Source organism: Microchirus variegatus (genome assembly GCF_963457635.1).
Source record: "Microchirus variegatus genome assembly, chromosome: 3".
NCBI classification, from domain to species: Eukaryota; Metazoa; Chordata; class Actinopteri; order Pleuronectiformes; family Soleidae; genus Microchirus; species Microchirus variegatus.
The window spans coordinates 31,862,427-31,934,515 of NC_139804.1; the positions used below are offsets into that span (position 1 = coordinate 31,862,427).

Here is a 72,089-nt window from a genome sequence, read left to right on the forward strand (position 1 = left end):
GGACAATGAACCTTTCACACACACACACACACACACACACACACACACACACACACACACACACTGGTCATACACCTGCACCTGGTGATTTATATTATGAGGACTTGCTTTTTCCCTGATAAGATAGACAGGTACCATGATGAGTGATATCTGGACCGTACACACACACACACACACCCACACCTATGTTCAAGGACAATGAGAGAGACATTGTGCACTGATTAAGGGGATTACAGAAGGAAAGGAATTAGGAATAATAGCAAAAGTAGGAAGAACAAACTATATGAGAAATGAATGTCCTTACATTGGTCTTGATGTGCAGTTCACACGTCTGAATTTGCTGATCTGAATCAGGCGGTCCATTCAAGTATTTTCCCCATAGACTTACCTAGTTCCAGATAATTCCAGCTCCAGCAGATGGTGCTTGACACACAGACCCAGAAAGTGTGGAAACATAATTTACACTGCTCCCTAAAAAGCTCCTCTTCTTCGCTGTGGATCTCAGGATTGAGAAATGCCAAAAATTACAGGTTGTGTGAGATCAAAAAGGGGGGGGTGGTGACAATTAGATAGGAGCTTTATCCGATGTGACTCATGCATGTGTCACTTTAAACTATTTTTTTTTATTTTTTTTTTTCAACCTCTTGTGTGGAGCACCCTATAATAGCTGAGGTCGTACATCCTTTCAGTGGCAGCCTCCCTGACATTTTCCTTCAAGAGTCTAGATGTCTTTTGTTTGGTGAACAAAGCGAGCATAGATGCTCCTGTCTGTGTGACCTTTTGGGCCAAGCTTTGATAAATTAATGTTCAATCAAATACTTTCATAGCAACTGATAGTCTCAGCGAATAGAAAAGCCAACAAAACGGCAGGATTTTCAATAAGGCAGAGTTTCTTGGGGGGGGGGAGAAAAGGACCAAATTGTTATAGCACCGAACCCATTGAAGACTAACAATGATCCCCATAGTTTCATTATGCTTGCATCCCTTTTCCACTCATTGTTTCCCAATGGTCGTCATCAACCACCTGCACAAAACCACAGGCAGCCATTTCCTGCAAACCTAGATTAGTAGATGGTGCATATTCAGTGTGAATTGCAGAGAAAGATCAGCAATTAGGGGCTGAGTGAGGAGATCATAAGATGTTCTTTAAGTATTTATCCAAGATAGAGAGAACAACTACTAAGAAAATTAGCCCCACTGTAGACTTGGCAATGGTTTATTCATAAAGTTAATATTTTTTTCTAAGATCTGTAGAATCTTCCTTTGCCTTGTAAACTGAGAACAGGCGATCCTTCCTCACAAAACTCCCAGAGATCACAGATGAGCCCATCTCTTTCACGTATACGGTGACACAACATTTGAGACGTTGTGTGGTTTGTGTTGTCACCACTGGTCCATCTGGGTTAATTTTGTAGAATCACACTTGTTACCGCTCAGGTCTCCCTGTGGTGTGTGGATCTTGGTTTGCAGAGCCAATGGCGCTGGCTGGGTTTGGCCAACGATAATTGGCTTGTTGAACAGAATGCGTCTCTAGGCAAAAAAGCCACCAAGGAGGGTATGTCATTGTTTATATTTAGCTTGTATTGATACTTTGTCTGTTTGTAGCATCAATATATGTGTGCATTAAAAATCAAATTACATAAAAGGCACTGGTCTTACAGTATCTATACGTTGATATTGATCGTCTTATCACTATCACACAGTGATGGAGGCAAATAATCTGCCTGCATCACTGCTCACTGATCCCATCCAAAAACCAATAATGTGATCCACGTCAGTGGGTCTTATACAAAATCTCGCATGACTTTGCACTGACACAGTCATGGATAACGTTAGATCACCTATTTTTTTTTTTTTTTAATGGTTTTACTTCATTTACCTGGGATTTACAAGCCTAGGCTGAGCAGAAAAGGTGTGTGATGAAACCTGTGTCTGTTATTATGTATGTGTGTGTTCCAAGAAGTGAGCCGCTAGAGGTGTGTGTGTGTGTGTGTTCAGTATGTGTGCGCGTGCGCAATGTATGGCCTCACAAGAGACAAGACCTGTTGTTAGGCTGAAGCTTCCCTACAATCTAATGAGGTCGATGGAGGCTTGTTACCATCCTCCCTCTCCTCTTTTTTCCAGTGGGTGGATGCCTACCGTTTTTTTACCCTTATGGTTTGAATTCAGGAAGTAATAGCTGAAGTCACCGCTGCAATAACCTTTATGTCGTATTGTGTCAATAACAGCAATGCATAGGCAGAGTCCGTAGCCTGAGGACTTTCATCCTTGAGCACGATGCATCAGTGCCTTTTATTTCGTCTCTCTTTTCCCCTTTTTCCCTGTGTGAATAATGTTGGCGCTTCTTGGATTGGCCACCGGTATTTTAGTTTTGGTTCACACCGCGCTTCTTTGACAGCATCTCTGCAGTGAAAAGTCCCCCGTCAGTGTTCAAATTTGAACTTGTGATACAAATTTATTGCATATGTCAGTCAAAGAACTGACGGAGCAGTCCCTCTTGTGTTTTTTTCAATTCAAGTCGGGTAGTTCAGCATCCGGAAACATCTTTTGTTGTAAGTATAGATTTAAATCTGTCCAAAAATAAGGATCTTCATTCCTAATCATCATTTGCTGTACTTATCCTAGAGGTGCGGCGAACCGAATGCACATCCAGGAAAAATCATACAAGGAAAAACATTCTCTAATACTAAGTGCAGAGAGAAAGGAGCATAATTGTGATGGCTGGATAATGACAAAGTAATTGCACCTCTGAATGAGCAGATGTATTTTTAGCTCCGTAAAAGTAATAGCAAGTACCACCTACACGCAGCCTGCCTATAGAAATTAGCTTCCAATTTGTGATGACTTGCTATTTTACACGTGCAGCAACAAAAGGGAGCAATCTTTTGGTCACGGGAATTCACAAGATAGTCATTGACTTTGCCGGCATCAATGATTTTGACCCTAGCAACTAAGAGTGCTATGGTAGTTGGAAAACTAATTAGGACGAGGGCTATCGCGGGGGAGAATCAAACACTTTGACAGCATTGACAGAGTGGTATCAGCACAAGGATTGCCTCCTCTTTTCATACGCTGATACTGGGAATTGGGAAAGGATTGAATTCTGCAAAGACTTGGCAGGAGAATTTTCCCGTCTGTACGATTCGTAACGCATATGCTTTTATGTATATATATACACAAGAGATCTTGGGTGATTCACTGGAATTAATTAATGATATAACATAACTAGATAGGATTTTATACACATTTGAACCATTCCGAACTATTTTTTAATCCTTTTTAGTTCTTAAAACTGTCCTTTTTTGCTTATTTTAACCAGAAAATGTCCTGCGCGTAAGTGGTTTTACCCATTTTTCCAGTATCAGTTTCAATAACTTATTGCATGTTGAAATTGTGTATTAGCAATTTTAAATGAAGAAAAACAAAAAGTATGCATGTTAAAATTGAAATTTGAACAGTACAAAACATATTTACAATTACATTGTTTGAGTCTTTGTCTCTCAATGTCCAAAAACAGGCCAAAAAAAATGGAAACTGTGCAAGTGTTTTTCCAACTCTCTCCTCTCTGGTGACAAAGACGCTGATTCGCCGGCTTCCTGAAACAGCACGACTGAAATTACCATAATAACCAGCGTAAACCGTCGCACAATTGCGCTAATGCAAAGCGCACTTGTGCAAACACTTCTGCGATACGCTCGCTGTTAAAGGGTTAAAAGCATGAATGGAGTGTGACGAAAACAACACTCGATGTGCCATGTTTTGTTCTTGGACATGAAGGTCAATGGTGTGTGCAGTATATGTGAGCATGCATGAATACATGTCTGGACACGTGTGTGTGTGTGTGTGTGTGTGCTTGTGTCAGTGTGAGGAAATTGTATTATCAAGATTGAGGGCTACAAAATGTATTTATTATAAGCAAACTTAATTAACAGTGCAGTATTGCTGGATTTAATAATCTGATGACCACAACTCTTTTAAATGATTGGACAAAATTAGCACTCAGCAGCATCAAGATGAATTCGTTTTTCTCCCTTCTGTTATCGCTGATTGGACCGCTCTCGCGTTTGATTAAGAGTAAGATTACAGCTCAAATAGATGGTGATGGAACTTTTTAACATAATATGAAGTAATTTAGGGAACAAAAGTAGTTAGAGCAAAAGCAAAACAAGAACAGTGTGTTGATAATGAGGAAGTTACAAGAGTTAAAACTTTTATAAACAAGAAATGTTTATTATAAAAAGTTAGAGTCTATTTAGCCTATTTTTATGGAAACTCCTAATTACCTGGTGCACCCAGGCAATAAGGAAACTTTTGTAAACCAAACCCTGCACTGTTCCAATACTCGTGTTTACAAATCAGAGGATTTAATCTGTAGACAATAAGACTTTTTACAATTTGGGTGCAGACTTTCTCCGAAGTTGTACATACGATGATGAACGCAGCGGGACATTGTCTTATCGAGAGCCAGGACAATCTCTGGAGGATCCAGGTGGTGGTGGTGGTGGTGGTGATTGTGTCCAGCTTGACACTCACCAATTACCTCACAGTGGATTATGCAGAGATTGTTGCATTTTCCCACGATTATTCTCGGTCTGCAGAGCTGGATTAACTATCTCCAGGAGCAACGTCTGCATTCACACATACGGCCCCCTCACACAATCTCCGGGGGGAAAGTGCAAGTGTGAAGGCAGTTTTCGGATCAGTCAGACAGTTCTAAAAGTTGGCTGTTTCCCCCAGGAATACGATCCTAGAACTTATCTGATGAAAGAGAGAAAGCAGCCACATTATGCACAGAGTTTGTGCCTTTGCCGGATACATGATAAATGCCCTTTGCTTGTGCTTCTTATCTTGTATTTTGTTGGGCAGTTGAAGCCAGGCGGCTCCCCCGTTTACAGAGGAAAGTCTTGTCGCCATTGTGGAAAAACCAGGAGAGTCAGATAATGGATTCTTCCTTCATAGATCATGCTGAAATCACCTAGGGATAGGAGTATGGTTAGATTTGAGATTGAGGGATTATGGGCAGAATTAGTCGAGATGCTCACGATTGAAAGATTCCCTGGTTGGTTTACGGCTCTGTTTAGCTGTGTAATGATGACAGATGCACTTAGCTGCTGTTCTTTGAGATATCTCTTTAATAATAGAAAATGAGTCTAACTGTGTAGGAAAGAATACATTGCAGCAGAAAAAGCTCTCAGTGCGGCCGTAATGGTAAATGTTTGTAGGTTTCCTTGTAGTCGTTGTGCAGTATGAGAGAATAAGAAAATTACATTTAGAAAAAATATATTGTTCCTGCACCAACTTGATTCACAATGATTAATTCAATGCATTTATAACATGGTTATACTGTAAATCAGGCATGTCCAAAGTATGGCCCGCGGGCCAATCGCGGCCCTTCATCAGATTTTGTATCGCCCAGGATGGACTGTTGTGAAAGAAAGGCAGATTTTTTTTTCATTTGTTCACTCCTGTGTGGCTTAGATTTGGTTAAATTGGCATTTATAAATGAAAATTGTGCCAAGGAAATACAATTATTATAAAACATTTGCATTTGTATATAACTTTTACTGTTTGAAGGTCTGAAGGGACCATTGGCCCCGGGGAATCTTCACATTATCACATCTGGCTCTCCCTAAACCTGGACACCCCTGCTGTAAATACATGTATCGTGCACCAGTGATATGGTGCAGCATCTTAAAGTTCTTTGACTCATTGTAAACTAGAAGTATCTGTATTATAACTTTAAAAAATGTAGGTTTTGTACCTTGCTGAGGTTCACAACCTTTAGTTACGAAGTTGCTACACTTGTTGAGATTTTTACAGGAACAGTAAATGATTTTTCTGTTTGCTGTTTTGAAAACTAGGGGGGATTCAACCACACACAGGGGTTAGCAAAAGCTGTTGTTTTTTCAGTTTCCAGTCTACGACTGTCATGGTTTCCAGCTGAAATGAGTAGCTGAATATCAATACCAAGCAATTCCAAGGCCACCCAAAGTGGTTAGATGTAGGCAGGTTCCTATGGGCTTGACTACTGTTTCAATTCCTCAATCACTAAGGAAAGGAAGAATCATGTAATTAAGTCATGTATTTAAAGTCGCCATATGTAAGAATGTGGCCAAAAAGGGTTACTACACTTAAATTCAAAAATACCGAGGTCTTTTAGGTTTCGTTTTCTCCGTCGTTGTAGCTCAGACATAACTGGCAACTCTATTGGAGACTCTATTGACTGCAATGTTTGGTAGACGGCGGTAGGTGGCGCCACATGCCAAAACATGATTTCAAAACATAAACATGATTTGCAGTCTGCAAAATATTTTTTTAATGCAAATATTTTGGCTGTACTGTTGTTGTTGGTGAGTTCAGTTTGTTATATGAACATTATTCCTGAGTCTCTGTGACATATTAGGAGGATTTATGGCCAGTTGCTTTAGATTTATTCGATAATACACCTTTAATAGTAACATAACAGTCAGAAAATTTTTTTTACGCCAAACCTAGCATAGTTTCTAATGGACACGTCCACCAACCCAAAATGCTGGATATTCTCCAGTACATATATAGTACATATCTACCTGTCCCTCTATCTATCATAGCTGTCAAAGGTATCAAAGGTCCACAGTACCCAGTTTAATAACATCAAAAGTCCACAAAGCTGTTCCTTTCCTTGCAAGAATATTGACTCAAAGGCTTAAGGCCGACTGTTCACAAATGACACTGTAACAACTAATCCTGCATTAATAAGGACATAAGGAAGTTTTATTGTCATTGTGCTTCCACAACGAAAGTCGCAAGACGCATATTGAAAACATAAAATACAAAAACATGGACACAAACTTTATAAAATGGCAGCAATAAATGATATAAAAATAGGTAAACGATATAAATATAGACAGATAAAATAAATAGATAAGCTGTATAAAGTGCATTTTCGGGTGTTAAACATATTGTAGATCATGTTATTGATTGTCAAAAAATAATTTCAACAAACCCTAAACTAAATTAACTCAACACTGGTCTCCTACAGTTACTATTATTCAACAACATATTTTATGAGAAGAGTATTTGAGGACAAGGAAGAAATAATGATGATGTTCAATCACAGCCACTGTCTAACTTGTTTACTCGTATCAATCACAAATGCAGATGGATTGTACTTATTGTGTCCATATGCCTTATTGCCTTTTTTATTTATTTATTTATTTATTCTTTTGAAAATTTGTGTTTATTTTTCTTGTCAAAGCAGAGCAAGCTTCCTACAATATGGCCCCAATTTTGCAATTGCATGGCGTTCTCAGAACCTCAGATCTCACCGCATTTTCAACTAAAACTGAATAAGACGGCAAGCAATTGCTTTATCCAAATCTATGCTCATTAAACAAAGTGTGCACTTTGTATTAGAAAGTCATTAAGTCATTTTTACCATCTGTGTACTCTCCAAACAACCACACATATCACACCACAGTGTGTAAAAAAGAGTATACGTGTTTATTTTCTGTGGCTGTTTCGTGCCAGTTATTTGCACAAGTGTTAAATGGCTGCGGTCCAGTCTGCACATTTTATGACCGAGCACTAATTTTTTTCCGGTCCTATCACACTGAATATTCCCCTGGTGTTTCATGACATAAAGGGCACTTTGTGACATACATCTCATTATACGGCTGTGCTGCTTTTTCCATGAGAATGAATCAGCCAAACTTTCCACACTTATGTCAATTAGACTTGGTTGCAAAAATAAACAAATGTGGGAAGTGAACATAAAGTCAACACACTACAAAAATAACTAATGTCAGCATTTATTTATTCATTCATCTTCTGCTGCTGCTTATCATCTTCATCAGAAGTTGTGTGGACAACTGGAGCTTCTCATATCTACAGTACAGTCAATTTAAAGGTCACATAGAGTGGTCCTGTTGCACATAAATGTTAGTTATGGAGGTCTACTTACATATATTAACTTGTTTTTATGGTCAAAAACCTCCTAGTTGCTGTAAAATAGCCGATAGAAATCCTCTTTTCTGACAGTGTGTTTCTGCTGCGAGATTTCAGAGTGAACTTTCACCCCCAGAAGACAGAGTCTTGTGATTGGCCAGTACTATCCAGCACATCCGTTCTCAGAAGCGCAGCGCCCCCCTCTGGAACCTCAGATGCATTGCTCCTCATTATCAAAACATTGTTTTAACAGTGTTTAAAAATAGCTTCGTCACGACTCCCCGCCGCAGTCCCTTTTATGACTTTAAACCGGAGTCAGACCCAGAGTCAGAAGACACTGTTGCTCGTGAAACACCTCCACAACGGATGTTATTCTTCTTCTGCGGTTCAATGTACGTAACCGGATGTGCCCGGACTACCGCCCGGAGCAGGACGATCGGTTGTTCAGGAGAACCGCTGCTTACGTAACTATAACGGGATTTTCAGTGATCTCGTTGAGCCCCGAGATTACAATAAAACACAACGTTCTCAGCAATGGCTGAACTGTTTGTTTCGAACCGTCAGGCTTCATAAACAAGGTAATGATGCAGATACACACCAAAAAACAGCGATAATAGGAACTTCCGGTCTAGTTCCGCTTTAAAGTCACCATAATCTGTCTTTGGACTCTGAGGGAATACAGATGAGTGGATCCATGTGCACCACAGCAAACGCAGAAAGGCACCATTTTGTCTAGCCAGGGTTTGAACTGTGATCTTCTTGTTGTGACGCGATGACAGTAATCATCATTCCACTGTGTGGTAACACGTGATTCTATTCTCGTTAGCAAATTAACTGGCAGCAGTAATCTTTACCGTCAGTGTTCAGGCGGCATGGATCTGTGCCACAGACGCACCCTTAGTCAATTGCTGTGGGAATAATACACAACTCCTTATATGGACATCCTGGGGGTGTGGGTTTATAGGTCAAATCTGTAGGCTTTACGAAATGTATTTTTTCGTCTTCTTATGTGTTGTTGTTGTATTAATCGAGCAGAAGTCACAAAATAGAATGTTGCCTATAGGTTGTGCTGGAAAAAAAATGATATAACACAATATTATAGTCTCTGTATAATACATTTTAACAGTAATGGAATAAAATCAACCTAAATGCTCTGTGTTCTAAGAGTTAAATGTCAGTCCCCTTTAGCTCCTTCACAATAAGAGTTCCCAGAATAAAGCTTCCTGTGTTAACTGACAGACACACACGGTCACATAAACAGGAAATACTCTCATTGTGTCAAACAATGTGGGATTAACAGCATCACTTCACATTAAACACCATTGCCTGTAAAGTCTAAATAATTAAATGCACACCAACTCTTATGTGAATATTGTTTTTATACTTGGAAACTATTTCCGTCCGTTTTGTACTTTTGCAAGATGACTTTATCACGTACATTTCTCTGCTGGTTGCCAGGTTTGTTGAACAGGACGTGCAGTCAGAATATCCACTGATTCCTGTTTCTCGCTGTGATATGGGCCAATATTTAAATTAAGGCTCCCACACCTTCAGTATAGGATAATGTCATGTTATGTGCCTGAGTTTGTGTTGGTGCGAGTGTCTTCTTACCTCCACTTTTACCGACTGCTGTTGCATAAGCCGAGCGTAATGCACTGCAGAAGATGGTAGCACCCGTGGCAGGTGCCTGGCCCTGCTTATGCTGTTACTCCAAATAGACACGACGAAGACAATAGGCACAAATACATGAGTCACATTTTCACAAAAGCAGCGAGAAGGCTAGCTAATTACCGGGCATGGTGTTTTGCAGGTTTACCGCACCCTCTTTGACTGACAGTAACAAAGTGCATAGCTTTGTTCAAAAACACAGAGATCACAGGCTGAACGATGAGTTTTCAAAGCAGGAATTTGCAGGGAATTAAGGAAATAAATCGTTATGGATGTAATTATCTTATTTATTGCAGAATTGACACTATAACTCTGGTAAATTATTCATCATAACTCAGGTATATTAGTTAATAATATATGATTTGACAAGGGGACACATCAAACAATATTGAATATATTTTTTTATTCATGTAAGTACATTTAGGCAGATAATTTCAAACCATTCTACTTAGTTTTCTATTAATGTCTGTATATTATTCTCTCAAATGATTACCTACTGAAGCTCTAAGCTGTAGTTCGGCTCTAATGAGTTCATCTTGTGTTTGTTGAAGTCCCAATTTCATGCCTTCATTGTAAGAAGCCCAGTGCCACGAACTAATCTCACACACACGAAAATTTACGCTTAAAGGGGAAATTGGCCAATTACTTTGCCATCCCCGCTCCATGAATTTTGCTTTACTGGCAAAAAAAAAAAGTACTCTTCAGCTATTACTCTTTGCTACTTCATCATACATCAGCGTAAATCAGCAAAACAGCGACTTCTGTGAACTTTCTGAAATTCTGAGAACAAAGGCAAACCACGTCCACCGAGTAGTTCCTGTGTCACGTAACGTAAGAACAATAATTCATAGTGCAGTGGAATTTCTACAGTAAATCTCAATTAGCACAAAAGCAGCGGTCCCTGCAGACTACCTTAGGGAACTCCACCACTGACTCACTTCGGCTTCTGATAGAATTTAATAGCAGCCCCTGTGCAGCTTGTCACTTCCTCACACTTTATTGTAATTCACTGCAGCATTTACACCAGAGTCATTAATGGATGCAGCCACTGTAAATAAAACAATACAATCCCTCAGTGGTCCATTTTGTTTCCAATGGAAAAGATTAGAACGGAATAACAAAGTATTCCCTTTAGATTATGTCACAACACAGTGACAACAGCTTGCTTACAGAGATCTGTGTGAGTCTGGTGAGAAGCATCCACAATTCTGAATCGATTCATAAACTTCAAAAATCTATTATTTTTTTCTATTTTGAAAAACCACACAAAACACCAGTTTGTGTTATTTGTGTACAGTTTATTTGTGTAACTTCTGGGAGAAAAAGGCAGCTAGCCTAAGCTTTTATTTATGCAAGTAATTTTTTTTGTACAGTAAGTTTTTATTTGTTTTGAAGGAAGAAATGTTAACTTTTGTCTTAAGTTTGCCTTTGTGTGATCACATTATCACATTATCTTATACAAACTGTATTGTTTTGATGCCTTAACACACTATGCATTGTATCACATTTTCGAATCGAGAATCAATTTTGAATCGAATCGTGAGCCTGAGAATCGGAATAGAATCGAATCCCGAGCCACCCAAAGATTCACATCCCCAGTTTTAACATTGGTCATAGTAAATACCAATAAGTGATTTAAAAATATAATTCATTCATATTTCCTCATCCACATATTCATACTGTTGAGAAGACACTGAATCTTTTTTTGTCACTGATCCTTATTATTATTATTATTATGGCTATGATTATTATTATTATTATGGTCAGGTATACCTACAGGTCACAAGGGACATCATTTACAGCAAAAAAAAAGGATAGCCAAGGTTTTTGCTTATGAGCAGGCACCAGCTGCTGCCTCGGTGAAAGCTGTTTCATGTGCTGTACATGAAGGATAAATAAATAAGATGAGACAGCACAGGGCATCTGCAGTGTACACACATGGACTGTTGCACCAGAACAATATTCATACATATGAACAGTCTTCTCACTCACTACTTTATACTCCCTTTCTTTTCTCTCTCGCTGCATCTCTCTAAATCCTTTATTTTCCCTCTCCCTGCACAGAGGCTTTCCTCTGCCCCCCTCTGGTAACTTCTCCTATTAATTTAGAAAACTACTGGGCTTAGAAGTTGTTAAGAGGCTTTGGCTCTGCATTCTCGCCCGCTCACATATATTGTGTACACATATACACTGCCACGAAAAACAATATTATTATTATTACTCCTACTTTTCAGACACAGGAAAATGTTTCCATGCCGTTGTTTCAATAAGCCAAAGCACTGTCACAATCTTTATAGGCCTTTATAAGAGTTTTTTTTTTTTTTTTTTACCAACAACTTGTTTTGATGATAGAAGTTCATTAAGTCCAAGCACGTCCCAAAACCTTTATAGGTGAAACAAAAAAAAAACCTATTCTTTTGCTGTTTGAGCCTGATGAATCCCAGCATTGTCTTCTTGGAACATGCCTAAGGGAAGAAAAAAATCCATTAATGGGAAAAACCTCGTTCACTAATTCAATTAGCTGACACCTTTTTTATGAGGCATATAATGTTTCTTGACCTGTTCTTACTCTGGAACAGGGTAAATCAGGACTCACTCACTCACTTAGAGCTGCAACTAACGATTTTTTTCCTAATGGATTAATTTGTGGATTATTTTCTCCATTAATCGCTTGGCCCGTAAAATGTCAGATGTTGAAAATGTTACGTTGTTAAAAAAAAAAATGTTGATCAGTGTTTGTCTAACCTGGAAATGATGATGTTCTTGAATGTCTTGTTTTGTCCACAAACCAAAATGATTCAGTTTGAATGATTTCTTTGCAAAGAAACCAGAAAATATTCACATTGAGGAAGCTAAAATAATCAGAAATGTTGTCTTAATCATGAGAAAAGCTTCAAACTGATTAATCAATTATCAAATTAGTTGACGATTAATTTAGTAATTGATCAATTAACAATTAATTGTTTTGGCTCTACATTCACTCATCTTCCACGGCTTTATTGGCTCAGTGGGAGAGCGAGTTGTCTTTCAACTCAACTGTGGGTTCGATTCCCAGCTCCGCTAGTCTACAAGCTGATGTGTCCTTGGGCAAGACACTGAATGGGTGTGAATGAATGAATAGAAACTGTAGTGTACAGCAGCTTTGAGTGGTCATCAAGACTGGAAAAGCGTGATATAAATACAAAAAACCATGACCAATCCCAGGTTGACCAGGTCACCAGTCAATCGCTGGGTCAACACAAAAAGGAACAATTGTTCACTCTCATTCACTGCGATAGGCAATTTGTTCAACTGTGCATATATTTGGACTACACTCTTATGAATAAAAGGGCTAAGTAGAACCATATAAGGTTCTTCGGGTTGTCCTCAAAAGAGAACCCTTTTTGGAGGGTTCTACTAAGAACCCTTTTAAAACCCTTTATTCAGGAAAGGGTTTTTAAAGGGTTCTCTGGATCAAAATGGTTTTTACTGGAACCATTAGTGTTACCAAGAACCCTTGATTCAGAAGCAAATGGTTCCAGGTTGAACCTTAGCCCTTGTTGAAGGACCCTTTTTGGAACCCTTATTTCTGACCAGTGACCTTCTAGCTGCGAGGCAACAATGTTAACCACTGAGGTGTAGTACATATTATATTCAATGCAATTCTTCAATTCAACTCAACGATATGCTCGTAATTGTCCCCACTCTGTTGTGTATTTGTCCTGATAATACCTGCTCTGGTCAACTATTGACAATGTGGACAACCTAATAGAGGGTTAAAAAAAAATCATTCCCAGACTGCAACATTCACAATCAAGGCCCCAGAATGTGTGTGCAAATGTGTGTGAAAGGATAGGACAATTTAATCAGTGCATTGACATTCTGGTTAGATCCACCTGAACCTGAGGAAATTCAGGCTCAGCCTTCACACGTGCAACATGTCCTGATCGAGACAGATATTCTGAGGACTTCTGAATAACATTTCACGCTTGTGTAAAGGTGCAGTGGGCACAAAAATCATCTCTGAAGACCTATTCAACAGATAGGTTTAGCTAATGGAAAAGGGGGAAATATCATGAGTGATTACGGCACTTTAAGGGCTTCACATTACGCTCCAGTAAGTGATAACAAAAAAGCGAAAGGGTAGAGGTCGACCAAGGCAGGTTTTTCCACATCTAAATTACATCTGATATATAATGCCCGTGTATAATGTCTACAGACGTCATATGAAGGTATGGTGGATGTATATAAATCCAAAATTCCCCTTTAGGCACACATTTAATGTACCATTCGTACATTATTAATGTAGCAAATGCACTGACAGTGCATAAAGGTACTTAATGTACTGTCTGGACATTAGGTACATTAAAGTTGTGAGTCTGCGCAAAAACATTTGAGCCAAGCATCTGTGTCTCGCACGTGGACTTGTACAAAACTGACCTGCAGAAACCCACGGAATCTGAGATAATTGTTTGGTTGTTGGGAATGAAACGACCCGCGTAGATGAGTTAGATGTAGTTGGGGGATTTGAGGAAGAACTCAGTCAGCAGGAGCAGCTGCCCCCGGAAAAAAGGCTGTACAACCAATTAGCAAGTGAGCGTGAGGGAACCAACACATTTTGGAGCATATATAAGTTGTACGTTTGCAGCAGTGGATTATAGCGTCACAGTGGAAAGTCCGTAGATCGCGGTGTAAAAACAACCGAGGGATAAGGTTTGACGCAGGCTGTCGTCGTATTTACAGTCCATGGAGAAATGATACTCAAGTATACAAGAAGACAAACTTCAAGCAATAATAAGTAACATCGAGGGCCGTAATCATATCCTATAGTTTTTTTATATATATATAATATATTCTACATGTAAAATCAAGCTCGTGTCACATTAACTCCACCAAAAACAAGATGTTACGCAAATTAAACTGTCACAGGAATATTCATGGTTTTAAAGTGACGTGATGACGCATACTGACTGAAGTATATTTAGAGCTGAAGTCGCTTATTAGGAAGTCTTTGTGAGCGATAAATTCAACTCATTTCAATGCAGCAAAAGACACACACTGTATGCTGTCATTTAATGTGTTTAATGTGTTTTTATGGCACTTTACCCCTTTAATTAAGTCTTCCTGAACTCTTTTAAAATTTAAAAACTGATTCCAACACTTGTTTAAAAAGCTTCTGGCGAACAAATCCGTTAATGATTCACATTTGCAGACTTCACACATGTCAAACCTCTTTATTTTTTTATTACTAGTCGTGCTATGAAGCAATGATTCAGTGGTTTTATCTCGTAATCTGTTGGCCTCCACTATTCCACAGGTGTTGCTGTTGACGTGTGGTGGTCGTGCCTTGCAAAAACACTTCAAAATGTTAAAAGCATGGTTTTATAAACAATTTATGAGGAGGGAAATGTTTCTGCAGCAAGAACAAGTCAGTCACCTGCATGGATTTTGCATGTTCTCCCCCGTGTGTGCGTGGGTTTTCTCTGCGTTCTCCGGTTTCCGCCCACCGTCGAAAAACATGCAATATGGGGATTAAGTAAATTGGACACTCTAAATTGACCATAGGTGTGAGAGTGAATGGTTGTTTTTCTATACATGTGGCCCTGCGATGGACTGACCCCGCCTATCGCCCTATGTCAGCTGAGATTGGCACTTCACTCTGATCCTCATGTGGAGGATGAAGCTGTAGAAAATGGATGGACGGATGGAAATGTTTCTGATATATTCTGTTTGAGTGTTATAATGAGAAACTCAAAATGCAAAAATATGAATGCCTGCGAGCCAGATGCCAGGCTCCAACTCAAACGTTCTGCCACAGTAAACATTTAACTTGTGCGAGTTGTGTGGCTGAATTGTTTGTGTGCAAGAAGAATGCAATATTGCGACACAAAGGAAAAGTTTCCAGAAAACCTCTTCTCTGAGATTCATCCCCATTTTTACAACAGTGTCTTCCTCGCAAAAGAATAGAATGAAAAACACGTTTAAACCCCGCCTGTCAACATGCTGAAACTGTGCTTTCCTCTTTTTTTGTTGTTGTTGTGATTCCTATTGCATTGGGAAATACATCAATTTATACAAACATTGTCACGATGCACCATTTACCAGCAGCTCTGGTTCCCTAAACGAGCCTTTTGAATGTTTCCGATTAAAAACTGCGAGCAACCTTTAGTCAAAGTTTGATCAGTGGCAAATATGGTAGATTACTTCTACAATATTTTATACACTATGTATTTTATAGTAAATATAGACTCATTAGTGGGTATAACAGTGTCCACAAAAACAAATTGCTTCTGCGAAGCAGTTATGACAGGGATACAGATTATACCAAAATACTACCTGCAGTTAAGTTAAATTTATTCAGCCCAATTTTTACTCCTACGTAAAGTGCTCTACGTCAGTTACGAAGAGCACTGTTTTACAGAGAGCATGTTTTTTAAGTGTCTGTCGGCAAGGTCTGCGATTGGTCGTCAGCCAGTCTCTGGGCGGCATCCACGGGCATGCGGTGGGTGCCATGATGATTAAAGGTGCATGATGTAATAAATCTAAAGCAACTGGTCATAAAATCCTCCTAATATGTCACAGAGACTCAGGAATAATGTTCATATAACAAACTGAACTCACCAACAACAACATTACAGCCAAAATATTCACATTTAAAAAAAAAAAAAAATTGCAGACCGCAAATCATGTTTTGGCATGTGGCGCCACCTACCGCCGTCTACCAATCATTGCAGTCAGTAGAGTCTCAGCTGCCGAGCAACCACGGGTTGCCAGTTAGTCTGAGCTGCAATGGCGGAGAAAACGAACCCTAAAAGATCTAGGTATTTTGAATTATGGTGAAGTAACCGTTTTTGGCCACATTCTTACATATGGAGCCTTTAATATGAGGTAGCACACTGCGTAGAAGTTCATCAAATTTGTCAGCCGACATTTGGAAGTTCCAGAAGTGGGTTTCTTCGTCCATGTCCCTCATCGGTCCAATAAGACTGTTAAATTGGCCTGTCATCAGTCTCGGGACATCTAGTGGACGTACATACCACCTTCAGACACATCTCTCAGTCTTTCGTTTCTTAATTTTTGTAACGTAAAAGTATCTGTGTTTCAATGTTATTCAGTTGCAACAACAACAACAACACTCTCTTTTTCTCTCAGACGCCATTGCTCGCTGTAGCTGGAAGCACAACAAACCTTGCACAGTGACCCCTACTGATCGGGCAGGAAACTGCAGTGCGTATCCGGCACCACGACAGAGAGCTATGAAGGCTCGAGGGGTCTCCGTGGTTACGCAGTTAGATAACGCATTACGCAGTTGTAGAAGCGTAATGTGGGCTTAACATTTACAAGCAGCGAACATTCACCTATTAACATACTCAAATGTCCTATCTCTCTTTGTCTGTGTGTTTTACAGGGCCCACTCTTGGCCTTCGTCATTCACAGCTAATGGATGTCCTTACCCCGTATGCCTACAACGACAGTTTCTATGACAATGGAACATGGAGCTTCAACGAGACACATGGAGAGCAGAAGCACCAGTACAACTACCTTGCCATGCTGCTTACGTTGCTCATCTTTGTCATCGTCTTTGGCAACGTGCTGGTGTGCATGGCTGTTTCCAGAGAGAAGGCTCTGCAGACCACCACCAACTACCTGATCGTCAGCCTGGCGGTCGCTGACCTTCTGGTAGCGACGCTTGTTATGCCCTGGGTTGTCTATTTGGAGGTAGGACAGCAACGATGCACACACACACACACACCCACCCACCTACACACTATTCACATACACTACTGTTCAAAAGTTTGTCACTAGGGATGGGACTTTTTTTGTCGACAAATCGATCGACAATCGACACGTGCGCACCTCGACAAAAAAATGAAAAGTAAAAAAAGGCGAAGTGTCACAAACGCGTAAAGTTCACGACCATGGAGGTTAAAGAAGCTGCGCACGTAAAGGTGATCCTGCTGCCCAGGCTCCTTGCGCTCTCTGATGATGATGCGCGCGTCACCGGCTCGTTCTCTCGAGTGGCTGTGCGTGCGTCCAAGCGTGTGTGTGTGTGTGTGTGCGTGCAGTGCGAGCGAGGTTGCGCTTAAGTTTAGGACGGGGGTGGGGGACATAACACGAGCGCTACACAAAAGAAGACGGCATCTCACCCAGTCAAGATCACTGTACTTCACTCTGGTGGACACCTAACGAGCGCAGGTTCAAAAACCTGAGCCATCTGGCGAGTGGCGACACACAGCAGTACACTTTTTTTATTCCTTATTTTTATTATCGCTGTTCTGATGGTCAATAATGGACTTTACAGCCATGTTTTTGAGCCTAAAATGAAGTAGTACAGTGTAGAATAGTTTACACCCCTGCATTGCTGCTGTAAAAAAAAAAAAAAAAAAATTCGACACGTGGACAATCGACTCTAAAAATGTGTGAAATTCCCATCCCTATTTGTCACCTATACAATTTGTTGGCGTTTTCCATTAAAAGTCACACTTTTATTCATCAAATGAGTTGCAAAATGAATAGAAAATATAGTCAAGACATTGACAAGATTAGAAATAATGATTTTTTTATTAGTCCTGGGCACGTTAACCCATGACGACCAAAAAAATAATAAAAAACAGCGTCATGTTTATGTGACTCCGGATCGTTAAAATTAAGTCTCCAAAGTAACGCTAAACTTTAAAAACAGAGGCACACATACGCAGTACTGGTTATTTGTAGCGCTGCTCTTTTCGTTTAGTAAACAGACCGCTGCAGTTCAACTGTAGGCGCGCTAACCGGCGCTAAAAGGAGCTAATGCAATTAACGGAGCAAAACTGGTAAACGGTGCCTGGACTCTGGTGTCACGGCACGTAAACATGACGTCACGCGTGTCTTTTTCCGGTCAGTCGTTAACCTAGTGCCCAGCACATCATTTTTATTCAAAATAATAATTCTGCCCTTCAAACTTTGCTTTCGTCAAAGAACCAGCAAAACTGTTTTCAGCTGTGCTAACATCATTGCACAAGGGTTTTCAAGGGTTTTCTTATCATCCAATAGCCTTCTAACACGATTAGCAAACACAATGTACCATTAGAACACTGGAGAGATGGTTGCTGGAAATGGGCCTCTATACACTTTTCCTAAAAATAAGGACATTTCTAAGTGACCCCAAACTTTTGAACGGTAGTGTATGTGTTTGTAAGAATATACACTATATATTCCATATGTGGTGAATCATAGATAAGCTGACGTGCCTCGTGCAGCAGGTTTGCTTTCTATACCTGTGACATTTTGTATGTCAGTGTTAATCTTGTGTCATTGAAACAGATAACATTAATATGCAGATGTGCAACAGCAGTTTCTTTTTTATTTATCATAAGCAATTTCCCAACACAATATGAGAGCGTAGGCTCTGAAATCTATAAATACTAAACCAAAATGGCAGATTTGCAAGACATAATTCAGCTCAGGTCTATTATGCAAAACAAGAGACATCCATGTGAACTCTGGTTCCAGTCGAGTGAGCTGCCGCTGCTATCAGCAGGTCAAAGAGCTCAAGGTGAAACGAGGGTGAAGGGTAATGTGTTCACATCAGAATTGTAAATATCAGCTCTGCATTGGTTAAAGGGCTGTAATAGCAGCTTTTGCCCGTGTCAGGGACAAGTGTCTTCAGTCAAGGGCCTTGTGCTTATGAATAATTATTCATCATTCTGGGAAATATCATTGGACATTCACTCCTGCGTTGGAAAGTGAGGAGCTGCGTGTCGACCAGTGTAACCTAACAGAGACTAACAGAGACTCCAATCTGCCAAATCAATAGGGAGCCGGATAGACAAACAGAAAATTATCTCTGCGCTCGATCTGTTATGTCTTTTCTCATCACTTCTGTTTGTCTTCTTGGTCCTTGGGTTATTTCTGACCCTCACACTTGAGGTCATGCTGTCTGAGGTAAAGAGTAAACTACGGCGACTCTAAACCTCCAGTTTCTCTGAATGAGTCACGATGATTATCGCCGTGATCAGATTACACTTTATAAATCCATAGGCTGTCATTGTCTCAGCCTGTTTCTGCTGGTGATTAACGTGTCATTCGTGAATCTTGCAGAATTATTACTTTCAGATTATAATAAATTACATAACCGTTGTTTTTAATCTCCTCGCGATCACAACCATTTCTTTCTATGTTTAATCATGTGGAGAGAACTGTAATCAGAGCTGAAAACTAGTTTAAAACTTTGTCAATAATATCAGAGCAGAGAAGTGAGTCTCTTATGGTTTGGTTTCAAGGCTGGCGTTTTTGAAGAAGCACGAATGTCTCGCGTAGGGAACACTTCCCTTAACTGAACCCTAATATTGACTCGCAGATACAAATTGGTTTCTGTAATATTAATAATCAGAGGCAACAGCAGCAGCATTGGTTTTTACAAGAAAACTGCTTGTATCGGATCTATATATAAGAATCAATAAGCAAAATATATTGACTATAGACTATAGTGTTTGAAGATAATATATTCATCTAATAAAGTCTAACAAATTCTACTAAACCAAACAACAGAAGCTTTAAACTGACAGTGTTCTGCTTTTCAGAGGAACAGCGAGTGCAGGGATATTATTTGTGAGGATTACAAATGAGCCTCAACAGCACGCAGATGTACGGTGCTAAAAAACGGAATTATAAAATCTCATGTAGAAGTTATTTAGCAAGTTTAGCAGATGTGCATCAAAGATTTGAGTGGGTGGAATACATTTCTTTTATATAATATTTTGGTAACACTTAGGGAACACATATTCACTGTACCTTTCTCAGTGTGTACCAATCAGTACATTTTTGTACCTGCACATAAAGGTACATTTTTGTCACTCAGGGTGCAGAAATGTTTCTTTAGAGGTACAAACAAGCACGTACTAATTTTAAAGGTACAGTGCTTGTACCCTGATAGGGTACAACTGGAGCGACAAAGCATTTGTACCTTTTTAGGTACAGTCTCGTACTTTGATTTCTTAATGTGTACATAAGGTGTTAATACGTGCTTAATATTTACTAATAAAGGGCTAGTATGCGACTTATATGCATGTTAGTAAGCACCTAGTTAATGGTGAATATATGTTCCCTAATCTAAAGTGTTACCAACATTGTTTTTGATATTCTCATTTTGAGTTTTTTCCTGTCTGCTCTTGATCGTCATCGAGCGTTGCAAAAGCCTGATTATCCCTTTATTTGAGTCAGGTGTCAAAAACATGCAGATATTGGGAAACACTGCAATCGCCTAAACTGGTATTATATACACAACTGTAAATCTACAACAAAAAAATAAGCAGGACTACAAAAATAGCAAATGACGTTGTTGTTTTATCCACATCTATATGGATCGTTATCCTAATTTTACAGAAATAAACAGCTTGGGATCTACCCTGAATCACTGCTCTACACCAAAACAAAGCAACTAACAAGCTAGAAATACAAAGCAAAAGTGTCCCATTTATATCAGCGGTGGCAAACAAACACAGAACAAGGCCATTTGTTCAGTAGTCAGCTGCTCTCTTGCCTTTGTTGGCTTCCCCCTCGTGTCTCTCTGTTTATCTTTGGAAAAACCCACCAGTGTTATGCAGCCATTTCACCATCAACATCCGCAAAAGTGAGGGGGCTTACTTCATGATGGAAGGGGGTGGATTCATGGATGACAGCGGGGGTAATTTGGTCAAAAATAAAGAAATATCTGTCAGCGCAGCTGTTTCTTTAAAACCGACCTGGTTCGTCTGTTAAAACCACACGTTCCCAGATTGTAACATGAATCTGGGTTGTTTTCCTCAGGTTTTAGACAGTGCAACATACTGTATGACAAAAAAAACAATAACACCCAGGCAACCAGCTATACGTCTCCTCTGGTAGTTAATCATCAAGCCTTGAATCATTTGATATACCGTATGTGTTGTGCAGCATTGAGATCCTTTGAAGGGAAACTGTATACTCTCTCAGGGCTGCTGATGTAGGATCAATGAGAGTGGATCTATATTTTATACAGTTGTTCCTAGTTTTGCTCACTTATTTGTTTGCTAAGGGAAAGAGGGGCACATTCTACGGAGCTTCCGTATTGTCAGGGTGGGAACATATCGAGAGCAAACTTTTGTGTTCCTTCAAAATAGTTTTGTGTTCCTTCAATAACTTTTGTCTTCATTCCCTCCCTGACTCTTCCTGTGCCTCAGGCAGCCCTGCCCGGCCACTTGCTCCCCCCAAAAAAAAATCCTCCACGGCCCCACACTCAGACTCTGAATGCCAAGGAAACGTGCAAAGTTATGGCAACTTAAGTATTTGCTTCACTTTGCATTGAGAGAATGCAAAAGTTTCACAAGGAAACACACAGGTTTGCGCTAAAAAATTCCAATCAGAGATGGCAGACTTCACCCCACCTTCGCCTCTGGCGGCCTCTGTGGGTCATATTGTGCAAATGTGGAAGCACAGACAAACAGCCACTAAAAAGAAGCGATAATAAGAAATTACTTGGTAGAATTGAGTATTTGTTTCTGATTTCCTGAGGTTCACGTCATTCTTTATAACAGTTATGATCTGTGCTGTGACTGTGGAGACTGTGTCTTTAATCAATTAATTAACTAATCAATCAATCAATCAATCAATAAATGTTTATTTGTGTCTTGTGCGTACACTCCTATAAATAAAAGTGCTAATTAGAACCACATAAGGTTCTTCGACTTTTAAAGGAGAACCCTTTCTGGCTCCAGGTAGAACCTTTTTATAAAGGTTCCTTTTGGAGGGTTCCACCAAGAACCGTTTTAAAACCCTTTTTTTCAGGAAAGGGGTTTTAAAAGGGTTCTCTGGATCAAAATGGTTCTTACTGGAACCATTAGTGTTACCAAGAACCCTTGAAAAAAAAACCTTTCTTGGGGAAAGGGTTTTTCAGAAGCAAATGGTTCCAGGTAGAACCTCAGCCCTTGTAGAAGAACCCTTTTGGAACCCTTATTTGTAGGAGTGTATAATCAATAAAAAAATCAGAAAATATACATGTGTAACTGTGCTACCAGGTAATAAAAGCCAAACTAATTAACTAAGTTTAAGTTTGGCCTTAAAGGAACAGTCGTCCCACAGTTTGTATCGTGATCGAGGTCCAGTAGATTGAAGAGCACAACAACACCTGGTTAGTTTCATATATATTTATACACCACTGCTTGACTGAGATTTATATAAAAGCTCAGTCAAGCAGTGGTGAATTCTATGTGATACGCAGGTATATGGCGTATACCCACTACAAAAAGGCCAGGATTTTGGTATTACCGCTCAAAAATGGGCATTCATACGTATCAACTGTGTTTTTTGACAGAACTGATATTCATGTAATTTGCTTTTGCACATAAAGAGAAGGGATGACTGTCGTTTTCATTAAAAACAATAAATATAATAAAACAAAAAACAGACACCTTCTTTTCTAGATTGAAACAACACACAAACAAGATATTTTATTCAATATATCAGGTTCAGCGTGAACCTCAGTGGGAGCTTAGTCTCAGCATGAACGCAGGACGTTCAACCTGCCCTTTACTCATAAATGCTAAATTAGCATTCATTAGCACGGTTCTTCGCTTTCAGCCAAGTGTGACTGATTTAGATCGTGCATGACTTCAGGTTTGTTTGAAAATAAATCATGGTTAAAAAGAAACCAAAATACTTTTGATGTTGGAATTTCATGTACAAATGTACAAATTTCATGTTTTTTTCGACACTAGTTTGTCCTTTGTTCGCAAAGTGAATGAAAGTAGATAATATCAATCCTTGTCAAATATGGTTATTAAATGTGGTTATTCCCCATTGTCAGTATGGTATTCATGTCAGTCTGTTTATACAGATTATTTACAATCATAGTAGATGTTGTCGTATGACATTAAGTGTTGTGTTGCTGACATTTACAGTAGCATAAGCAGAAATGTGTGCTGCAGTATATACTTAAATTGCTTTCGGTTGTGCCGTTTGCAAAAGTGTTTTTTTTTTTCTTATGAATGTATGCACTTTAAAAGTTTGTTCATCATTATCACTGTGAACGCATTTAAAGCCGAACGCTGAACGCTTGAGATGAAAGAGCAGAGCGTGCGCCTATTCTTTTCAATCGGATTTTAAGTGACATTTAAAATGACCCGTTCTAACCGACGCCCCCACGACTGCACTTTCAATTTCCCCGACAATTTACCACTGGAAATGAAATTGTAATGAGGATAGATTCTTAAATGATATGATATGCTGTGGCTAAAGGAAATACATTAAAGAATTGTGTATATCTCACAGTCAAGATTACATAATAATTATCTCTTTAGAATATATCTGTTTCCATATCAGGGCCTGAGGCGTAATGTCTACAAAAACAGTTGTGGATACACATAGACCTGGAATAGATTTCAGCTGTGAGGCTCCTTAATTTGATTTGGGCTGCAGGATTGATTGAAGGTGTGAAGGTGCATGTTTGTGGAGCTATAGTGAGAGCATCAACGTGGACACTGACACATTAAGATCACGAAGGAGAAGCTGAACGACTGTTACGAAGGAGAAGAGCAAGATGCAGAGAACGCGACGCCGGTGCAGAGTGAGGAACGGAGGAGACGCATGTCAGGAGGAGCAAAAGGTTGGAAAAATGCAAAACAAAGGGGGAGATGAGCGGAGGGATTGCAGCGGGAGAGAAAGGTGATCATTAGGCTGTCAGAGCAGTGTGCAATCACTGGTACTGTCGACACCTACGAAAACATGGGTGTTTTTTTTTGGTTTTTTTTTTTAAAAGGTGGTGCTTAAATTCATAAAGACACAGTCACGGGATGATGATGAATCAGTCACAGAGCGATGCCTGAGAAGCGTTCGGAGCGTGTCAGCTGTCAGGTGCAGCGACAGGTGAGGCGGGAGGTTTCAGAATCGTCAGAGGTTTTTCGTAGACGATGTCGTCTCATCGCCAGGGTTTGACCAAACAACAGTAGCAGCAGCAGCAGCAGCTATTAATACAAATAGTTTTTCCGATCACGTCTGTTCAAGAGAGCCACGCGGGACTGTAGAGACGCACGCTCGGAAGATAATTACCACACTAACACTCAGGTGGTGTTTAGCGTTGTGATTATCTCGAGTATTTTAATTTGTTCTGTTGTCAGTGAAAGGGTCTAAAGGGTCGTCGTCGAACACTTGTTTACCAGTTGTATTTATCGTATATTGTACGTTTTCTGCTCAACAGTTATGTTAATGCCCATGGTTCAGTTTTGCTTTAATTTCCCTCGTTTCTCTTATGGCCATGGGAACAATAATGGAAAGAGATAAGCCGGCAAGTTTTTTCTCTCTCTTTTTTTCTATCAAATCTCGCTGCAAAACTGACAATTGTCTATGTTTTTTTTTTCCTCCTCCAGGTTGTGGGAGAGTGGCGCTTTAGCAAGATCCACTGTGACATCTTTGTCACTCTGGATGTAATGATGTGTACAGCCAGCATCCTCAATCTCTGTGCCATCAGCATTGATCGGTGAGTTTGTCACTTCACAGATTGTGTCGTCCCTGCCTGTCATGCTTCCTGCATCGACTCCCATTGGAAATCGTTGCCCTGTGAATAACAGAAGGCTAACGTATATAAGCGTCTGTGAAAGCGCACATTACCTTACACCTTTACCAATGACCATCGCATTCATTGGATACCAGATGTTCTTTTAATGTAATAAATGGTGATTCCTTAAATTGCGTCACTTAAAGGGGACATTTTATGCAAAATCAACTTTTATATTTGGGACTCTGGAGGACCTATCAGTCGCCCAAAATGTGAAAAAAAGTCTAAGTATAGGAGATAAAACTCGCGATGTTGACTTTCGCGCTCATTTGGACGTCACAATGCGCTAAATTTCTGGAATTGTTGTGTCACGTGAGAGTGCTAGCGAGGGCAGCGGTATCCGGAAACCGGAAGTCTATTCTTGGCTCCACAGTGCAGCACAGAGTTCTACACAAACTTCCAGCCTCAGAGGATTTATCTGTCCAGTGGATACATGTTATATATGACGGCAATGTGCCTGCTAGAGCCTGCAAATGATCACTTTTCCAAATGCTAACTGCTGTTAGCTCCCTGTAACCTCTGTGGATGATGTCATTTCCTGTCCCTTTTTTAAGGTGGACATTTAAGGTGGACCTAAAGAGATACTTTTAAACTGAGTGTTTTGAACAGGGCTGTTTTGGGTGATTGAGCTGCTGTGGTGCTTCATTCTTATGGTATTTTGACCAAAGCATGTCACAGATATGTTCATTAGGACACCAGGGAACTAGTTTAACTTAGAGAAATAGGGTGTAATATGACCCTTTAAGTGTTTTTAGAGATGGAAATAACTCTTGTACATTGTGATGCAACAATATAATACGTAGAATATGTAAAACGTACAAATAGAAAAGAAATGAATAGGAAATGCAAGTTAAATATTGTATATTCAAGAGTCAAATGTGTCATGTGTATTAAAGGTACAGTACAGGATAAAAGTCAATAAAATACTGTTCCCAAAGAGAGACTTTATTATCAAAATAGAAGGTATTCTTTATTTCTATTTATTTTTTTGACCTCATTCAGTTTAATGTACGGTAGTGATGTAGAACTTTAATGTAATTATTAAAGGTTGTCATCAGTTGAGACCTGGAGGGAAAATATTCAACTGCTGCTTGACATATATCATTAAAAAGTCCCTTAAATACACACACACACACTGCAAAGTGATTCTTGAATCACTCCATTTTAAATGATCTTATACACAATACAACATCGTTTTCATATTGAAAGTAACCTTTTGAACTTTTGCTAATATTTTTTACATCATGACAACTTGTGTCTTGTTAAAAGACCTTCATCATCCTGGATTCATTCATTCTTTTTTGTAAAATAAAATCAATGAATGTGTAATGTGTCACCGCAGAGTTTCTCTGTAGAGGTCGTAGGAAGGTCGTTCTTTCAATATTAAAACTGTGAACCGCACTCATGCAAAGCTGACAGTCAGAATACATTGAAAGCGAAGCGACAGCTTAGATGAATACAGCACTTGTGGATAATTCTTAAGAATAACAAGGACACCACACACCACATTTTTCCATTTTTGTAGTCACGCGTATCATATTTGACACGATTTTCTGCTCAGGCGCACTTTTTGTTTTTTTATCTCAAACCTGTTATGCATGATAAATAAATAAATAAATAAATAAATAAATAAATATTCAGTATGTTCCCACACAGCCAAATAAAAAAAAGGCTGAATTAGAATGCAAATATCTGTCGTAGGTGGGAGGGGCGGAGTAGTTTAATCTCACTGTAGATTCATGTTTACTGTATGCAAATGTGATACGCTACAAAAATGGACAGAGAGGAGGAATTGGATCCTAATTTACATTTAGATATTATAAGTGACTTGTGTTCCTGTGTGAATACTGATCGCTGATGAGAGTTTGGCAGTGTGAAGAATGACTTTTCCAGAAAGTGAACACGTTACATTGTTAAGGTATAGAAACACAGACTCGTGTATTTCCTCTCATAAGTTCAGCATCATGATGGACTGTGTTGACTTTGCATTTACTTACTAAGCAGATTGGGAGGTGACCAGGCATCTTTTTTTTTTTGTACACATCTACATCAGTCATGTCATTTTCCCTCACCTCAGGCTAGACAGCTGGTCTGTCAATCACTCTATTGTAGAAAAGATAAAAAAAATTTAAAAAAAGGATGACTACACAGTTGGCACTAAGGTGTCCTTCAACAATGGCCAATCGAATCCGAGCAGAATACAAAATGGACCGAAGAGAACGACCGCTTTTGTGTAGGAGGTCGACGTGAATGTGCCAAATACAATTTAGCAGAACTCCAATGGCGTTGCCAAAAAGGCAGATGGGTTTTTTTTTAAAGTTGCTTTTGGAAGACTCTTTTTTTTTAGCGCAATACGTTCGGAGCGTGATCATCATATGCGCCGAGATATTGAGCTTCACGTTTCAGAATTTGCAAGTCAAAAATATCTGATGTGAATTTTTTTGTAGGAGGTGTGTGTTTATATGAGATAAGTTATATACAACCTAAAAAAAAAATCTCTGTGTGTGCTATTTTGTTTGCAGAACGGTGTTTCATGAAGAGGCGGTCTGTTTCTTTTACGATTGCACTGGGTCATAGTTTCAATACATGTGAATTACAGATTTAAAGCCTCGGTGCTGGACGTGGCAGGCGGCGTAATTAAAAAATCTGCACATGAAAACGCCATATCATTGTTGAGCCACGCAGACGTCTACGTAATCTTACAGCTGAGTGTGTGAGAAGCTTACACCGCAACAAAACATGCTCAATTTCATGTCTAATAGCAAAGAAAAGCTCAATTTTCAACCCAACATTATGATACACATGCAAGCGGATTATATTTGCTCTTGCTCCTCAGTAAAGCTGGTTATTGTGTGTCACACAAGCTGCATGCATACATGGAATAATGCAATTATCCTGGATTTTAACTGGATTTCCCTTCCCGTGTTTTCATCAGGACACACATTCACATTCGTCTTGTTAAAAAAAAAAAAAAAAAGAAGCCTTTGCTCACTTGGCTTGATTCTGACGTCTTTGAAACCAAATTAGGACGAAAATCAATGTATGGGACACTGTTAAAAGCGGAGCATTTCCTGGTGATTACAGCAAGCTCACTAATGAGATCAACCAGTGTACCAAGGTTAAATGATAAGGTCTTTTTTTCACAGACACTGACCTCATCTTAATGTAAACGGCAGCTCAGAGCTTATATGGCTGCCTCCAAAGGGCAAGGCTGCCATTAAGCTGAATCCAAGATGAAAGGAAAGATTTCTCTGTTTACCACATAAAATTTAAGCTGACTGGTGAATCAGACATTTTATTTCTTTTCTTACTTTAATCTTGAATCTTGTTTTCATCGTAATGAATCAATTTCCCCTCATGATCTCTTACAGTTACACCGCAGTCGCAATGCCGATGCTGTACAACACTCGCTACAGCTCCAGGAGGAGAGTCACAGTAATGATCTCTGTGGTGTGGGTGCTGTCTTTCGCTATTTCATGTCCTCTGTTGTTTGGCCTTAATAACACAGGTAAGTGAGAGTGCACATCTGCTGCTCTCTATCTTTGAAGCTTTTCTTTCACAGGGGTTAGGACTAAAGTGGTGGAGCAGTAATAGTGTTCTACTGTATTATTCATCCGTGCGTCCACTGCGCTATGTAGTTTTTAGATACTTAAACATTGTAAATCATTAATGGACATGTTAAAAATTACACATTTGTTAATAGTTTTATCATATTTGCATTTTTTCTAATGCAGATTGGTTGCTTTTTAAAGGTTCCATATTATTCAAAATCAACTTTTTAATCATTTAAATCCTTATATTTGGGACTCTGGAGGCCCTATCAGGTGCCAAAGTGTGAAAAAAGATGACTCACTCATGTTTTTGTGGTCCTCCTCAGTCTAAGTACAGATAAAACATGCGATGTTGACTTCCACGCTCACTGGAACATCACAATGTGCTTCATTCCTGGAATTGTTGTCTCGCGGGGCTCCACTTTGTCCGTAAAACACACGAGAGTGCTGGCGAGGGCAACGGCATCCGAAAACAGGAAGTCCGTGAAAAGTTCTATTCTTGGCTCCACAGTGCAGCACAGAGTTCTACACAAACTTCCAGCCTCAGAGGATTTATCTGTCCAGTGGAGACATGTTCTATATGACGGCAATGTGCCTGCTAGAGCCTGCAAATGATCACTTTTCCAAATGCTAACTGCTGTTAGCTCCCAGTAGTAGTAGTTTTCTAAAGAGATAGTACTAAACAGAGTGTTCTGAAGAGGGCTGTTTTGTCAGAGTGATTGAACTGCTGTGGTGCTTCATCCTTATGGTATTTTGACCAAAGCATGTCACAGACATGTTCATTAGGACACCAGGGAACTAGGTTAACTTGGAGAAATATGGTATAACATGGGACATGGGAACATGGGAAAAAAAAGAGCTGATCTTTGTAAGCATGCAAGCAAATCCAGTGGATTTTAATCAATGTGCTGTAGCATGCAATATGTTTACAATATCACCAACGTTTAAACTGCATAAGTGGATTATAGAAAGTGGAGGAAGTTTGTAAGACAACGCTGTATCTGAGCAGTTGCAGAAGGAAATGGACAGAAGTTCCCCACGTCAACGTTACATTTCCCCCGTAATACTTCTGGCCACACCTCCAATTTGTCAATGCTGACTGCCCGTTAGGAATTAGCGGTAGCTTTTCCTCCTGATGACTAAATGAAATGCGATGTGTATAATTGGGCTGCTCCTTTAATTTACCACTTCACTGGCTAAAACTCCAATGTTTTTCAGTTCGGATGTTAATTTGGTCCACAGGACCAAAGTGTGTGTGTGTGTGTGAGTGTCAACAAAGTCAGTGGTGTAGATTTAGTCAGAAACCAGCTTGCTTTAAAAGAACATGAATTAACGAGCAATTAAGATATACAAGATATAGACGATACAAATATAGGAAGATATGATGACTACATTTAGCAAACGATAGAATCTCTGTGTTGCATTCTTGACGGATGCAAGAAAGTGCAGAGAATTTGGCTCAGAATAAACAGGGCTGCGGGATTCAAGCCAAACCAAGTTCTTCATTTTACTGTTGAAAGTCAGGAAAATCATGATTAACACAAAACTGCACACACACACACACACACACACACACACACACACACACACACACACACACACACACACACACACACACACACACACACACACACACACACACAAGCGATAGAACACGCTGTCTATATTCATCCTTGTGTTTGTCTCCACAGCGACTCGCGACGAGTCTCTCTGTGTGATCGCCAATCCGGCTTTTGTGGTCTACTCCTCCATTGTGTCCTTCTACGTTCCCTTCATCATCACTCTGCTGGTTTATGTGCAAATTTATGTGGTCCTGAGGAAGCGCCGGAAACGTGTAAACACCAAGCCCAAGCAGCGTCTCTGCCAGGCTGTTGACCCTGACGCAGCCACTTCACTGAAGGTGAGCCACTTTAGTCAAATGACTCCCTTTTCATGCTTGCACTATGAAAAACCTCAGGAAAAAAATCATATCATTAAAATTAATTTATGAAAATTGTAATTCAGTCATTCACATTTGTAAGGGTGGGCATTATAGTACATTACAGCAAAAATGGGAATGTATTTTCTGTGTGTGTGTGGGGGGGGGGGGGGTGCGGGGGAGCACATGCAAGGCAGAGGATTGAAAGGAGAAGGTTGTTTTGCACCTGAGGCATTCTAAGTGTATTTTTGTTTCACGTGTATGAAGTAGGAACACTCCTTTAACCGGTTCAATCCTGGGGAACCAAGTGTTGTGCTAATGTTACATTTACTGAAACATTTCGGTGTCAAAAGTCACCACGCAACGTCAACTGGGATGACCCTCAAATGACCTTTTGATTGATTGAGGTTTACAGACAGTAAAATCCAATGGGCTCCGCACACAGGAAGCCTGAAGTAATGCTTTCCATGCGGTACACTACATCACTCATGTTAATGCACGGCTTTTCCTCTGTGCTCTCTGCGCTCGTAGAATGAAGTCAAGGGAGGAGTTCATCATAATGCACAGTGAATGCGATTTGCATATGCCTTTTACAGTGTAATGATCATAATCTTATTATACAGCAACATATTGTACACCGTACATAAAATGAATTTATTAGAGATAAGTCACGGTAATGTGTTGAAGGCCTTTAAATCGCCTTTGCTCGGACATAACGGGGGAAGCTGAGGGCATCTGCTTCTGAGCAAAACCTCCTCAAGTCCTGACACTAATGGTGATGGTGGTTTGTGACCCGGTGAGGCTGCCGAAGGATGAAGAATGATGGATCAGATGAGACTGCAAAGGCTTCGGTGGTGAAGGGCTGAGCTGAAGGCTGGGCCGAGCCAGACAACTTAGGCAGACGGAGAGAACTTAAACAAAAAAACAACAACAACAACAATGAGGTGATTGGCTAATGAGGCGCAGGCAGGATGCAGAGCTATCGGGACGGAGCTGATCACACCATTGACATCCTGAGAAATGACAGCGAGGAAGTGAACGTGTGCACACGAGAAAGAGATGATGGAAATGAGAAGTGCATAAATATGAGTATGATAGGGAGATAAAGCAAAGTCTCCCTGACTGAAGTTATGTTAAAGCTGGTGGTATGAATGAACCTACCTTTAGCAAAAATGTCACTGTTTCACTCCATGTGTTGCAGTAACATTGCAACATACCATTAACCCTTGAACACCTAACCCTCAAAATGTCCATCTGGACTTTTTTTTAACCATAAAAGGACCAGAGAATGTCCTTTAACTAAGTTATTTTGCCCATTTTTTCCAGAATAACTTACTGGGTTACTGTATGTTAAAATACTGTTTTAACAATTTAAAATGAAGAAACACAAACAAGTTTATTTAGAAAAACACAGCGGTTGTACACGAACAGATATACATGTTAAATTTCTAATTTGAACAGTATAAAACATAATTTTTTTGAGTCTCTCAATGTGTAAAAACAGGCCAAAGAATGGAAAAGTCCTCTCCTCTCTGGTGACAAAGATGCTAATTCTTCAACATGTGCCGTCAGTGATATGCCCGGTGTTAAAGGTCCCATATTATGCAAAATCAACTTTTTAATCATTTAAATCCTTATATTTGGGACTCTGGAGGTCCTATCAGTCGCCAAAGTGTTAAAAAAGATGACTCACTCATGTTTTTGTGGTCCTCCTCAGTCTAAGTACAGGCGATAAAACATGCTATGTTGACTTCCGCACTCACTGGAACGTCACAATGCGTGAAATTCCTGGAATTGTTGTCTCGCGGAGCTCCGCTTTGTCCGTAAAACACACGAGAGTGCTGGCGAGGGCAACCGTATCCGAAAAACCGGAAGTCTATTCTTGGATCCTCAGTGCAGCACAGAGTCCTACACAAACTTTCAGCCTCAGAGGATTTATCTGTCCAGTGGATACATGATATATATGACGACAATGTGCCTGCTAGAGCCTGCAAATGATCACTTTTCCAAATGCTAACTGCTGTTAGCTCCCAGTAGCCTCTGTGGCTGATGTCATTTCCTGTCCCTTAAGTTTTGTTTTACTAGTAGATACTACTAAACAGAGCGTTCTGAACAGGGCTGTTTTGGCAGGGTGATTGAACTGCTGTGGTGCTTAATCCTTATGGTATTTTGACCAAAGCATGTCACAGACATGTTCATCAGGACACCAGGGAACTAGTTTAACTTGGAGAAATAGGGTATAATATGGGACCTTTAAAGGGTTTAAAAACACAGCTGACTGACTGCTCGCACCAACCTGGAGGGAGAGGGCTTGTGTTTCTCAAGCTGCACAAAACCTGAGTGATTCCTGTTCCTTTTTCACGTCTCTGTCGGCTACAGTTGAAGCTGCAGATCAGAGTTTTTGTTAAGCTGCCTTTCAGTCCCTCAAACTCCAAGTAGTCTCATTCGACCCATGATGCAGCAGGACCTGTAGTGCTTTCACAGGCCCTTTGTCAGTCGTGCTTTTACACTGCATGCCTGACACAGCTGCTTCTCATTCCAGGATAAGTGCACTCATCCGGAGGATGTGAGGTTGTGCACCATGATTGTTAAATCAAACGGGAGTTATCCTGTCAACAAGAAGAAAGTGGTACGTGCCCGTTATTTCTACCTCTGTCTAATTGTTGGAAACACATTTGTTTTGTTTGTAAAAAAAGATGTAGTGAAGTGTCACCTTGAAGGTTTTCTCCATTTCTCAGAGGATTTATAGCCTGAAAGGGCATTTTTCTGCTTCTGTGAGCACAGCAAATCCAAAAGCCTACATTTATCTATTTGATAATTTATCTTTTTTTATTTTCCACTACTTTAAATGCCACCCACTCAATACGATAAGCTAAATGAAAAATGGCCATCTGCATTCATGTTTTTTTTTTTTTTTCCAACCCGTCCTTAGATTTTCATCAAAGACGTCGTCAATGAGGGGGAAGATCTGGAGCTCGATGAGCTGAACAACAGCGGCAGTAGCCAGAAACAGAGGAAGCAGTCACAGTGTGCTCTTGGAGACATCCCGGCCACCAGTCATCAGCTACTGATGCCTGACAAGGCCAACACTAGCCCCACCTCCACGCCCCCCACGCCACCTGACGAGAGCCAGAAGGCAGAAAAGAACGGAGATCCGACCAAAGAGGCTCTGAGGGATCCTGCACCTGTCGTGGCCAAAGCCTTCCAGACGCAGGCCTTACCTAACGGCAAGACTCAGACCTCTGTGAAAACTATGAACAAGCGAAAGATCTCCCAGCAGAAGGAGAAGAAGGCCACTCAGATGTTAGCCATTGTTCTCGGTAAGTTGGCTCATTATTTTTTAATTCCCCAATTAGTGTAAATGACTTCCAGCAGCCATTTTCACAGGTCACAGTCGTGAAATCACAGGTGTAAATGATCCAATTAATGGCTGTGGAGTTCCATTTCCATGTTTAGTGAGCATGCTGGTTCACTGTCACACTGTCCTGATTTGCATGAACTGAACAGAACCGTTGTTGATATGATCAGTGTCCCCTTGTGCTTTTTTCTGTTCAAACGCGTCAAACGTGCAAAAGTTTCAGATGAGTTACATTTCAGGGGTCAAAAACATCTTTTAACCCCTAAGCCTCCGAATTTTTGCGTATTTTAACAATAAAAGGGTCAGGAAAGCTATTTATTCCAAAATACCTGGCAGTTTTTTACGGTTTACTGCATCTTAAAATAGTGTATTAATGAAGAAAAACAAAACGTTTTATTTAAAAAAAGAAAACACTGAAATTGCATATGAACACCAGAATGAGTGTTAAAATTTAAATTTGAACAGTATAACACTTAATTAAAATAATTTTTTTCTTGAGTTTTTGTCTCAATGTCCAAAAAGTGGAAACGTAATGTACAGGCGTTTTTTTTAAGACTCTCACCTCTCTGGTAACAAAGACGCTGATTCTCCAGCTTCCTGCAACGGCGCGAGTGAAATTACCGTAATAAACACATGGTTGGTTTTAACACGCAACTTCTCAGCTTTTCAGAAACTGCTGGAATTTTTCCGGTAGCACAAACCATCGCGAAATTGCGATAATTTGTGCGCTTGTGCCGACGTATCGTCTACGATACGCTCGGTGTTAAAGGGTGAAGTTAAAATATTTCAGCAAGCACATAACTGTTGTAATGTTATCAATTTTTGCACATGAGGACTGAAGCGTTCGTAAAGAACCTTTACTGCCTTCCTTGTCTGCTGTAGCTTGTATTGTTTCCTCCTTTTTTTTTTCTTATATCACATTAAAAAGATGACTTGAAAATATGATGCAACGAAAGGAAACCATACGTACGACCTTACAGTCCAACTCATATTATAAATGTGTGTTTGATGTAGAGGTTTTTTTTATCTGTCTCTTTCCTTCCTCTCTCTCTCTCTCTCTCTCTCTCTCTCTCTCTCGTTTTCTAATACTTCCATGTCTTTCCCCAGGCGTCTTCATCATATGTTGGCTGCCGTTCTTCATTACACATATCTTGAACACCCACTGCACGAAATGCAAGGTTCCCGCTGAGATGTATAACGCTTTCACTTGGCTGGGTTACGTGAATAGTGCCGTAAACCCCATCATATACACCACCTTTAACGTCGAGTTCAGGAAGGCGTTCATCAAGATCTTGCACTGCTAAACTGCAACATCACTTGGTCTCACCAGACAGAGGGAGGAGTGATGAATTTAAAAAAAAAAGAAAGAAAAGAAACGTCTCTCCTTTCAAATACCTCATCCTGATAAGGGAAAAAAATGCACCACACACGGAAAAAAGCTACGGATTCCTCCGTAGAACTGCGCGAGTGAAAAGCTGACAGTGTCTTGAGGGAAAGACACGAGCGGCCGTGCGTGTGCATTGTTTGTGGACTTCAAAAAAACGCTGAATGTAAAAATAAGAAAAATGTCTGTAACGATGACTTGTTTGATGGAGAAAAGAAAATCCTCTCATTGTTCTCTAACATTATTGTGCTTTGTCGAGTGAGGAGCCATCTGTGTATACCACACACGTACAAGTTGCAAAAAAACGCTATTTATTGTGTGTGTGCTCTATGTTTTGACGATGGAAATATTCAGCAAATCTAATAGATATCAAAGTCAGTGTTCATTGCAGTGTTAAAACAGATATGTGAGCTCTCTATCTTAAAAAAAACCTTTTCACTCATTGGAATGTGTGTTTAAGAGACTATTTACTTGCTGTATAATGTGGCAATGCCAATATCCATATATTTGCAATTTTATAAATTGGGAAAATCATATGTTATTATCTTATATTATTATTATTACTACTACTATTATTTGTTGTACATATTTTTTTTCTAAACAAAAATAACTGTGATTATGCCTGCAATGAAAAATGTGATGCATGCTACACTGCTCCTCGACTTGACTTCTCATGAAAATGTATGTTTAGCAAAAAAAAGAGTCCCAAAAGATGTCCAATAAATAAAGTTATGAGACACTGTGACGTGCCACATGAAGATCGGTGTGTTTCGTTTTGTGCGTACAGACACCCACGACCCACACACACACATAAAAATATAAACAGCTTGTCATTATTTACAAGCCTCGCTGTCCTGTTCCATGATTGGGCTGCAGTTGAGTAATGAACTGGAAGTAACTGAGCACTGTTGCTGTGCAGTCGTCCTGCGGCACACTCTAATGACCTGTATGTGGACTTTTGCAGCTTCCAGGTATTATCGTGTGGACGTGTGCGTCAACAGCAGCAGCTCCGTCCTTGCACCCTTTGCTTATCAGGTAAACTTGGCAATGCTGGAAGAACACTTGTATCGGTACATCTCTCTTTGTGTTGTTGTTGTTGTTTTGAGCAACATTTAAAATGTATTTATTTTTATTTCAACCTGAAAATATCCCATCATAATAGTCGGCATCGCCCTGAACAAGGATCCATTGATAATATTTGAAGACCTCTTAAGGAATAATTTAAATGAACTTTTGAAATTTAAGAAATTATCCATTTGCCCTGATGCACTTTGACAATGAGCTGACTTTCTTCTCAAAAACAAAAAGTATCTCGGAATGACTCGAAATTTTGCATGCTAATAGTCGGTATCACCCAGAACAAGGATCCGTTGAAAATATTTGAAAACCTCTTAAGGAATAATTTTAATTAATTTTTTTTAAATTCAGGAAATGATCCAGTTGCCCTGATGCACTTTGACAGTGAGCTGACTTTCTTCTCAAAAACAAAAAGTATCTCGGAATGACTCGAAATTTTGCATGCTAATAGTCGGTATCACCCAGAACAAGGATCCGTTGAAAATATTTGAAAACCTCTTAAGGAATAATTTTAATTAATTTTTTTTAAATTCAGGAAATGATCCAGTTGCCCTGATGCACTTTGACAGTGAGCTGACTTTCTTCAAAAAAACAATAAAGTATCTCGGAATGACTTGAAATTTTGCATGCTTATAGTCGGTATCACCCAGAACAAGGATCCGTTGAAAATATTTGAAAACCTCTTAAAGAATAATTTTAATGATTTTTTTTATATTCAGGAAATGATCCAGTTGCCCAGATGCACTTTGACAGTGAGCTGACTTTCTTCAAAAAAACAAAAAGTATCTCGGAATCGCTTCAAATTCACCATCATTATAGTTAACATCGACCTGAACAAGGATCCGTTGAAAATATTTGAAAATCTCTTAAGGAATAATTTTAATTAATTTTTTTTAATTCAGGAAATGATCCAGTTGCCTTAATGCACTTTGACAGTGAGCTGACTTTCTTCAAAAAAACAAAAAGTATCTCGGAATCACTTGAAATTTACCAACATTATAGTCGGCATCGCCCTGAACAAGGATCCGTTGAAAATATTTGAAAACCTCTTAAGGAATAATTTTAATGATTTTTTTTATATTCAGGAAATGATCCATTTGCCCCGATGCACTTTGACAGTGAGCTGACTTTCTTCAAAAAAACAAAAAGTATCTCGGAATGACTTGAAATTTTGCATGCTAATAGTCGCTATCATCCTGAACAAGGATCTGTTGAAAATATTTGAAAACCTCTTAAGGAATCATTTTAATGATTTTTTTTTTATATTCAGGAAATGATCCATTTGCCCAGATGCACTTTGACAGTGAGCTGACTTTCTTCAAAAAAACAAAAAGTATCTCGGAATCGCTTCAAATTCACCATCATTATAGTTAACATCGACCTGAACAAGGATCCGTTGAAAATATTTGAAAATCTCTTAAGGAATAATTTTAATTAATTTTTTTTAATTCAGGAAATGATCCAGTTGCCTTAATGCACTTTGACAGTGAGCTGACTTTCTTCAAAAAAACAAAAAGTATCTCGGAATCACTTGAAATTTACCAACATTATAGTCGGCATCGCCCTGAACAAGGATCCGTTGAAAATATTTGAAAACCTCTTAAGGAATAATTTTAATGATTTTTTTTATATTCAGGAAATGATCCATTTGCCCCGATGCACTTTGACAGTGAGCTGACTTTCTTCAAAAAAACAAAAAGTATCTCGGAATGACTTGAAATTTTGCATGCTAATAGTCGCTATCATCCTGAACAAGGATCTGTTGAAAATATTTGAAAACCTCTTAAGGAATCATTTTAATGATTTTTTTTTTATATTCAGGAAATGATCCATTTGCCCAGATGCACTTTGACAGTGAGCTGACTTTCTTCAAAAAAACAAAAAGTATCTCGGAATCGCTTGAAATTTACCATCATTATAGTCGGCATCGCCCTGAACAAGGATCCGTTGAAAATATTTGAAAATCTCTTAAGGAATAATTTTAATAATTTTTTTTTAATTCAGGAAATGATCCAGTTGCCTTGATGCACTTTGACAGTGAGCTGACTTTCTTCAAAAAAACAAAAAGTATCTCGGAATGACTTGAAATTTAGCATGCTAATAGTCGGTATCACCCAGAACAAGGATCCGTTGAAAATATTTGAAAACGTCTTAGGGAATAATTTTAATGATTTTTTTTATATTCAGGAAATGATCCATTTGCCCAGATGCTCTATGACAGTGAGCTGACTTTCTTCAAAAATACAAAAAGTATCTTGGAATGACTTGAAATTTTGCATGCTAATAGTCGGTATCACCCTGAACAAGGATCCGTTGAAAATATTTGAAAACCTCTTAAGGAATAATTTTAATGATTTTTTTTATATTCAGGACATGATCCATTAGCCCTGATGCACTTTGACAGTGAGCTGACTTTCTTCAAAAAAGCAAAAAGTGTTTCGGAATCGCTTCAAATTTACCATCATTATAGTCGGCATCGCCCTGAACAAGGATCCATTAAAAATATTTGAAAACCTCTTATGGAATAATTTTAATGAATTTTTAAATTTAAGAAATTATCCATTAGCCCTGATGCACTTTGACAGTGAGCTGACTTTCTTCAAAAAAGCAAAAAGTGTCTCAGAATCGCTTCAAATTTACCATCATAATAGTCGGCATCGCCCTGGACAAGGATCTGTTGAAAATATTTGAAAACCTCTTAAGGAATAATTTTAATGATTTTTTTTATATTCAGGAAATGATCCATTTGCCCTGATGCACTTTGACAGTGAGCTGACTTTCTTCAAAAAAACAAAAAGTATCTCGGAATGACTTGAAATTTAGCATGCTAATAGTCGGTATCACCCAGAACAAGGATCCGTTGAAAATATTTGAAAACCTCTCAAGGAATAATTTTAATGATTTTTTTTATATTCAGGAAATGATCCATTTGCCCTGATGCTCTTTGACAGTGAGCTGACTTTCTTCAAAAAAACAAAAAGTATCTCGGAATGACTTGAAATATATCGTCATAATAGTCGGCATCGCCCTGAACGAGAATCCTTTGAAAATATTTGAAAACGTCTTAGGGAATATTTTTAATTAATTTTTTTTAATTCAGAAAATGATCCATTAGCCCTGATGCACTTTGACAGTGAGCTGACTTTCTTCAAAAAAACAAAAAGTATCTCGGAATGACTTGAAATGTTGCATGCTAATAGTCGGTATCACCCTGAACAAGGATCCGTTGAAAATATTTGAAAACCTCTTAAGGAATAATTTTAATTATTTTTTTTATATTCAGGAAATGATCCATTTGCCCTGATGCTCTTTGACAGTGAGCGGACTTTCTTCAAAAAAACAAAAAGTATCTCGGAATGACTTGAAATGTTGCATGCTAATAGTTGGTATCACCCTGAACAAGGATCCGTTGAAAATATTTGAAAACCTCTTAAGGAATAATTTTAATGATTTTTTTTATATTCAGGACATGATCCATTAGCCCTGATGCACTTTGACAGTGAGCTGACTTTCTTCAAAAAAGCAAAAAGTGTTTCAGAATCACTTCAAATTTACCATCATTATAGTCGGCATCGCCCTGAACAAGGATCCATTAAAAATATTTGAAAACCTCTTATGGAATAATTTTAATGAATTTTTAAATTTAAGAAATTATCCATTAGCCCTGATGCACTTTGACAGTGAGCTGACTTTCTTCAAAAAAGCAAAAAGTGTCTCAGAATCGCTTCAAATTTACCATCATAATAGTCGGCATCGCCCTGGACAAGGATCCGTTGAAAATATTTGAAAACCTCTTAAGGAATAATTTTAATGATTTTTTTTTTAATTCAGGAAATGATCCATTTGCCCTGATGCACTTTGACAGTGAGCTGACTTTCTTCAAAAAAACAAAAAGTATCTCGGAATGACTTGAAATTTTGCATGCTAATAGTCGGCATCGCCCTGAACAAGGATCCGTTGAAAATATTTGAAAACCAATTAAGGAATAATTTTAATGATTTTTTTTATATTCAGGAAATGATCCATTTTCCCAGATGCTCTTTGACAGTGAGCTGACTTTCTTCAAAAAAACAAAAAGTATCTCAGAATAACTTGAAATTTACCATCATTATAGTCGACATCACCCTAAACAAGGATCCGTTGAAAATATTTGAAAACCTCTTAAGGAATAATTTTAATGATTTTTTTTATATTCAGGAAATTATCCATTTGCCCAGATGCTCTTTGACAGTGAGCTGACTTTCTTCAAAAAAACAAAAAGTATCTCGGAATGACTTGAAATTTATCGTCATAATAGTCGGCATCGCCCTGAACGAGAATCCGTTGAAAATATTTGAAAACGTCTTAGGGAATATTTTTAATTAATTTTTTTTAATTCAGAAAATGATCCAGTTGCCCTGATGCACTTTGACAGTGAGCAGACTTTCTTCAAAAAAACAAAAAGTATCTCGGAATTACTTGAAATTTTGCATGCTAATAGTCGCTATCACCCTGAACAAGGATCTGTTGAAAATATTTGAAAACCTCTTAAGGAATATTTTTAATGATTTTTTTTTTATATTCAGGAAATTATCCATTTGCCCAGATGCACTTTGACAATGAGCTGACTTTCTTCAAAAAAACAAAAAGTATCTCGGAATCGCTTGAAATTTACCATCATAATAGTCGGTATCACCCAGAACAAGGATCCGTTGAAAATATTTGAAAACCTCTTAAGGAATAATTTTAATGATTTTTTTTATATTCAGGAAATGATCCATTTGCCCAGATGCACTTTGACAGTGAGCTGACTTTCTTCAAAAAAACAAAAAGTATCTCGGAATGACTTGAAATTTTGCATGCTAATAGTCGGTATCACCCTGAACAATGATCCGTTGAAAATATTTGAAAACCTCTTAAGGAATAATTTTAATGAATTTTTGAAAATTTAAGAAATGCTTCATTTGCCCTGATGCACTTTGACAGTGAGCTGACTTTCTTCAAAAAAACAAAAAGTATCTCGGAATCGCTTGAAATTTACCATCATTATAGTCGGCATCGCCCTGAACAAGGATCCGTTGAAAATATTTGAAAACCTCTTAAGGAATAATTTTAATGATTTTTTTTAATTCAGGAAATTATCCATTTGCCCTGATGCACTTTGACAGTGAGCTGACTTTCTTCAAAAAAACAAAAAGTATCTTGGAATGACTTGAAATTTTGCATGCTAATAGTCGGTATCACCCAGAACAAGGATCCGTTGAAAATATTTGAAAACCTCTTAAGGAATAATTTTAATGAATTTTTGAAAATTTAAGAAATGCTCCATTTGCCCTGATGCACTTTGACAGTGAGCTGACTTGCTTCAAAAAAGCAAAAAGTGTCTCAGAATCGCTTGAAATTTACCATCATAATAGTCGGCATCGCCCTGAACAAGGATCCGTTGAAAATATTTGAAAACCTCTTAAGGAATAATTTTAATGATTTTTTTTAATTCAGGAAATTATCCATTTGCCCTGATGCACTTTGACAGTGAGCTGACTTTCTTCAAAAAAACAAAAAGTATCTTGGAATGACTTGAAATTTTGCATGCTAATAGTCGGTATCACCCAGAACAAGGATCCGTTGAAAATATTTGAAAACCTCTTAAGGAATAATTTTAATGAATTTTTGAAAATTTAAGAAATGCTCCATTTGCCCTGATGCACTTTGACAGTGAGCTGACTTGCTTCAAAAAAGCAAAAAGTGTCTCAGAATCGCTTGAAATTTACCATCATAATAGTCGGCATCGCCCTGAACAAGGATCCGTTGAAAATATTTGAAAACCTCTTAAGGAATAATTTTAATGATTTTTTTTAATTCAGGAAATGATCCAGTTTCCCTGATGCACTTTGACAGTGAGCTGACTTTCTTCAAAAAAACAAAAAGTATCTCGGAATGACTTGAAATTTTGCATGCTAATAGTCGCTATCACCCTGAACAAGGATCTGTTGAAAATATTTGAAAACCTCTTAAGGAATCATTTTAATGATTTTTTTTATATTCAGGAAATGATCCATTTGCCCAGATGCACTTTGACAATGAGCTGACTTTCTTCAAAAAAACTAAAAGTATCTCGGAATCGCTCGAAATTTTGCATGCTAATAGTCGGCATCGCCCTGAACAAGGATCCGTTGAAAATATTTGAAAACCTCTTAAGGAATAATTTTAATATTTTTTTTTAATTCATGAAATGATCCATTTGCCCTGATGCACTTTGACAGTGAGCTGACTTTCTTCAAAAAAACAAAAAGTATCTCGGAATGACTTGAAATTTACCAACATTATAGTCGGCATCACCCTGAACAAGGATCCGTTGAAAATATTTGAAAACCTCTTAAGGAATATTTTTAATTTTTTTTTATTTCAGGAAATGATCCATTTGCCCTGGTGCACTTTGACAGTGGGCTGACTTTCTTAAAAAAAACAAAAAGTATCTCGGAATGACTTGAAATTTTGCATGCTAATAGTCGGTATCACCCAGAACAAGGATCCGTTGAAAATATTTTAAAACCTCTTAAGGAATAATTTTAATGATTTTTTTTATATTCAGGAAATGATCCATTTGCCCAGATGCACTTTGACAGTGAGCTGACTTTCTTCAAAAAAACAAAAAGTATCTCGGAATGACTTGAAATTTACCAACATTATAGCCGGCATCGCCCTGAACAAGGATCCGTTGAAAATATTTGAAAACCTCTTAAGGAATATTTTTAATATTTTTTTTTATTTCAGGAAATGATCCATTTGCCCTGGTGCACTTTGACAGTGAGCTGACTTTCTTCATAAAAACAAAAAGTATCTCGGAGTGACTTGAAATTTTGCATGCTAATATTCTTCATCTCCCTGAGCAAGGATCCGTTGAAAATATTTGAAAACCTCTTAAGGAATAATTTTAATGATTTTTTTTATATTCAGGAAATGATCCAGTTTCCCTGATGCACTTTGACAGTGAGCTGACTTTCTTCAAAAAAACAAAAAGTATCTCGGAATGACTTGAAATTTTGCATGCTAATAGTCGGTATCACCCAGAACAAGGATCCGTTGAAAATATTTGAAAACCTCTTAAGGAATAATTTTAATGATTTTTTTTATATTCAGGAAATGATCCATTTGCCCAGATGCTCTTTGACAGTGAGCTGACTTTCTTCAGAAAAACAAAAAGTATCTCGGAATGACTTGAAATGTACCATCATTATAGTCGGCATCGCCCTGAACAAGGATTCGTTGAAAATATTTGAAAACCTCTTAAGGAATAATTTTAATGCATTTTTAGGAACCAAACTTTCCCAAAGCCCTTGCAGAAACATTGAAAAATGTGTTTCCAAAAAGACTTGAGTTTATTTAGTGTCCAGAAGGAATATGTGAGAAATATGTGAGATTACCTACCGTGGCTTTACATCGATTACAAACAGGTGAGACTTTAGGGCAGAGTCTGTGCAGCTTCTGCTGTGAATAATGGAGCCTATGTAGCATTTTAAACTGTATTAGGTTGTGCCTGGTGTTGACTGAACACTTATTCCTCCAAAATCTCATCATTTAATTTCTCATCTGCCCTCAGCAGGACTAAAGCACGAAGGGATCGATAGAAAGATAGAGATTGCTCCAAGTGTTGCAGGGTTGAAAGTTTGGCACATTTTTCCTAAAATCTCTTATATGTTAATGTTATAAACAGCTTTCAACTGTGCAGTCAAGATATTTTTGAGAGGGGTAGCAAGGTCTTTTTAGGTTCTGTATCATTTGGCATTTCTGACACACAGCTGCAGCTCGCTGACTTTGATTGAGTCTGCTGGTAGCCTGGCTGTCTGAGTGCTATCAGCTGTGTTATTGGATGGTTGGCCGTGGCTGGTGCAACATACCAATCACAACAACAATAAACATGAGTTTGCAGCCCACAAATGAAAATATCAATTGTGCATAAACTTGCTGCACCATTGGTTGACAGTAGCTCATTGGTAGAGCGAGTTGTCTTTCAATGCAAAGGTTGTGGGTTAGATTTATAACACTTTACCCCATGTTGCTCCTGACATCTGTGCCGGCAGCATGTGAAGATGAGTGATAGAAAATGTGCTGCATGAAAGTGTGAGAGGATGGGTGTGAATGGATGAATGGCAAAACTGAAGTGTAAAGCAGCTTTGAGTGGTCATCAAGACTCGAAAAGCGCGGTATAAATACAACCTATTTACCATTTTTATTAGTGAAGCTACTATTTTAATTAAACATTACCTTATCCCTTAGTGTGCACCCATGGTAAATTACAGAGGGAATAATACACAACTCCTTATATGGACACCCTGGGGGTGTTAATAAATGTGGGAAGTCTTCTTACCGGTTTTTGAGGTCAAAAATATTATTAATTTTAAATCGCATTTTTAGTAGTGATATAAAGTAGCAATACTTGTGAAGAAGTCACAAAACAGACCATTTCTTTCTTTTCTTTTGTTCAGAAAAACAAGCCAAGGGCTTGTGATGTATTTCCAAATTTCACGTGATTGTGTAATTCTAAAATTCGCAAAGATTTTGAATTTTCTTCATCACTTGGCATCATTTTTGACAAGTGGGCACAAAAGAACCGAAGGCTATGGAAAGTATTGCTTAATAAAGGTAGGAACTGCTGCACATGAACATTTTTATAGGTGGAGTCTACAGCTAAAAAAGTGTTGGATATGCAGCAGTGTGAATAAATGCTATATGAGCAATAGTGGAGGGAGGGGTGGAGGTAGTAAGAGATCATCCAGGCGCACATCGTGCAGAGGCACTGTCAGTGTTTTGGTAATTACTCAGAACTCCTAAGGGGGGGAGACAGAAGTTAAGCACTGTAAATCTAAGCAAAACCATTCAACTCTGCTGTCAGTAGGCCCAATCCTCAGAAGCAGTAAAGGTAATAAAGTCTGCAAAGAGGTTATTATGGTTGAATTTCCTTGAGAATCGGTAAACAAAAGACGCTGTGGGATTTCAGTCTTATAACACTGAGAATAAATATAGTTTTAGTTCAACAAAAAAAAGATTATTTGTGAAATAAAGAAGTACGAGGCACCGAAGTATGTCTCATCAAATATTATTTGAAAGCTTTTTCTGCTTGACAGGACTGACGGGCGTCTAAATTCCTTTAAATGTAGATTTTGACTTGTAACTCTTTGATTTTATTATTTTGTGTTTTGTATTCATTGCTTTGGCTTGAATGCCTGGACCCAATAAACGTGTACAATGCCCACATGAATAAATATTTCTAGCCCGTCCTGCTGGGGAGCACTCAACAAACAAAACAACACTTGAGACACAGAATGACATTAATGGTTATTGTATATTGTAATATCGGAGATAAAATGAATGCAAAATGTAGATTTTAAAAAAAGCCAGAAAGGGTGTCTCAATCGTCAGCCAAATGATGGGTAAAAAATGTATCTGGTCTACGTGATCTAAAGAAACAAAACAAAAACTATCCTCTGACTAATTCATCTATTGGCTGTGTGCTGTGTCTTAATCGTTCATTATCAATCATTCCATTTTGTTCCAGCCTCGCTCCGGCAATCAGCAGCACCTGTGTCTCTTTGTGTGAACCAATAGAAAAAAGGGCCTTCGCCTTTCTAGAAGTGTGCTAATCAGTCCTCTCCTTTGCAAAGTTTGTACAGATGTTCTTAATGATTAGTGGAGCCTCTAATCAGCCACAGTTTGTGTGCACACACTCACACCCTGTGAAACACACACAGAGAGAGAGGGGGGAATGGGTTGGTAAAGGTGTATTCAATTCAGGCTTGGCACTGGTGGAGTGGGGCCCATGGAGGCATGGAGTCTGCAGACAAAGGAGCACAGGTGAAGAGCATCAGAAAATAATATTAACTCTTCACTACAGGCATTAGAAACGGGGCACTGTGTGGAAGAAAGACCAGAGCTTATACGCCAAGGAGCCATATCATAACACTTGTGAAATGCACTCAAATCCCTTGGCTGTATTACACCTCCACTGCAGGTACTAAGCGTTTTTTCCGAGTGCACAAAACCAATACAGATCACAATCTGAAACAGAAATGACGTATTGGCCATTTTGGTGTTTGTGCTCAGGATTACTTCATTCTTAATCCTGCTGGGGAAGAACTAGTAGAGAGGATTTAGGCAAACTTTAAGGATTGCAGCCGGAGCTTATTGTAACTAAACCGGCTTAATTTTAAAAAAACTGTGAGAGACCACAGACGCAACGACCTTTGTAACCGATGTTCAATGTTTTAATCCAGAGAATTGGGATTCAGGGTTTTGGGATCGCACAGAAACTCGACTTCAGAATACAAACAGACGTGGAGGCAGACTGTTAATAGCTGTTGTGTTTGTGAAGATTTGTGTTGAGAAATGCAAAAAAAAACACACCTGTGGATGAAGTCATGGCTGAGAAGACTGAATTAACTTGGTTTGTACAAGTTATGGTTTTAAACAAAAGTATTCCCGGTCTGACCTGATCTCACTGGTCATCACGGGGTTCTGCTCACGTCCCAATCACTATTCAATCGTTTAATATCAAACATGCAAACAACACTACAGGATAATTTGCCCAAATAATCTGTTCAAATCAGTTTAAAATCAGAAGGCAACCGGGGCCAGATCGGGACTGAACTCTGGCAACAATTATCCTCGAGTGTGGAGCAAACTTCAGTCTTATCTGTCGCAACACAAAGTTCAGCTACTTTGTGTGGTTAGATATTGCATAATACTGTATTATGCCAACAAGATCATACTTCAGAGAGTGAGGTTGTCAGTAATTAGTACTAGTGTCAAAACGTTTGCATAAATCAATGACAACTAGAGAAGGCAGTCAATCAAAAAGTACCTCAGTCTCAACACACCCCACAAGGTTAACAGTTGTGTGAAATAAACTGTTGACTCTGGATCCAAACACAGATCAAACCCCAAAACCGAGTTATTCTGTGCACGAACAGAGAGAAACACAATTAAAAAGCATCACAAACATGATGGTGGAGGTGAATATTCAACTTTTATTCAATCAATCTATTTTGGAATGTATTGATGTCCAGAGTTAGACGTTAGTGTACATGACGCTGGAGCTGAATCAACCGTAACCATCGCTCAAGATATACAACAAAATGTACGGTGCCACTCGGTCCAAAGTGATGAGATGCAGTTAAGCTTCCCCAAAAAGTGAGCTTTAGAAGTGATGGGAAAGCAGAATTGAATCCATGGGCTTCTATTTTCACTCAAGAAACTCTAACCGTAAAGCACTCACTCTGCAGCATGTTGTCTTTTCTTCTCAGGTGTACCATCGCAGGGCGGAACACTGTGCACGAAACAACAATATGTTGACTTTGTGATAAGACAGAAGAATCAGTGGAGTGGGGATAAGTTTTGCTGACTCCCTACAGGGCAGTGATGGATGTGACACAGTACTTTGTGACACAGCTTTAATGGATTTTCACTATCCCCGTCCGATAGCACATTTTGATCGTGTTTGTTTACTGGCAAACACTCTCAGAGCAGAGTTGTGTGTGAGTCAAGAATGTTTTCTATGACAAATAAAAGTACTAATCCTCATTGGCGCAGTCAATTGAATATGAGAACATTCATATTTTCAGTTAGATGTAATCCTCTTCATTCCTTAGTGGCATATTTCCAGCTATGATACATGTGCATTTTCTCGGCTATAAATAGATCTCCCATTGTCTTGTGTGACACGTGTATGTATGGTATTCCCGTAGTATAATCCCTTGGGGGAATTCCTCACACCAAAGTACTGGAGCAACACCAATCATATCTGACACGCCCTGTGTTTCAGCTCCGTTTCCCGTCTTCATATGATCTAATGAATCATTGTAATTAGCAGCTGTGTACGCTAAAGCCTTTTAAAGGTCCCATATTATACCCTATTTCTCCAACTTAACCTAGTTCCCTGGTGTCCTAATGAACATGTCTGTGACATGCTTTGGTCAAAATACCTTAAGGATGAAGCACCACAGCAGTTCAATCACCCTGACAAAAACAGCCCTGTTCAGAACGCTCTGTTTTGAGTGCCTGTCTCTTTAAAGGTCACATAGAGTGGTCCTGTTGCACATATATGTTAGTTATGGAGGTCTACTTACATATATTAACTTGTTTTTATGGTCAAAAACCTCCTAGTTTCTGTGAACTAGCCGATAGAAATCCTCTTTTCTGACAGTGTTTTTCAGCCGTGATGTTTCAAAGTGAACTTTCACCCCCAGGAGACAGAGTCTTGTGATTGGCCAGTACTATCCAGCACATCCGTTCTCAGAAGCGCAGCGCCCCCCTCTGGAACGGCGGATGCACTGCTCCTCATTATCAAAACATTGTTTTAACAGTGTTTAAAAATAGCTTCGTCACGACTCCCCGCCGCAGTCCCTTTATGACTTTAAACCGGAGTCAGACCCAGAGTCTGAAGACACTGTCGCTCGTGAAACACCTCCACAACGGACGTTATTCTTCTTCTGCGGTTCAATGCACGCAACCGGATGTGCCCGGACTACCGCCCGGACGAGGATGATCGGTTGTTCAGGAGAACCGCTGCTTACGTAACTATTACGGGATTTTCAGTGATCTCGTTGAGCCCCGAGATTACAATAAAACACAACGTTCTCAGCAATGGCTGAACTGTTTGTTTCGAACCGTCAGGGCTTCATAAACAAGGTAATGACGCATATACACACCAAAAAAAACAGCGATAATAGGAACATCCGGTCTAGTTCCGCTTTAAATGCAAATGAGAGACAGGAAACTATGTCAGCGTCACTGAAGCTCCAGAAGCTAACAGCAGTTAGCATTTGGAAAAGCGATCATTTGCTGTCATGTATAAAATGTAACCACTGGACATGTAAATCATCTGAAGCTGGAAGTTTGTGTAGAACTCTGTGCTGCACTGTGGAGCCCAGAATAGAACACTTCACGGACTTCCACTCTTCCGTATACTATTGCCCTCGTCTGCACTCTTGCGTTTTTTAGGGACAAAGCGGAGCTCCGTGAGACAACAATTCCAGTAATGTCTCATTGTGACGGAACAATGAGCGCGGAAGTCGCGTGTTTAATCTCCTGAATGTAGACTGAGGCGGACCACAAAAATACGAGTGAGTCTTTATTCACACTTTGCCTGCTCATAGGGCCTCCCAAATATAAGGATTAAAACGATTAAAAAGTTGGTTTTGCATAATATGTCTCCTTTAAGAAGTATTATTTATGAATTCTAGTCATTATGTGGCTTGTGGGCTAATAATACACAATGTGAATTAAAGGGGAAATAAGTAGTTTATAGTGCCATCTAGAGGAGAGGCTGAAATTTACAACAAAGACCTGCTGCTCTGCTCACCCCCGTGTCAGCAGATTAGGTTCGTGAGGTGAGGGAGAGGGCGAGCTACCGCGGCCGTAGCAGACGAAGCGGAGAGAGAGGAGGCGGGACTTCTGCTACAAGTAAAGAGACGCTTGTTTTGTTCTCTCGCGTTTGTCCTTACAGGCTCCGGTAGAAACATGGCGTCTCGCTGCTAACAGTGGCTATGCAACCACGGTCCGCGGTCATGTTATTTTACATGACTTTTTGAAACACTACGAAAATGAAACAAAAACTATTATACAGCGACTAAACAATGCAGGAGCACATAATATGTATAAAAAAGTGGATTTTGGGTTATATAAACCCATAAATACTACATATTGTACCTTTAAGCTACAGTAGAGCTGTAGAAGCACTCAGTTATCATTATTTATAAAGGCCATATATTTGTGATTGATGTGTGATGTAATTTGAATGAAAAAAAAAAAAATCACATCTGAATTTGTGAATAAGCAAGAATTCAATTGTGTTAACAATATGAAGCACAATAAAGCCGACTGACTAACAGGCACAGGTGAGGATTACATTGTAAGTGTTTTTTTGTTCTACCAATTGTTTTTTTTTTCATTACTCTCTGTAAATAGCAATGCTTCTGAATCCTTCTGAATCATTGTGGCTGCAGGGCAGCGCCGTGTTTCTGATGAAATTTCTGATTACTTCAGGGGAAATCTGAATGCCGGACAGCCTTCACCCAGAGTCACCTTTCCTGCGGCGCCCTCAGGGCCACAGATCAAACATCACTGAAGCCGCACACACACACTCTGCACTGGTGCAAACCCCACAGCACACGTTCAAGACTCTTGAGACCCACGCCTCAGACATCTGGAAGACATGTGTACATCCTCAGCAGTCAATCTCTGCCGTCCGTATTTTAGTACTGCATCTGAAATGTCACACGACCAAGCATCGCTGCTAACCCGGCGATTTATGATGATACACACTATTATTGATTTGTGCTGTAAAGGATATCAAATATGATGTCAGTAACGAAGCAGATAACCTTGGTTTGAAGGGAGACGCTGCAGCATGACACGCAGAAACCCCACAGAGTCGCTGAGACTTCCTTATGTCTTTAATCTCTTTTCCCTCGTCATCTCCCTACAAAATAGTCCCAAGTGTTGGAGGAGCAGAGCTCAGGCCGAAGTGGAGGGTGTTGTGGGTTCTGCATGTCCAAGCAACAAGGACACTTTTAATTAACTACATCATGATACAGCGTCCCCAAATAATTAAAATTGTCCTATGTTTGGGCTCCGAGTCCTTAAGTCTGAATTCTGTTGGACCATCAAGCAGCAGCATTTTCCTATCAGCTCCTCATGGCCATGTGCCCAGCAAGACATGGAGTGGAAAAGAAATAATATTTATTTTCCACTCCATGTCTTGCTGGGCAAAAAAAGTAAAAGTTAGCATATTATGCTAATACTTTTAAAAGAAACCCCTAGCTATTCAAAGAAGTCACGGTGTTGCAACCGCCATTGTTTTTTCCCCCAGTCCAAAAGACACAAAGAGAAAGAGAAAAGAGGCAACTTTACTGTCTGCTCTCAGAGGAGCATGTGGAATAAGTCCTTCAACACATCAAGGTTCTTATTTCCATTTCTGTTTACTTTAAAAAAGCTTTTTTCAGATACTTTAATTCCTTGTTACAAACATAAAAGTGCTCACTATTTGTCAATGCAGTAGATGTAAAAATGCAGGGCACTTATTCTAAGGCACTTCATTTATTTTAGCATTAAATATACTATGCACCACCTCTGATTTTGTTGGATATTGCAAAAGGGTATGAGCAAAGTGGTATTCTTAACTGCATTAATACAGCTCAATTCTTCTGTTTTCTTAGACCATAAGCTTTGGTTTTGTGTGTGTGTGTCCAGGGTTTCAGTTCCTTATTTCCTGTTTTATTTTGTAGTTTCTTCCTTGTGAAGTTTTACCTTCCTGTCCTGTCTTCTTTCTTGATTGTCTGCCCCGCCCTCTAATGTGTCTCACCTGTGTCCGATTAGCTGTTTGTTTCACTTCTCTCAGTTCGGTGTGTCCTCCCGTGGTTTCCGTTGCCCTGTATTTGAAGTCACTGCCGGGGCTCGGTTTGCTGCTTTGTCTGGACGTGTGTGGATGTAAAGTTACTTCACAGGACAAGAAATCCTCTTTGTAGGAACTCTGCTGAACTGCGACAGGTGAGTGTAGAACCTACAGCCGCTTCACATCAGTCATGCAGGTTATGGTTTTTCTTTTGCTCGGGCACAGAACAGCAGACTTTCGATGCCTCAAACATGTGTGTGTTTTTTGCATTCAGTGTTGTTATTTACTGTGTGGAAAGGGAGACGAAACAAACAGTATTTTTTTTCCTGTGCTTTTAATTGCCATTCCTTCCTGCATTGGTTGGTTTGTTTTTACTTCTGCGTTTTTGGTCCTCCGTGTCTATATTGTTTTGACACAGTCGGGCTCCAGTTAAAATGTTTGTTTCAGTGGGCAAACAGCAGCTTTTAGCAAACCTCCAGGATAATCAGAGATTATTAAATCACTACTAACACAAGTCCTGCTAGAAATATGAATATTCTCCGTCTTATCACAGCACTCGTTTGTACTGGATATGCAGCACCTTTAAGATACTAATTAGTCGCCTCATGGAGAAAATATACAGTCCTTCATGGTGACACCTGCAGATCAGTAGCATGATGAAATCAATGTCACAATAAAAGTAAAAAACAAACAAACATGGGAGTTGTTTAATCTTCCACTTTTGCCTCTGGCGCTGACAATATAAGACTTGGGGAAAATTGATTGATTGGATCTGCTCTACATTTTTATTATTGACTCGACACGTGTGACTGGAGTGAAGTTCAGTATACAGCTGAGCTCTCCAGCGCCACCCCTCTGTGACTTCCTACCCCCCGCCCCCCCCCCCCCCCAATCATCTGATTGCATCTGGCTCATCTCAGCATTAGTGATCATCTTTGAGGATGGGGCCCCCAGTCGTTTGGTGCCGTTATCTAAATGTCAATCTAAATCTTAACATGTTCTATCAAATCAGAAGCCCGTTGTTGGTATACGGGGGCAGTAGGAGATGTTAATTGTGCAGGGAGTGAACGTGAGAGATTAGAGAGCACTCTTGGGGCAGATAGTCATCATCACGCTCTTGCTGAGATGAGTCCTTCCTCTGCCTTCCTCTCTCTCTCTCTCTCTCGTTGCCTCCACTTCAGTCATATTTGATGCTTCCTCTATCCGCACCCAGTCATCTGTCTCTCTTTATTGCCATCTACAATCAGAGAATCAACACAAGTGGAAGCATCTCATGCTGCACCTGACCCATCGAAAGAGGAAAAACATCATGTCCTTCAACCGTCGTGTCCAACAGTTTGATTAATCGTCGAGTATTTAGTTAGTTTTAGTTCAAAACTCTGTCTGAAGTGTGGTTCTCTTTGAGCTCTACGAGGTCACGTCTTTAATCGAACTGCACCGTTTGATATGAATAAATAAATAATGACTCCTGAGGTATTTTTTTTTTTAACAAACTGGGCATTTAAATTTTGATAGTGCCAGACAGAGGGGAAAAAAAATGAGAGGGTATTTGAAAATTGTAGAGCAGAGCACGACGTTAATTGATCTAAACTACCATAATGAGTGTTATCAATCGCTAATTTAAATGTAGTTTTTTTACATGAGTGCACTGATAATTTATGCACAAAAGTCTACTTCAGCTAATTGTAGGCGACACGAGAACACGTCTGCATCCTTTCAGAGCTTCAGAGTGAAGTTCATACACAGGTTCAACCTTCTGTTCTTAAGTATGTGGTATGTAATAGCATTACTCATCCGAACCTCTGCTAAACAGACTTCTACGGTGCACTGAACAGCTTCAGCTATGCGAGTTTGACACATCCAGGCAATGGTTAACACTTTTTTTTCCCTTATTTTTTAGTTCTATTTAGCATGCATTTTCAATGTTGGATAATTGTGTTTGCAAGAGGGCAACATCAGTTGTGCTGTAAAATGTGTCGTATGCAGCACAGGAATGTTGCCGGGCAACGTACACACACACACACACACAAAAATGCTATACATGTAGAGAGACGGCGTCATGTGGAGCTTAATCAGCATTGTGTGGACTCGTTTTGCAGTGGTTTGAATGCAACTGCCATTTATTTCTATTTAAAAGTTACACACTACAGCGTTAATATCTGACTTTCTTTTCCCCGGTTGTCTTTTCTGCATCCAATGAGTGAGCCAAAAGAGGGGGAGGAGGAGGAGGACAAGTTCACTGACTGTGCTTATCTCACGAAAAGCTGCCTGCATTAAGGAGGAGGCAATTACCTTATTGATTAAATGATAACAAAGTAGCACATGTAAAACAGACGGATAAATCTAAGATGCAGTGGAAGTTTTGCTTCACTGATTCAGCATGAATGAATTTTTTTTTTCGTGTGCTGAGCAGAATGTCAATAATATGGTGACAGTCTGGTGTTGTGGACATCTTGTTGGCTGCTGCTGTGTGTGTGCTTTAGCATTAGAATGTGACTTCCTCCATAGACACTAACATAAGCAGGTTGGCTGGAGAGGTTGGACGATGGGCGTGAGCGTCCCTCCCATAGCCGTCTTTTGCTTGCTCCTAGGTTGCGTTGGAGTTGGTGGGGACAACTGTTGCATCCCTGGGGTGTGACTGGCTGCTGGGGTGATTCGGTCTCCCTCATGGTCATCATGGCACATTATATCACAACTCTCTTTCTTTGGCACAAGTCAGGACTGGGCTCGTGAATGCTCGGTGGGACTGCAGGTCCAGGCATGTCAGACTCTGGGAACCCTGTTGAGACGTCTGACTCTATGCTTAGACTTCTGGACTCTGGGTTGGTTTGTAGTGATGGGTCGGTCGCGAATGAAACGGCTCTTAGAGCCGGCTCTTTGAAGTGAACGACGGGAGCCGGCTCTTTCTTGGCAGCCTTGTTTTTTTTTTTTTTTTTTGTCACTCTCTCTCTCTCTCTCTCCCTCTCTCTCTCTTTTTTTTCTCTTCGCACCGCACGTGATTGGTCAATATGCGTGTGTGCCTTGTGTTTGCGCTGAGCAGCAGGGGGAGGGGTTGGTAGTTACACTCGCAGCAGTAACACACGAACAGAGCAGGAGGGAGAAAGAAGAGACAACATCGACACATTAGAAAAGGTATAGTAGATACCTTTACCATAGTAAGAAAATGAGTGACACCAGGAAAAGAAGCAAAATCTGGAACCATTTAAATTTTTGTTGACAACACAGTGGCAGAGTGTAGAGTCTGCAAGAAAAGAATATCCTACAGAGCCGGCTCCACAAACAACCTGCACAGCTGAGGCACTTGGTATTTCTTAATGCCAACCTCGACCTTAATTAAAGATCTGGGTGTTCATTTTTGTTTTGCATATTTTAATCTATATTTTATTATGTTGTGGTTTGCAGTGTTTTGTGTTGTTTCTCTTTAAATTTGTTTAAAAGGAAAAAGTTGACAATTAAAATAGTTAAAAGTTGAATTGTAAATAGTTGTTTTTGTATTTTATAATTTATTTTTTACATTTTATGTGGAGTGTATAAATAAAAGCATATTTATATAATAAACATACATTAATAAAAAGCATGTTTTTTTACTTTAGTAATTAATTTTGTGCATAATTTTATATTGTTGTCGATAAATTAATGAAAGCAATAAAACAACCTGAAGAGCCGCTTGGGAGCCGAAAGAGCCGGTTCTTTTTAGTGAGCCGAGCCGAAAGAGCCGGTTCTCTAAAAAGAGCCGGAATTCCCATCACTATTTGGCATCTGTCCATGCTTCTATAATTTCTTAGTCCCGCTGTCGCGAAAGGCATAATGTGAAGTGGGCCTTATGCTGCGTTCCAGAGCCCATCCAAACAAACGGGATGTGGGACTTATCCTACCTGAATTTTACTAGCTCCAAGCGTTCCAGCAATTGAAGTCGAATGTTAGAAAACATGGACGATCGTATCGCTTTATATTTATGTTTGAAGAGGCATTTTGACTGTCAGCAATGCAGTCTACTTACACACACAAGCGAGCCGTATATGTACAAGTGTTACATATCGATATGTAACGTCATGAGTATAGTTTTACCGTAGCCCTACATATGTTCATGCTGACAGATAACAACGACAACATAATTTCACGCCATAACATGAAAAACAAGCTGTGATAAAATTGTCCACACGCAGAAAAGTAAAGTTTATAGCCTATTCTTGTGACTCCATGGGCGCCGCCATTATTCTCCGACTTCATTTTGGTGAAGTCGGGGTAGGTCGATCAGCCCCGACTTCACTTGTCCAACTGGTTTGGATGGGCTCTGGGGACTATTCCTGGGTCTTGGCGCAATCTCCCACTCAACTTCCCAACACTTATCGATGCAGATAGTCTGCTACTTGCATACACATGTTTTATGTAGTTTTATGTAGTAGTTCTCAAATGTGAATATTATCTGGTTTCTTTGCTCCACATAGCAAAGAAATCATTAAAACGGAATAATTTTAGTTTGTGGACAAAACAAGACATTTGAGAACACTGTAATTTCCAGGTTTGACAGACACTGATCAACGTTTTTTTTTTTACATTTTCTGACATTTTATGGACCAAACGATCAATCATTTATGAAAATAATCGTTAGTTGCAGCTCTAATGGTTTGTCTTTTCTTACCTTTCCCTTCCCAATCTCACACACCCCACACAATAATCACACAAATAAATAAATAACAGGTGAAATATGACAGCTCTTGTCCTGTGACGCCACATCCACTCAGTCGCACTGCATGTCCATGTTGCTTTACAGGACGGGTGGATGAAAGAAAGAAAGAAACAACCTGAGATGCTTCCCCAAAAGACATTGATGCTGCATGACTGTCAGTGAGCGTGTGTGACTCACTAACTTGTTTATGTGTTTAAAAAAACAAACAACGGTCCATAAAAAAGCTCCTGGGAAAAGAAACTCATATTTATACCGATCACATAAATAGTGCTGTGAAAACTCTTCACACATGCAGTGCATATAGAGCAGGCACTTAATTAGCTTTTTTTTTTTTTTTTTTTCCAATAGTCCAAGACACCAGTCTGGCTATAATCTGTATTGAATGTATTGATTCATTTCTCTGTGAAATCCTGGCTTTGAGACTGTTGTACCGTAGGCGTGGACGGCGTGTAACAGATAACCCACTCTTATTTCTACTCTATTGAACAGTAAACCGAGGGGATTTCAGCGAGGCTTTTGAGAGGGATTTGGTCTCACTTCATTTTTATTGGAAATTTCAAAAAGAATAACATATGACCTCACTTTGACTCTGAAGTATATATGAAGATATAATAATAATAGGAGCCCCGCTCCGTTATCAACACAACTTACCAGAATGAAAGTTTTAAAGCGAGAGGGAAGCGCACTGAACTCTTATAAGAGACTGAATCAGCTGTATTCAAGGCATGATGAGGAAGAACTAAAACGACCACACCATTAGAAGATCGATACGTCAAGCTCAGTTCCCCAAGAGTGAACGGCAATATCATCACGGTAACACAAGTGAAGAACTTCATGTAATATCCTAATACACGGGCACTTAGCGCTTTCATGTGGTGATCCCTGACAAAACTCTTTTGAAAGGTCATTTGCTTGGTGTGTTGTCAAACTACAAATTACACAGTGGGTGATATAAAGCTGCCCTGATGAATTCAAATGGAGCAAACGGAGGTGTGTGTGTATGAGATGTAGTATATCAGAGTGACAGCGAAACACAGTGGTGTGAATATTAATTGTTTGCCCACTCTGAAGTTGGTTACCTGACGGCTTAAGGCCACATTATACTTCTCCGACTGCGTAATGCGTAATCCGCTCGAGTCACCACGTAGACCACTCAAGCCTTTATACTTCTGCGGCGCTGCAATTTCCCGCCCGATCAGTAGGGGTCGCTGCGCAAGGTTGTTGTGCTTTTGGCTACAGTGAGCAATGCATCCGAGGGAGAAAGACTGTTGTTGTTGAAACAGCGGCCGTTTGTCACTTTTCTGTGTGACGGAACGCAGTTTTAAGATAATTTGAGGCGAGAAATTGGCCATTTAGAGTCTAAACATGTGCTGTGTGTGTTAAGATATGACGTATTTATTGTTCGGCAGCGACGAAGTCGGCAGTGTTCAGCTCCGCCCTCTGTGGACGCTCGGTGCTCACTGTGAGCCGGCACAGAGCAGCTTCGCTCGGCCTGTCCTGAGGACCAATCGCAGCTCTTGCCGTCTCCGTTGTCCCTTGACGGAGTGACGGACACTTAAAAAATATTCCGTGCACCCGGAGACGACGCAGAGGCTCTTTGACAGGTTCTGCGTTGACGCAGAGGACTCTGCGTAGCCTAAGCAGAGCACTTTACGCAGGAGTATAAATTGGGCTTTATGCCGACGACATCACTCCATTCTTCAGGAAATTGCTCTGCCCTCTGGTTTACGTCTCTCCAGTCAAACTGCAGTGGGATGATGATGATCCCTCACACATATCAAAGCTTCGCAAGAGTAAAGTGAAGATGAGAGAAGAACAAAAAGTCCTGATTTGTAACGGTATTTCAGTTTACCTCGACTCTATTGTCTCCCTCAGTGATGCAGGCCTTCTCGAATCCCATTAAAGGTGTGCAGGGTTTAGTCGTATAGTGTTTGTACATAGCTAACGTGTGCATACCCGTCAACGAACCCTCCCTATCGACAACAAAGTCTCGTCAATAGGTACGGTTATATTTACATTTCAATACTGAACGTGCGCTAAAATGCGATTAGAACATGTCATTAGTTTGTTTATCAGAGATGAGAGATCGTCTTATTTCCACTTGAAGCTCAGCCTCAACTGTTCTCTATGGGTCGCCACAGAATAGGTAATAGATAAGATAAGATATTCTGAAAAGCAGTAAATTTTTTTAGAATATTTAACTTTTCAACCTGATGATTTCATTTTCAAAAAAAAAAACATGAAATGAATAAATAAAAAAAGTGCGTTAATGAGTATAGTTTCACACTTTTAAAAACCCCATTAAAATCCTAAACTGTGCTGCTGCTTGTGAACAGGCAGACTGGCAGCATCATTACACGGTGGCTCGGAAAATGTGTGCGAGTGACTTGTGTTCAAAGAAAGAAAGAAATCCATTAAATAACAAAGTAATGACTTAATGAAAATGGGGTTTATATTGTTTATTACTGTATTTATTGTAATAAAGTGAGTGTGGCTTTAGAAGAAAGGAGTGACTTTCTGATGAAAACAATATTCATTTATCCGTAGAGGCTGGATTTAATCTTGAAGCCTGAAGGTAAGGGCAAGAGGAAATGAAACAGATACATATCTGAACCGTATTTAATTTATTGTCGCTTCAGTCCTACTGGCAGCTGGTCCAAAATGTTTTGGACTCTGTGATACTGTGATCTTCACTGCACTCGATCAGTAGTAGAAGTAATATATCATCTTTTGTCATTATTCTGTGCAGAGCAAAGCTTAAAAAAAGGAATTTAATCTTAAAAAGGTCCTAAAATGTCCTGTGTTTCCATGTGTTTGTTCTTGAATCAGGGAGTAGAGGATGGTTAGGACAAGTCCAGAAGTGATTGTTAGGCTCAGGTTGAAAGTTTATTATAACTGATATTCTAACTTTCAAGTTGATTGTGTTATTGAAAATTCTAATAACTAGATTCATGTGTAAAAAAAAATAATTAATAAGTAGAAACTGAGGGAGTATTTCAGTTAAGAAGCAGGGGTTACTATTTATGACGCACACTGAATGCATCACATAGGCTGTTGAAGCCACTCAATCATCCACGAGAACTCAATGGCGCTAATTAAGAAGAACTGATTGTTATTAGTGGGTCAGAAATGCTGGTAATGACTCATTAGGTAGGTGTTTGTGACTTGTGTGTATCTGTGTGTTCACCATGGGCCTAATAGTTGTTTGCTGTAACCATAAATAACGACAAACAACCAGCAGTCAGTCAGAGAACACTTCGTCTTACTCTAACTGTGTCCGGCTCCAACAAGAATACAGAACACAGGAGACTTGTTGGCATCCAATCAATATTACCTCAGACTTTTGGTTGGTTTCACACTGAAAAATGTGACCCGAGCCAGACTCCAGCTGGGAGCAAGTCTTAACTACACTGAGTCATAACAACAAAAGCTGACACCTGTTCGACGCTGATTAATGTCAAGTCAAATGCATACATGTGTCAGGCACAAGCACCAGATTGGTTGCTCTAGAGTTCTGTAATAGTTTGTAAAAAAAAAGACTATATTTATAACTAAAACTGTCACTTCCTGTTTAACTTTGAAGTCTCGTGTCAGCTGGGTCTCATGGGTGATGATGTTCTTCCGTAGTTTCCTGCCTGTGTGATTGTCTGCCACGCCCCCCAGTGTGTTTTTAATCTGTGTCCAGTTTTTCCTCGCCTACTATCCTCTGTCCACCTCCTCAGTCTAACGCTGTATTTATTTTTCAATCTTTTTATCATTTGTTAGATTTTTTTTTTTCTTTTTGAGTTTATTGGTTGCCTGCCTGCCCACCTGCCTGCCAATTGGACGCATCTGTTAGCCATTTTTTTTTCTCTCTCTCTCTCTCTCTCTCTCTCTCTCTCTCTCTCTCTCTCTCTCTCTCTCTCTCTCTCAGTTAAATTATCTTTATCACACCCACCTGTCAGTGAGCATTTGCATTTTGGGTGAAAAATCCTTGAGCTTATAAACAAAGTCATCCTGTGGAAATGTGCAGAAGCCGTGCTGTACTCACTGAAAGGCAGCAAAGCACTGCATTTGATATATGATTGGAAAACAGCATTATAATCTCTGCATAATTCCTGTGATAATGACTCTTCATTACCCTCCGATTCATATTCAAGAACGATTCCATAGAAGCTAACTCGGCAGGAACTTTATACACTACTGTTTAAAAGTTTGGGGTCACCTATAGAATTTTTGTTGCGTTTCCCATTTAAAGTCACACCTTTATACATCAAAAGAGTTGCAGAATGAATAGAAAATATAGTCACGACATTGACAAGATTAGAAATAATGATTTTTATTCAAAATAATGATTTTGCCCTTCAAACTTTGCTTTCATCAAAAGCGCGCTAACATTGCACGAGGGTTTTCAAGAGTTTTCTAATCATCCAATAGCCTTCAAACGCGATTAGCAAACACAATGTACCATTAGAACACTGGAGAGAAATGGGCCTATTCCATTAAAAACCAGACGTTTGCAGCTAGAATAGTCTTTTACCACATTAACAATGTATAGAGTGTATTTATGATTCATTTAATGTTATATTCCTTGAAAAAAAAGTGTTTTTCCTTCAAAAATAAGGACATTTCTAAGTGACCCCAAACTTTTGAACGGTAGGGTATGAGCAACAAATGGTCTTGATTCACAGATTTCAGAGTCCTCCCTAGTGCACAGTGCTGTTTACAAATAGTACTATATATGGTATTCAAATAGTGTAAAGAAACTGGATGATGCTGTGGGGGGTTGTGATCCATGCAAGAGAGAGAGACACCAGTGAGATCCACCATTAATCATGTCACAAGAACATGGTGACACCAAGAATATGGATCTAAGTGGATAATAAGAAGACACATGTGAAAACAAGGGCATTCAGTAGCAGTAGCTCAGTAGCTTTGAGAATATATTGTGCATTGTGGGGATGGATTATCATTGTTAAATTATCCTGGTAAAAAACAGAGGATTCTCTTGTCTAAAGTTACCGTGGGGTACGGAAGCGTATTGCATTCACTTGAAAAAAAAAAAAAAATCCTGTTTTTCTCACTAATTAATTTTTCGGTTTGATTTTTTGAATAATCTTTTTTCTGTTTTTCTGACTAATTATTTTCCTGTTTTTCGGAGTAATTTTTTTTCTGTTTTTCGGAGTAACTTTTTTTTCTGTTTTTCGTGCAAATCTTTTTTCCCTGTTTTTCAGAGTAATTTTTTTTCTGAATTATCGAGAACTCTCGCGAGAACCTCCAACCTGCAAGTGACTCCCATACACCCATGGATATACATCCATGCATACACATATGGTGACTCCTTCCCGCACATACATGCCTCATAAATGATCTACAGTAGCGGGGTCAATTAAAACAACCGCAAAGTCCCCAGGTGCCTGCGTAAAGTCGACAAACTAATGATAATACCATCTATGTGACTTAAAGACAGGACTATCTCCCTGTGTCTTAAACCCAGATCAAAGTAAAACTTGATTAAACTAAACAAGCCATCCCTGTTGTTATAAATCGAACTCTCAATAAAGGAGTGAATGTGTTTATTATTTCAAATTACTCAGTAAAACAGGGGAAAAAAATGTGCACGAAAAACAGAAAAAAAAATTACTCCGAAAAACAGAAAAAAAATTACTCCGAAAAACAGGAAAAAAATTACTCCGAAAAACAGGAAAATAATTAGACAGGAAAACAGGGGAAAAAAATATTAGTCAGAAAAACAGAAAAATGATTATTCCAAAAAATCAAACCGAAAATTAATTAGTGAGAAAAACAGGATTTTTTTTTTTTTTCAAGTGAATGCAATACGCTTCCGTAGTGGGGTACTTATCTAAAGAGACCATAATGTAACGACCTGTCACTAACCCACCGGAGTGGAGATTCACTGAAGTGGGAGAGCAGTCACTTACACGTCAGTAAACAACTATCTCAGGAGGTGAACTCTAGTAAGACCAACATTGGGTGTTTGCCACTGTCACACTGCAGACCGAGAGAAGTGGCTCAGACATGACGGTGGCCAGAAAAAAAAAAAGGTTCCACATTATCGCCCTGGAGAAAAATCATCCCCCAGGAGACGTTAGAGATCACTAAATCACTTACTCTAGCAAGAACCAAGGAGTCCTGCCAGGATGCCTCCTTGGCCCAGCTAGGGCTGCACACCTGGGTCAAAAGACGCAGATGCATCATTCATGATTGCAGCAGCTTAACGCCACAGGTCGCAGCTCGGTGCTGAGTTTAACCCTGCATTTAAAGGGCCTTCGCAAATTGCACGTAATGTTCTCTCTGCTGGAGAGTATACCGATAAGTAGCTAGTTTAATCCTAAGAGCTGAGAATGTCAGACGGAGCCTTTTAACAGCGTGTCAGATGCCACGGTGCAACAAAATAAAAAACATTTTAAAATCTTATGCAATCGCAACAGCTAAATGCTGGAGCCGTGTTCAGCCGCTTACACCGTGTACAGAGCTTTAGGGAACGTCCTAGAATGAGATTAAACGGCTCGTCTTTCGTGAGGCCAAATGAGAATTGTGCATCTTGTTAAAAAAATACCGTTATATATGCAAATTGCTCCTGATGCGTATTAAAGCAGAGCCTTTGAATGCTGTATCACATTGTGCGGGTGTGTAGGTGAAACTGCGCAGTGATGAGATGTAAACCGTTTTAGTCGAAGCAATCAGGAGTGTTTCATTACGTCGTGATTCTGTTTTTGTGAATATCATATCAAAAGTATGTGGCATTTAAAGAAAATTAATAATATAGTCTCCACAAATGAAAGAAAACGCCACATTGCAGGTGTCTTTATTTCCTTAGCGCTGTGTTTGTGTCACCATCGACTTAAATGACATTTTCTTTTTCCAAAAAAAACATTTTTCAAACACAATTACTGGCCAACAGAAAGAATGCAGTGTGTCAGTGTTGCGTAAAAAAGGTTGCGACACGTACAGTGATTTAGGGAACATTCCAGAGAGGTGTCATCAGAGCAGTGTTATTTAAACAACAACAAAAAAAACGCCGCCAGACCAGTTACACAATGACACAGCAGCACGTTCACTGATGAGTATCGTTCCCATCTGTTGGCGTCAACAACAGTCACAAAAGATGTGTTTTGCCTCCCAATTTCTGTGCGACAATGAAAGCCCCATAAATTTAAAACACGAGTTGCCGCCGTGAGAAGAGGACACTCTCAATTATAAATCACGGTCCTCTTCAGAGAGCTGCTTTTCATACCGTGATGGCTGCTCCTCAAACTCTCGTGGATAAATCACAGCGAGAGCAAGGTCAGCACATATTTCATGTTGTCACGTTCCCCCGGTAAAAACCTATATACGAGATGGTAAATCAAGGGTTTGCCGATGAAAATCTAAGGGAGCACATATTAGTGTGACGTCCACGACAGCTGTCTTAAACTAAATTAAAAGTTCCACAGGCGGGAAAGACTCATAGGCCCCCGTCCCAATACCTCCCATAACCCTACATTTTAGCCCTAACCCTATACATTTTTGCCCCAACCCTAAATTTTGCACGATTTGCCCTTATAATCAACCCTCAAAATGATGCTTTGCAAATTTGCAAAAAAAGATGGCGGCCACATCTGCAGAGGAACAATTCCGTTGTGATATATTTTCGCAAATAAGCGCGTTACAATGTCGAAATGTGTTGGAATATGTTGGTTTGATATACATCCAGAGGACCGTTGAGCTTTGAACACTAATGTCAGAAAATAACTGACGATTTATTAAAGCAGTTAGCTAACTAGCTAGCTAGCGGCAATTTGCCGAGTGCTTCGAGAGAGTTTGCCCTTCATGTAGAGCTACATGACGGGCAAACTTTTTTGCCCCAACCCTAAATTTTGCACGATTTGCCCTCATAATCAACCATCAAAATGATGCTTTGCAAATTTGCAAAAAAAGATGGCGGCCACATCTGCAGAGGAACAATTCCCGTTGTAATATATTTTCGCAAATAAGCGCGTTACAATGTCGAAATGTGTTGGAATATGTTGGTTTGATATACATCCAGAGGACCGTTGAGCTTTGAACACTAATGTCAGAAAATAACTGACGATTTATTAAAGCAGCTAGCTAACCAGCTAGCTAGCGGCTATTTGCCGAGTGCTTCGAGAGAGTTTTCCCCTTCATGTAGAGCTACATGACGGGCAAACTCTCTCGAAGCGCTCGGCAAATAGTCGCTAGCTAGCTAGCTCTGCTACATCTGTGATATAACGGAGAAAGAAACAGCGTTGACGGAGAAAAACAAGCACAGCCAACGCAACAGGCAACACAACAGATGGATCTGCCGGCTTTTTTTCTGAACGGAAATAATAGCACGCTCCACCGGTAGAATTAAAAAACATGTGACGTAGGTTAGCACGTTCGTTGTGTTCACTACGCTAATTTGCATATAGTGGTGTCTCAATTCAATAGGGAAGCCACTTCCCTCAACGAGGGGAATTTACGGTTGAGGGCACTCCAATCCAAAGTGGAAAGTTTTAGGGGGAGAAATGGGACGCGGCCATAAAGAATAACAATAGAGACAATACTACAATATTCTAACAATGTTTCAATGAATAGAGTACTTAGATTCACAGTGAAATCCATATTTCCATTTTGGTCGTATTTAAATAATCTCCTCCAGTTTACTGTCTCTGCTGAAACTTGCAAATGCACAGGAGAACAAAACAACAAATACCATAATCCATCGCTGATTCCCGACTAGGCCTTCATTGTTTTGAGTGAGCGAAGCCGAGCAGCTGAAAATACATTCTGTGCATTTATAATTTGGTGTAATTCTGCTTCTGCACCATGGAGCATATTTTGTTACTGTGTGGGTTTTTCACAGCACAAGTCACGTTTAAACACCAATCACACGACGCGCTACGAGTGGCTCAGATACGCAAACATTCAAGAAAAAGGCTCAGACGAAATGAGTTATGTCGGAGAGAAGTCGGTGCTAAATTTAGAGAACAGACATTCACTTAGCAAACCCAAAAAAACGGAGAAATGTAATACATCCTGTTTGTTCCATTTACAGCAGCGTGATTCAGCTCCCACTCTGCAACCACAGTGGGACTCTTGGTTTCAGGAGAAACACCCTGTGAATACGCGGATCAATGCAGCTCCCACATTCCTGCATTCCATTTCAATGTAATAAAGTGTCGCGGTTGTAAATGACTGTGGTGCAGGTTGGACAGTGTTCACCTTAGTCTCCTGGGAATGACAGATAACCTTGCCTTGTAATAAAATATCCTCAGTATGGAAACTCCACTGCATATTTTCTTTAGTGACTTGAGGGGGGGGGGGAGTCTAACAGATGCTGCAGATAGTTATTTCAGTGAATCCCTCCACTCTCTCATTTGCCTGATCACTGGACACATGACCGCTTTGTCACCACTGACGGGTTTAATCAAATGAATCTTAAAAGTCGTTTTAAGCAGCAGCATTCATACAGGAGGAGACCACACATTAATAACTGAGGTATTTCAAAAAAAAAACAATCAATGTGTTTTTGTCGTAATGGCCCACTTCACCTGATTTTGACCCGGTGCGTTTGGAACGGAATGAGATTTACAGACGTAAGTTATGACTTACAGCCGAATTAGACTAATGCTTTTTTTTTGTGAGCCACGACATAATCGAAATATGGATTGTGCACTCACAAATAAAAAAATACTCACACTGAGAGGGGAACAAAAGTGTGTTGTCGAGCATGTTACACAGACACAATGAAGCGGGTCCTTTTGTGCACGATGATATTCAACGTTTTTCCAAATTTGACCATTAATCCTTTCAGTAAAAGCACCAGTGAAAATGAGGACAATATTCTTAATGTAACATTAATGTTTTCGTACCATAATCATTCCGTTCAAATTGCCTTATGCTCAGAAGTGAGTCATGCTCAACATCCCTTTTCCATTAGCTGTGCTATTTCCCACTTGCTGCACCTCTGCGCCACAGACAGAGCTGTGGATCCAGAAGAATCGAGCAGTGTCTTATCTGCCCCGTTCAGCAGCAGAGCTTTTACAATTGGCACACAGGCATGCCGGGCGGCCAGGTGCAAAGGTGTTGCTTTGTTTGCGTTCACCGCGTTCACGTCTGCGCGGTGAGTTATCAAGTGGAGCACGCATGTGAAACTGACACTGGTACACGCTACGTGCAACGGGGTCCAGCCTTCGCTGTCTTCCGTCACGTTTGGGTCGGCGTTGGCCGCCAGGAGCTTCGCCGCCACCTCGGGTTTGCTGTGGTGGCAGGCGAGGTGGAGCGGGGTCCATCCGTTCTCGCCTCTCGTGTTCACGCAACCGCCCTGGTTCTCCAGCTGGACCACGGCAGCTTCGTGACCCCTCAGGGCTGCCAGGTGCATGGGTGTCCAGCCTTGGAGAGTCCTGGACACCGGGTCGGCCCCATTTGACAACAGCTGCCTACATATGCCCGTATAACCCTTCAGAGCGGCCAGGTGAAGTGCAGTGAATCCCCTGCTGTCTGCCCTGTTTGTACTCGCTCCGCTCTTCACCAGCTGTCTCACGAGTCTGAAATGGCCTTCCTCGGTGGACAAGTGAAGAGGAGTGCACAGGGAGTTGTCCGTAACGTTGGGATCTGCTCCCTGATAGAGGAGGAGCTTGACGATGCTCAGATGGCCGTAGGCAGAGGCGAGGTGGAGCGCCGTCCTCCCCCACGTGTCCTCCTGCTTCCTGAACGCCTCCTCCGACAGCCGTGAAAGCAGCAGGCGCACCACGGTTTCATGGCCATTCTGGCAAGCCAGGTGGAGGGGGATCCAGCCGCTCCTTTCCCGGGCGTCGGCCACGGCTCCTTTGTCCAAAAGGAGGCGCACACTTCTGTCGTCTCCATTCTGAGCACCGAAATGTAACGGCGCCCACTGGTCCTCGTCTCCCTGGCTGACCGATGCGCCATGTTCCAGTAATAAGGAGATGATGTCATGAAGCCTGTGAAACAGATGTTGCATATTGAGCAAATGTTGTTTTTATGTTAATCGTTTTTTTTCCCCAAATGTATACGTTTGTTGTTTACTTCTAAAACTACAGGCGTCAAAACTATTTGTGGTTTTAAAGGGGGTTGAGAACAGGACACTGACGATGAGTCTACAACTCATTACTGTGATGTTGCCAAGCAACCAGCTAAGATTCACTGTTTTTAGTGAGCCAAGAAAAGCATCTTCTGGTTTTATGCACATAAACGTGTAAATGACTTTTATTTTTCTGAGATACAGACCTGTAGAGAACAGCGATAATTAGAGGTGTGTAACCTCTAGCAGTCATGCAGTTGATGTCAGCTCCCAGAGTGAGGACATGCTTCACACTGTTTGCATCCCCGCTGGCCACTGTGTAGTGAAGGAGGCTTTCTTTCCCTGAGAACACGATGGAAACGTGTTCTTTTCTCAGCGACTGTCTGAAACTACCAAAGTCCTTTTTGGACAAAAGGGAGAGAATGTTGTCCTTGGCGTGAGCCTCTGTGAAAGGAGAGAAACAGGAATTGTATCAGACAAAGAAAGTGCGATCGTTGTTTCTGATGCCAACTTTTCTTTTCATTCTTTCATGACCTCATACTTTCAGGATCGTCATGTTATCGTTTGTACTAGTTTGCACAGCGGTTGCTGTCGGGATCCCGTGTTGCTGAGTCAAAGTCTGCTTTCTCAGTGAAAGGTTTTTCTTGTACATAAGAGTTTGGACAAATGCATCTCGAAAAAAACTATTTTTTGCCTCTAATTTCAAAAAACAAATCCTCTAAGAGGCGGCTGGTTGATTGTTTTTCAGATAAAGTATATAAAATTGTGAGAGAACTGCAAATAGCATTTTTTTTTTAAATGTCTGCCCTCCAGGCTTTCTTTTAATTATAGTTATTTTCCAAGCCCATTTTACCTGTGTGTTTACCTGAGGGAACGTCGGGCATCTGAGGGAAAGAGATCTAAAATTGAAAAGAAAGAAATAAAAGGAAAAAGGGTGACTCACAAATCATTAGAGGTCACATCACTCATCATAATTGGCCAGTAAGCACATATATCAATCAATATTCAAAGAGCAGCTTAAAGGGTATAAATAACACAGATATGCATGGGTTTAACTGCTGAGTTGTTTATACATTATATAAATAATGAATCTACAGAGTAAAAAGTCTTTTTGTACTTTTCTGTTTTTAGCTACAGAAAAACATTTTTGAAGCCAATTGACATTTGTGATCTCCTGAATCTTTCCACTCTTTAACATTCAGAATGGTTTGATTGTACAAGTGTATAACTGCTTCATTTGGTTTTCATATGCTTATTATACTCCGTTTATGTACTTTGGGCAAAGGTCATGTTTTAAGGAGACCATTTTTTTTCTCCAGCAGCCTCAGTGGAGAAACTGGAAATTTACTGTGCAGATCGAGAGCAACAACATCCTCTCTGGTGTGAGATTGCCTCTGCTTTTTGTTGTGGAACAGGGAAGACGTTAGTCAGTCTGTTACAGTCTGCAGTCTCACCATGACATGCATCTAATTCTTACACACTGGATGTTTAATACACACCATAAAATTAGAATGTATTAGTCTAATGTATCATTTATTATATTTACCAAACCTCTGTGCCACTACTGTATCAAAATATAACTTGTATAATAATGTTATCGCAATGTACCCAGAACAATACTGTTAATCTATCTATAAAGCAAGTCGTGTCTGTCTGTGTGTCTGCGACAGGCATATCTCGCTGACCGTTAGTCAGAATGCCTTAACATTTTGGATATGGGTTGAGCATGGCCCGATGGTGTGCATCATTGATTTTCATTTTTTTTGGAGTAATTTTAATTTTCGCGGATTTATCACGCTGCACCAGGCCGCGCATCAGGATTGCCAGAGTGTCAACAACGGGTAGGCAGCGGCTACCAATACTTGAGCACATATTTATTTAGCGTTAGCATGCGGCTAACTTGGCGAACCTGTTTCCAAAGGTAAGCTAGCGAGGCTAAAATTAGCATTAGTGTAGGGCTAAAACGGGGCTTAAACAGCTAGCTACACTAATGCTAATCGAAAATGAAAACATTTGCGTTGAGGTTGCACAGTGTTTGTATTATGTTAGCCTTTACGTTCCTACGGGCAATGCACTAGTATAATAAAATAGGCGTTTTATAGTCTGTGGACAAAGATTTTCAACCTCATTCTGTGACAATAAACAACATTTGTTTAATATTGGAACATTAGCATTGTTTAGGGCTTATTAACATATGAACCCAGCCCTTTAGTATCCTCAATTAGTAGTTAGTAGTTAATAATGGGGATGATTTTCTTTTTTGTTGGGGGGGTTGTATATTTGCAATGGATATAATAATATAAGAAGATAATCACATCCTAAGAAAAGTAAAACTAGATTAATTATAACCTTTGACACAGCCTCTAAATATAACACTAATTAATAGATGAGAATGAGGGGACTTTTATACAATAAACCTCTTGACCATTTTTTTTTTTTACCTTGCAGTACAATTAATCTGATGATACAATAGATCTTACAGTATTATTCAAGCAGACTATGAAGTGGAACTCACTTTATGTATGGGCGGAACCAGCCAAGCTAAATCAGATGTTTGTCCTCTGTTGCCGTTGGTGCTACAGTGGTTTGATCCTGGAGCTTTAAGGACTTCGCTCAGAGCCTCCGTTTTCATCACAGTCTCTGAAAGGAAAAAAGAAAAAAAAAACAGCAGACATCAACTGATCTGAATGTGTCGTTAAACTAATGCATCCCAGATGTGCGACTCTAAAACCCAATGGGATCTTCTCGTAATTGCATCACTTCAGCAAACGAGCAGCCAAGCGTGAGGCGCGAGCGGATTCTTCGATAAATGTAGGTATAACCGCATACTGACTTTTATAAACATCGGGAGTGAGCATAGTAGCCATTTACAAACGCTAATAACGGTCATTAGCGTTTGGTAAAACGACTTTTGGATAAAAGGTTGTTGTCCAAACAAAGGTGACCCTCCTTATATGCATTTGTATCTGCAGCAGTCCCATTCTACTGCTGACTTTGTAATTACATAGCAACAAGTAAATCAAGAGAAAAAACGACCACTTTCTAAATGTTCATTCATTCATTTTATGGAGCTGCTACCTGCATCACATCTGGATCGTTGTGTTTAGAGAATCACATATTTTCCTCAGGATACAGCAAAAACGTAATTGTAAATGTTTTCTGAATGTGTGCTTTGGGCCTTGTTAGAGCTCATCAGAGACGATATTTCTCCATCATCCTCTCGATGTACATTTTCAGAAAACACCAGCTCAGCAGCTGAGGGGATTCAGCGGATAATGGCACCGCAGTTCTCTCGGGAACTTAAAATGTATCCCAGATATGATTACGTGTTTATAAAGTTGGACAAATGACAAGGCACACCTGAGAACTCTGGCCTTTTCCTGTGATCCTGGTCCCAACACTGCTGCATGATGCCGACCATTGGGTCGCACTCGAGGGGCTTCTTGTCAGGTATCCTGTCCAGACAGGGCCTCTTCCCTTGTGATACATGGAGGAGAACTTTGGTCACACTGCAGCCTGAGTCAAAGAAACAAATGTCAGACACAATGTTCAGTGGAGAGAGAAACCACGTCAGCAATTATGTTTTTTATCTATCTATCTATATACCTTTAAGGCAATGCTAGACGATGCATTTCCCCCAATTCCTGTCATTATTCTAAGATAAGCCAACAGTCTCTTGATCTCAAAGACATTTCAAACTATGTGACCAAATGAGTCGGATAATCCACATTAATAACCCACAATGGCTGGCGGTTATGTTGACATGAGATTGTTGTTTCAGTCAGTCATTTTGAATGAGTTGGGGTTAATGCTCATATGAAAACAATGACTTCACGAGTGCCATGAATAATCTTAAGAATGATGGACACAATATAATCCCTTGCCGTTACGGGAACCTATTCAAATAATAACTCAGAGGGAGCCATCATGAGCTGCCACCAGCTGCTTTAGTGCATCCCTGACGCTGATTATTCAGGAGAGATGAAGGTGTTTGTCTAAGGGCCAATTCCAATTCCTATCTTAACCCTCAATCTTAACCCTCAAGCTCAACCCTTAATCTTAACTGGCCCTCAAAACCAAGTGTTGAGGGTTATTTTGTCACTTAGAAATGGGACACCCCTTAAATGCAGATACGTCTTCAGACTGTGGGGGGCAGAATAACGCGAAAGCTGCGTCCAGTCTGTCAACTTTTACGTCAGGATTATTTATTACGATCCGTTTGTCAGTCAAGTTATTAGGTTGTCAGTTAGTTATAAGATGATACTCATACAAATACCACAACCACGGACATATTCAGCTGACAGTTACCACACACCACGGCTTATTGAAAAGTAAACGATAGCAAACGATCGCTTGTCCACGCCGGCTATTGACAAAAGATCGTAAAATAAAAATAAATGTTACGCATCAATGACGTCAGTAATCCATAATATGGGCCTAAACTAAGATAATACAATGGTTTTCATCATTTTTATATCTCTATTAACAAAGAAAATACTTAACTTGTAGCGTACTCGTTTCGCTGCTTTCAGCGCCATCTTTATGTCAAAACACGCAATGCATTCTGGGTAGCCCTTGCTCCCAAGGGTGGTCTCTGA

The 72,089-nt window shown here is 39.7% G+C and overlaps 2 protein-coding genes across 2 annotated transcripts in view; one reads left to right on the forward strand and one right to left on the reverse strand.

Annotated features, from left to right (window-relative positions):
• Positions 1 to 16,998: 16,998 nt before the first annotated feature.
• Positions 16,999 to 35,251, forward strand: drd2a (dopamine receptor D2a; the record flags this gene model as incomplete). Its single annotated transcript, XM_083886702.1, has 7 exons — positions 16,999 to 17,292; positions 24,933 to 25,042; positions 28,492 to 28,628; positions 30,363 to 30,571; positions 33,132 to 33,218; positions 33,522 to 33,909; positions 35,055 to 35,251. Exons 1-7 carry the CDS (start codon positions 17,014 to 17,016, stop codon positions 35,249 to 35,251), a joined length of 1,407 nt encoding a protein of 468 aa, XP_083742828.1. The 5' UTR covers positions 16,999 to 17,013.
• A 31,118-nt stretch (positions 35,252 to 66,369) lies between these two features.
• ankk1 (ankyrin repeat and kinase domain containing 1) overlaps positions 66,370 to 72,089 on the reverse strand; it is a gene marked incomplete at both ends in the record, with an annotated part of 7,449 nt that continues 1,729 nt past the window's right edge. The window contains 5 exons of the mRNA XM_083886969.1: positions 66,370 to 67,411; positions 67,698 to 67,935; positions 68,357 to 68,390; positions 70,007 to 70,131; positions 70,852 to 71,007. Of these exons, the coding sequence (XP_083743095.1) occupies positions 66,370 to 67,411; positions 67,698 to 67,935; positions 68,357 to 68,390; positions 70,007 to 70,131; positions 70,852 to 71,007 (1,595 nt within the window). The remainder of the gene's footprint in view (positions 67,412 to 67,697; positions 67,936 to 68,356; positions 68,391 to 70,006; positions 70,132 to 70,851; positions 71,008 to 72,089) is intronic.